Source organism: Metopolophium dirhodum, chromosome 3 (genome assembly GCF_019925205.1).
Source record: "Metopolophium dirhodum isolate CAU chromosome 3, ASM1992520v1, whole genome shotgun sequence".
Classification (NCBI taxonomy): Eukaryota; Metazoa; Arthropoda; class Insecta; order Hemiptera; family Aphididae; genus Metopolophium; species Metopolophium dirhodum.
In genome coordinates this window covers 23,321,956-23,382,903 of record NC_083562.1, presented here as the reverse complement: position 1 = coordinate 23,382,903, position 60,948 = coordinate 23,321,956, and the positions used below count along the sequence as shown (strand labels likewise).

General features: G+C 32.6%; 1 protein-coding gene across 1 annotated transcript; it reads left to right on the top strand.

Annotated features, from left to right (window-relative positions):
- The first annotated feature begins 2,482 nt into the window (after nucleotides 1-2,482).
- On the top strand, nucleotides 2,483-33,919 carry LOC132941385 (uncharacterized). Its single transcript, XM_061009419.1, has 2 exons — nucleotides 2,483-2,895; nucleotides 30,883-33,919. Exon 2 carries the CDS (start codon nucleotides 30,889-30,891, stop codon nucleotides 32,695-32,697), a length of 1,809 nt encoding a protein of 602 aa, XP_060865402.1. The 5' UTR covers nucleotides 2,483-2,895; nucleotides 30,883-30,888; the 3' UTR covers nucleotides 32,698-33,919.
- The last annotated feature ends 27,029 nt before the right edge of the window (nucleotides 33,920-60,948 follow it).

Here is a 60,948-nt window from a genome sequence, read left to right as displayed (position 1 = left end):
TATATTATTATTTTGTACTTATATTACAACTGTTGTAGGACTTACATAGTTTTTACTTTTTTTTCGTATTTTTTTAAATATTTCATTTCAATACATTCAAATTTAAATAATTATTAGAAATTCGCTGTTTCACGAAACCAGTCAACTGCAGTGGAGTTCTTGATTAATCTGTAAATATAAATTCTCCAAATGTCTAGTAAAAAAATAATCAAAATATTAATTATTTTTACATCACAATCATCAGATAAATGTTGGGTCAAACTGTGTGATAAATTATTAATGGTTTATAATTTATTAAATAACATCATCAATAACAATAACACTCAAACACAATTCACCATAATATATACATAAATATACTATTGATTATTAGGTACATCAAGTCTGGAAAATTCAAATGGATATTTGGTGAAAAATTTAACAAATATTCAGTAATCAATTTGTAATAATATTCTACACATGTGTCTTTTTTAAATTGTGTAGATACGTAGATACCGGGTATATTTTTTGTGATAGAAGGCGTATATTCGATAATTTTGATGTTGATATTATTGGGTTCTCGTGTTTTTATTGATCAATTAAATTTACGCTATTTTTACACGGATATTTATTCTACCACACACACTGTAATTAGTATAAATATTTCTAGATCCGGTTAACTGGTTACAGTAAGACTTTAATGATATAATATATCAGAAAAGAATACACTGGCAGTTAATATCAACTATAATAGAAATTATTAAAATACCTTCTTTTCACTGACAGCAAATGTAATAAATTATATATTGTACATTTATTTTATATTTTGTCATATATATAGGTATTAATTGTTTTGATGCAAATGTACCTATACCGGATTCAAAAACAAAACATAGGTACTATCCAAAATAAAAGTGCACAATACATTTTGATGATCCATGTTGAAAAAAATTAAAATCAAAAAGTATTAATAATTATGTTTTAATACATAGGTTATATATAATATACATAGGTATATAATCAAGCGTGAAGTAAGTAAGAACAAATAAATTAATGAACCAATGGGTAAAAACAAAACATTAAATTAGATACAGTTAGTATCGGTCATCAACAATGTTTTTATACACAGTGAAACGCAGAAAACTAAATAGTGTATATTATTGCAAAGCGGAAGTTAATTCAACTGGAAAATTTGATTGAACAAATAAAATTCAGTTAAAAGTGTTTGCGGGCCATGACTACTACAGTAGGTAAGAAATGCAATTAGATTTTTTTTTATACCTTGACAGATGCGTATATGGATTTTAATCGATAATAGGTCTGTGCCAGTAAAACATTATTAAGACGCATATGAAATCATTGGATAAATTTGATTTAGATTAAGAGATAATCGTTAATAAACTCATTTGAGTTTATTCAAAATAATAATTGATATTTTTAAAAATAAATTATTAAAATCTTTTGACCAACCAAATTATTTTTACAAGAAAAAATATTATGTTAGTACCTATATATTATTCACAGGTTAATTCTTTCAACACAGCGTGCATTATATTAAGGTGCCGATTTCGAAATAAATATACTTTTAAAATATTATAAAATCTTAAGTAGGAACTAAAATAATTTAAAATTGTTTTCTATTTTTAAATTCTTAATGTTATAGATACCTATTTTATTTATAAGTTATAGGAGAATAATTTATCATAGTATATGAGTAGTGATCTAAAGAGTAGGTACTATAGACACTAATAACAACGATATCAGATGTAATACAATTTTCATACGCGATATTTTACTCTCGAATAGCAAATTAAAATTTTCAATTGTCATCAATAAATATTGATATTGATGCAGTTCAATATTCTCATACATTTCCCTGTGTCTATCAGATTTCTTATAGTTTTCTTCTCCCGTCTAAGCATTGGTCGTAATCTTCTCCCTCAGCACTACTATCTTCTTGCTCTTAATATAACTTCCCATTATGTACTTACTTTTCATCAAAACAGTTTCATGTGTGACCTTAGCCACATATTATTTCATTGTCCTTCCTTACATATCCATAAATATCAATCCCTCAATATCAACCTTCTCAATTCTAAAGTTCCTCTGTAATTATGCTGTCTATTTTAATACACTTTTATAAAACAAATATACCTAGGTAGTTTTTACGATTCCTCGTGGTCCAATTAAAAACCATCAATCCCTATATTTTTTTCCGTAATGAGCCAATATAGTATAATATATTATGATGTACAGATAAAAAAGATCTAATCTTTGATGACTCGTTGGTCATTTTTAACTGAATATATAAGTTAGAACGGTGAAAAATTCAACACTATAGGCGCGTAATCCTTTCTTTAGCGCCCGCAAGCCGTCCATCCATACGCTTAGAATCGAACACAAATAAATAATCGTCGCTGTGTGGCGCGCGCGCTCGCGGAACAGGTTGCGCCGGGAGAGAGTGCCGGGCACGGCGACGGCGGCGAGTGAAAGAACCGCCGGAGACGAGCTCAGTTTTCGTACAGGTGTCGACCCGCGTGCAATCACCCAGTGCGGCGTAACATAATCGTATAGGTATTATCGTGCATACAAAATTATCATATTGTTGTTATTGTTCCGTTCGCGTGTTTTATTTTTGATAATAATAATCGGTTTGATAATATATATTATTGGAGTGCGTGGTGTTTTAATAAACTAAATTTTATTACTGATTGTGTCTAACTTTTTATTGGCATTTAATAATTTTTTTTTCATAATTTAAATTTTTCACGTCTTAAGAATACACATATGAACAGTGCTCGGTGATCGCCGCCTCGGATGGAATATAGTTTTTGAAATATGATGACATACTGTGATTATTACTGCTAACGAGGACACCGCGAGGGCTAATGTAATAAACCCTTATAATATTAACAGGTAAATAATAATTTTTATAATTAATTTATACCCATAATGTCCTATACATTATAATATATCAATAACAACTAATGAGAGTAGCTAAATAAAAACACGTTTTAAATATAATATTTTGAACAATTCGTTATTTCAAGTGTAGGATGTAGGTACCAAACCGAAAATAAGTAGATTCAAAATTTTTATTTAAAATCTAAACATTTAATGGTGTAGATTTATCCCCTAAAGTACCTACCTCAAAAGACGTAAGTAAATAATTAGGTAGATGCTCTACGTCTACCTACAACGATGCGTTTAGATAATGTTTATGTCATTGCTTGTATATATGCGTCATTTTCCTTAAAATTTTAATTATTTTGACTATTTCCATTATTTTTTTAACATTTAAAAAAAAATGTTTAGTGAAATTTAAATATTTTTAAACATAAAGATATTTAATACATAGTTTTTTTACGAACGTTGTTTACTTATATTATATTATTTAATTTGAATTACGGTGAATTATCACTGTGTGTGTACAATTATGTCGTAACCACCCGAACCATGGTTGGAAATTACTAAACGTATCGCGTGACAATATGCGTGGAGTCGCGGTGGACATAAATATTTTGATTTATAACAACGGTATCCGGTGACAGTTAAAATAAAATCTATGTAACCAGTAGCGGTATAGTGTGCATAAAAATTGGAAACGATATACTTCTTTCAAGACTAGGAAACGTCCTATAACTTGATTTAAAAATATGAATCAACCTAAAACCTTAGTATACTACCTATTACGATGACAAAAAAATAAAAATAATGGGTCTTCGGAAGTGTTTGGTTTTTATTATTGTTATTTCTTATCTAATACCGATCTCAAACGCTGTGATTTCGACATCCGGCATTTCATATTTTTCATTTTGTATACCTACAAAATTATAAGCTATACGTTTCTGCTGCGCTACTCGATAGTCAATACCCGCAAAACCACATCGTCCGCACATTTGTGCGCGTACTGTAAACTATATATTATAATATGAATAATACAGGTGCTCGTATAATGTAGATTTAAATAACGTTGCAGTTTCGATGTCGTTTTTTTTTTTTATTATTCCTATCCAACCAGACACTTTCGATCACGTAAGTCGTGTTCACCGCAGAACTGTGCATTATATATTTTTATATACGAAGCTATACCCGTCGACGTCCTCAGATTCCTCAGATTTGCCGACACCGCACTCAATGTCGAGCGTGTTTATAATATTATATACTCTCCTTTCAGCCCAGGGGAGACGACGGCGACGGGTGTACACACAAGGTCTATATTATTACATAGCTGGTACTTGTATTATAGTTTATGCTGATATTCGCCATGGGCACTCTTGTCGCGGAAAAGTACTTTAGGTACATTATACATTTATACTAAGGAAAAATATTATACAATTATTCATTATAATAATATAATTAATATATTATATTATTATGTGTACAATACTATACATAATATCGAGGGTGTGTTTGTAATGTAAAATCGGAGAGGCTATAGACACACTGATACGTACCTATATAGGTATTAACCAAATATTAACCTAAAAACAATAATAGAACACTATTAATCCGGTCGTCGATTAAAATATTATCATTGTTATACTCGAGTGGATTGAAACGCGCTTTGAAAACGATAAATACGGAAATTCCTAACCATCGCAATAATTTGTTTCGTTCTCGTTTTCACGGCGCACGCAGGTGCCTCTATATACGTACTGGGCCCGTGTTTAATTAATATTATATTACGTATAAGGTTTTACATGTGTAAACTATGTAGAAAATATGCCGTCCATAAGCGACGTCCTTCCGGTCTGCAATTCTGGAGTGTTTACCGGAAAAAAGTCTACTTATGTGTATTAGTGTATTCTTACTCCCCGTAGCCGGTAGACTATATGTTACAGTGTTACACAGTGTAATATTATAATTTCCGAGAAAAACGAAATAAATCATATAGTTATTACGATTAAGATCGGACGGCACTAGTTTGTTAGTGCAGTTTGTGTCTTTACGTCAATATATTATATAAAAAAAACATTCTGTGCTGTACCGTATATTAAACGTACACTTCACAGTTCACACATATACAAAATAATGTAACATAACGCTATAAATAAGTGTGGGTAATAAGTATAATATCAATTATTATACTTACGTAATAATTAATTAGGGAAATTATAATCGGTCTGCAATTGGGAGGAACAGAGTGAGCTATGGTTCGATCCCCCGCCCGTCTGATTAACATATTTTCAAGTATATTATACGCGTTAGTATTTTTAAACGTGCTTCTGTGTTTTTACTCAAAATTGTAGGTCCTCCCCTGGTTGGATTTATATATTTTATTTTGTTGTCCAAAACAAACCCCTAATTTTCGTTTTTAACTACATTGATCCCGTGGATAAAAAAATTTAACGGTTACGTGTACATAAAAGCGCACATTTTTACTTGCCCGAGTGGCAACTACGTCCGAATAAACATGTATGTTTATATTTTCATGGTATTACACGGTAACGAAAAGGTTTGCGATCAAACTGATTGCGACACTCGAGACGGGTTAATCGGCATATTTGTCGCGACAATTGAATGAAAGTGCATAAAATAATAATTTTCAAATTCGTTTTAGTATTCAATACATGTGTCGATGAGTTTTATCAGGCTTACATAATGTGAAATTACCAGTTTTCATTTACGATAACCTACTGACTGAATTATTGAAAATAATAATAAATACAAAACTTTCTCGTACTCGTCGAGACTCGTATACATACGCGTGACGATATGCGAATTAAAAACTTTTTTTTGTACATGGAAGATGGAACATCACTTCGACGGAACTATTTTCGTATATTATTACTGTGGGTAGGTAACATATGATTATTATATTATCCGATTCGAGCGCTTCTTCTCTCAAGCTTGTCGAACGTGTACAGCTATTATTTATTATTAATATAATGTCAAATACCTAATGGCATTATCATATCGGCGGCGCGGTGGTGGCTCAATAAACGTTCGAAGACCGCCTGATGCGTGCGTCCGCCGATTGGACACGATTTCCCGACCGTGGTATTATAATATTCAAAGGTATAATATTATAATCGCAGCCGGTATAATCAATATAGAACATAGATGTATCCACACACTACAAAATTATTATTATTATCGTTATTAATTATCATAATTTCCCATGGATTTTAATAATCGTAGTACTATCATACACCCTGGTCTGGTGGACAAGGAGGGGGGGCTGCCGTCGCGGCTTTGGCTCGTTTCGTCCAGCGATGCTCGCGCCCGAAAGCCGAAGCGCGCCCGCCGATGTGGGTCACACATACGCGTAGAGAATTTAACGCCGTGACAGACCGAGACCAATCGTGAACTATGGGAACGTTAAATGCCTATGTATATAAATATAATATGTTTAATGTAATATGTATATAAATATACACGTAAATGTACCTATAACAAACACACACGTTCGCGCGCGCATAATATAACAGGAGAAACATGTAAATTGCTCCGAATAAACGGCAATTACGTCGACGGCTATGCGAAAATCTCCGTCACATATTATAATGACGACGACAACGCATGCACCACAGAAGTCACACACTGCTTTAGTGCTTTATATAAATAATTTATTATTATTATTATTATGTAGTGTATAGTACAAGTAGTCGTAGTCGGTACGATTTTGTGTTTTTTTTCTTACTTTACCTTACTTTCCATTCGATAGTCAGAAGTCACTATATGTCTTATACACACAGACACACACGCCACCTCCGCTGTGGAGTTAATGTCGTTTTAATGGCAGTTATATATATTATAATATATAATAATATTATACGGTATTTACACTATACGTGCGATGACGTGTATAATAAATAATAATATATTATGTGCATATTATAGTATTATATACATATTGTGTACAACGGTTTTGTTGTTGTTGTTGTTGTTATTCGATTATTTAAACGGCTCGATGCGCCCCGCGTGTTACAGTTTCGAAGCGAGGGAAAGAGATTCACAAGACACGCGATCTATGTTTATACGGTTATGTTATATAGATATTAGATGGTATACCTTGGTCGAGACGATGGAAACACGATCTCCGGCGCTGCCGACTCTAGGTAGGTAGGTGTATAGGTGATGTTGCGCAACCGTATAGTTATAGTCTCCGGACCGAAACGAGGCGGATCGTTTTATGCACGCGTGTTTATGTTCTGCGTACAGGCAATAGAGAAGCGCAAGAGAAATAATTCATCGCGAGAGGTACTTTTTTACTATGGCCATTTTATTTCTGCCCTTATTCTTACGACAGCCAGTTCGTCCGGCGTGGTAGTCTTATAATTCCACCCATAGGTGGTTTGAGTATCTACAATTTTTTGGTGCGATTCAAGCGAGGGGTGGGTGGTCTATTAATAATTTGCCGACTAGTGACTGAAAATATTAATAAATTAATCAATGATAATTGTGGTTGAAATGTAATCAGTTAATAGTTACTTTTAAAACATAAATTAAACTTAACTACAAATTAGATGGGGTGGGTGTCTATGAGTTTGAAGATCGTTTCTGCTGTTGCGCGACTGACATGTTTCCATAATAATAATAATATAATTATTTGTCGGTGTTGCCCTGGTCGATAGCACTCGTGGCCAGTCGAGCCAAAAACGCCCGCCGGCATCATATTCGGTGTGATAACAATTAACAATGACATGTCTCGTTAATGAGCGGTTAATATTTACACTAATTGTTACCCATTGTATAATATGCGCTTCATGTGGGATATAAATGTATAATAATTTTATAGGTAATTGTCAATGACGCAAACTGAATTGGTGGTTCGCGATGTTGATAATTACGCGGGCGATTAGCCACGGAGTACGATACAATATTATGACATTATGACAACAATAATAGTAAATAGTAATGTTATGTATTGCGGTCAGAACGCGATTGACTTTTGTACACTCAACTAAAATCTGATGACACCGTACCGCTCGTAGAGACTTCGCGTGGTAATTCTTCGCGGACGTCTGTTTTTCGCGCCCCTACGTCGCGTTGCATCAGCTGTCGTATTCGTAATTACGTCGCGACAAGTCGACTCGTCAATGACGTCGATGAATCGGTTTCGATAACTTATAGTTCCCACGGAAATCGGAATTGAGCAAGTGTGTATGTGTGTGTGTGTACGCGATGATATTATGTGGGTCAGCGTTTTGTCGATTCAACAACAGTATAATATGTTTCTACCATATAATATTATATATGTATTGATAGAACTATATTATTGTAGCCGTTTGCGCGCATGATTCGAAACGTTTTCGCCCCGTTAGTGGAATATTATACACACAATAAACGTATTGGAAGGTACGATGTCAGACCGTGAACGTCGGTGGACGAGAGAATAATAATAATAATAATAATATATATACCTAATACAGTATAATACACACGCGCACGTACACATCAGTACATGGTTTGACATTCAATACGAATTGCCAGATTAATAATGCGCGTATAGTGCAATACGATATATTATATCGGAAATAGGCCGTGTTTACCTAACCGCCGCCGAGTCGTTCTCAATACACAGGTGTACACCGCTTTTGTTTTCATTTCCACAGAATAAACGGTGTTTTATGAACCTATATAGCCTAACCACTCACTAGTATATTGTTATAACACAGCAGCGCGCGTTCGGCGACGTCCTCCGCTCACGAAACGTCGTTTTGTAATTTTGACTTTACTAATTGTTTGGTGTGCACGACGCGACGGTTTTAAAAGAAGGAATGAATAAATACGCAACCGACTGTAACCTCTACATACACGCATGTTTTATGGTTTTCTGGTACCTACCCATGTACGTTTAAACGGATTCATCAAGACCTATAACATAGGTATCGTGTATGTGGCTTTTATTTTTTTTAAATTTAATTTGAAAAGATGTTTTATGGTTGACGACAGATGGTAAAACAAAAAAAAAACAATACCGCAGTAGTTTGTTTTGACGCTATACTACTAACGTATGATTATCACCCTTATTAAATACAATAATGATAATATTAGAATACGCGATGCGTAAACGTATTACATGTAGGTAGGTATATTATATTATTTTCAAAGAGTAAAATTACAAACTTATAAAAAATTTAATAAACCCATACAAATATATATTGTCATATTGTACACAAGCGTAGGTATTATAATAAGTACCTATACCTATATTATAATATTTGACTCTAGTCGATGACAAGATGCATGATGTTTTATTAATTGACAGCGCCCAGAGCATGTTATGGAATAAAATAAATCATAGTTTGTTTAAAAAAATACATATTGAATGTCAGTTGATTTATTAAATTGTTACAGCTTAAAGAGATGGAATAAAAAGTCAGGTATGGATGTATGATATTAATTATTATTATATAATGGCAATGCAATAATGAATATTAGTGCCAAAGGATTGCGTATGCGATCCAACGTTATGAATTGAAATTGGTCGTTAACTCTGTAAATTGTAATATTGTCCTTGACATTGAGTAATGACTCTATATGTAGGTACAATAGTGTTCAGAATAATCAGCGGAGAAACTTCGCGTTTCACGGTTTTCCAATTTTCGTAAAATTTGGTAGATACCTAATTAGTACCTAATTACCAACTGCAGTCTCCATTACATTTACATAATTTATATTTTATCCATACACCCTATGTGATATGATCGAAATGCTGAATTGATACCATAATAGTATAATACCTATTGCTTACAGTCTACACATAATCTGTAATATTATAATCGCTCAGATTACATCTTAGATCAGATGTATAATAATACTTTCAGTCTTCCTAGTACGATTAGAGATATAAATGCGAGGAATAGTACTTACTTCATTTTGAACACAAATATTATATTGTAGAACAGTCGACGATGATTATATCAACGATGACGTTTCAGGCAAATACGTTTCGTGAAAAAAATATACCTATATGGCATGACCAAGGACCTATTTTGAACGAGTGTTCAAAATAAAAAAAAAATGTATTACAAGCCAACAAAACGGATCAAAGGTAAATTGGGCGAAAGCATCCAACATAGTCCGTGAGTAGGGGAGATGATCCTCATAATATATATAATAATATTTTAGTCCATAACAGTGTAATCATAATGCACTTAAACGGACGGACGGACACGTTTGTAATGACGTGTGTCGATGGCAAATAAGAAAATGGTAGTTGTTGTATATTATATAGAAAAGAGTTTTCACGCCGTCGCGTATCTAAAAGCAAAAAAAATATATATAATATATAAATAACAATAATAATCTAGAACTATAAATATATGAAAGAACAAACAAACGAGTATTATTGTGTCGGCCGTTTTTGTACGGATTCGTATCATATCTGCTATATAGAGCTTTGTGTCGTAAAAATATTGACGGAATTGTACGTTCCAAGAGACGACGTTTTTGCCTCCCCCGTGATACCCAATATGGAGGTCCAGACAATCGGAATGTGACTACTCGAGTTAAGGATATAAATTGTGTAAGAAAAAACATACCCGAGGTGAAAAAAATTGCGCGATCTTAACGCCGCCGCTTGGTGCGCATAAAAATATGACGCGGACACTTCGGAACCGAACGAACATTTTAACCGAGACAAGACGTAGGTATAATAATAATGATATAATAGTATACTAGGTTTTTTAGTAGGAAAGTGGAACGTCTGTAACTTTTTTAGATGGAAGTATCGATTATCCGTTATATACGAGTGTGGGATATGCACTGTACTATTTGTCAATGTTCTGCAGCGGCACTTTTGGCGATTATAATAATATTTATACATTATTTAGTACATTCAATCGGAAAAATTGTTAGCTGGTATGCTACCTGTTTAATAATAATATTATATCCAGGCGAGTGTATAGAACGTATATATAGTCTCGAAAATGCGTTAAATCGCGTGCGCTCTATTTATGCGCTTTCGCGTTGTGAAAACCTGCGGCGGCGACGAATTATCGAAATTCCGCATAATATTTACATCACCACCAGACACTAGTCACAGTGTACATCACGAATGTCATGGTGCTCAGCTACTGGTTTAAAATAATTATATTATAATAATATTATAATGTTAATAATAATAACAATATAACATAACCTATTACCTCACAATAACGATGTAATGTAATATTATTATTGTTTTACGGTTCGACAACGGCCGGTGTACCTCTAATGAAATGAAAACAACATCACCGCGAGTGAACGATGACATCACTAATAAATTATCACCGAGTCGATGATAGAATCGTCGTGATGATCACACTTATATTAATTTATATTGTGAAATAGTAACACACGTGGCTGAACACAAATAGTTTATTGTACCCAAATATTATTGTGCACCTAATAACTAATAAGTGCATATTACTATGCATACGAATTAAGCAACAGACGTTCTTATACCAACAATTGGTACATTTCTTATAATATATTGCAGAGATAGCAGTGAGGAGGGGGGCAATATAGGTAGACTTTTCGAGACATAAATATAATGCTCAAACATAATAATATTATATACAATGATAGAAAAAGATATTTTATACATTATAATATGATATTATATAAAATGATAGAAAAAGATATTTTATACATTATAATATGATATACGTATAGGTACCTGGTAAATTATTATATAATGAAGATGAGTGGCATGGTTACCGTGGATTTTAGAGACGGCTGGATTTGAAAATTAAACGCCTATATAGCCATATAGGTGTATACATACGGGTAAACGATTTATTAAAACGTAAATGTTTATTTGTTAAATGGAAATTGATGGGATTGTTGGGTGCTGATATTACTAGAACTTTGTTTATCTGAGTAAAGTCATCACGCTACTGATAAAAATAGAAAAAGTGTTGAGTTTTTTTGATAGGAGTCTACTAGTTGCCTGCAGAATTGTATTCAACATAATAATATTATAATGTTTGAAGCTCGGAATGCCAAGGTGGTCTCCGCGAAATCGTTCGGAGCAATTTTTTTGCGTCAACCATTTACCCGTCTAACGTAGTACCTACAGCATACCGTACATAAATATTATTCTATGGTACTTATCTATAGCAGAGTACCTACAAACGTTTCCCACGCGCGCGCGCACTTGTTGCTGCAGAAAAGGGAAATTATTTTTTGCGATCTTATTATCACGGCCTTGACTTTCGAACACATTGCCCAAAACCGGACGGTAGTCGTGCGCGCATTATATACATTTAATATTTATTTTGCGTACAGGTGGATATATAGGTGCATGCATAAATACATAATATCACTCGGCTTGCAGTGAACGCCGAAGCGTCAATGCTTTCGCCCCGCTCTGCCGAGACCGGTCCGCGTGTCGAAAACAGCAGTTTGCGGATCGCCGTTTTCGAACCGCTCAGTTTTCCCTTTCAGACGGACATTCCCCGAAACGTTTATCGGCATCACAAAACTTCTCCGTATCGACGTTGTACCTACCACTCGAGTTCGAACATATTTTTTATTATTACGACAGAATATAATAATATTATGACTTATCGTAACAAGCACAATAATATAGAAAGAACACAATATATCGACGGCGAGGCGATGACACGACATGAAAATCCACGTGTCACATTATTATGATATCATATTGTAATAAAATAAATTATTATATCAAATATTATATAGCTGGCAATCGTACAATGTCGTTAACGAGGCCGAAACACCAATATTTTAATGGGATATTATTCTTATTATGTAGGTATATTATTTTATATGCGGACGACCGAGACAAAAATATATAATAAATAATAATACCCGTAGCCCGACATAACACCAAAGCCAAAGACGACGATTAAGTGATAAAAAACTGTGTACGAAATCCGCGAGGACCGCTATACAGTACGTAGGTATAATAGTACTATACTATTATGATGATTATTATTGTTATATTGTCTCCGCGAAATGCGCGCATGTTTGCAATGCACTTACGTGCGTGACAAATTTCCCAAACGATTTCTAGGCCAAATCAATAATAAAGTTAAAAAAAAAAACACAGGTAACCCCGGTTACACAGACTCCGTTTTTATACAGTATTTCGTACTTAGCCTTTTAAAGCCACGTTGTGTGCACGCTGATCGCATACATACACGGCTGATATAATATCGTGTATTCGAGACAAAACAATATTTTTTTTTTTTATGTCTGAAAACAAAAAAATAATAATAATAACCATAAACTCGACACTACAACGTTTAGCGAACGATCAAAATACATTATCGTATTAAATTCTTGTTTTACTCTTAACCACAGGGGAAAAAACGTCTTAAACCAATCGTCCAACCTTCGATTCCGGTCCAATGTGGTTATAACATTATACTCGACATTATGATATTATATATATGATATGGCGCACTGGTAAACGCGAGTTTCGATATTATTTCCTCTCCTTACACATCGAGTGTATCGTTTTTCATTTTAATACTCGAAGTCACTGACCAGTGAAACGGGTGTGTTGTCGGTTTTAATATCACATAATAATATAATATCATACAAATTGTTATATTATTATTCATATATATTCGTCAACAATGGCGACGTGCTGATATAGTTTTTGAGCGTTCCGAAATATTTCCGGCTGTACGAAATAAATATATTTTATTCTCGACACGCGCATAATGTTTCGTTTATGCGAATACATAATTAGATATAAAAATGTACACAAGTGCGAATCGCTGGCATTATCATATTATACACTCATAGTATACTCTTCATTAGTTTTAGAAACATGCGAATATTGCAAATTTAAAATGCTTTTATACTTACTAAACGTACACGAATTATTACTGGAAAACCACTGGTTTCTTGGTTGTTTTATTACATTTAAAAATATCGAATCAACTTTTTTCATTTTTATATAATTTAAAAAAATGCTATGTTTAAGTAACACCCAAAATTAAACTTAAGCTATTAGGAAAACGTACAATTATTTTCAAAACTAAAAATAAGATAAAATAAAAATTGTATTTGTGCATATTATTAACCACATTATGACATTCGGGCATTTTGCTAATTTATATAAACTGAATGAAATTATTTATTTTGATCATACTCATGGTTCAAGGGCGCTCTATAATAAACAGGCATATTTATTAATTACCTATTTTTAAAATATCATACACCAGTTTGTTTATTGTTTAGTTTACATTTTAAACAGTATTTATTATCAAAAAGTCACAAGCCAATTAAAAAATAAAAAATAAAAATTTTAATGATTTTAATATATCGTTCCACTATCCTTTACAAGCAATACAATCTATAAGAACAAATCAATTTTGTCAATTTTGTGAAATACTCGATACCGGGATTATTTAATATTAGTATGGGTATAGAGAATTATTTGAGGAGGCTAATTTCCTCCTTTTATTATTCCTCACTTATTACGTAAAGTGCCGTTTTTATTATAGTATTTTCCTTTTTCTTTAGCTTATAATTGAAGCGATAGTTGAAATTTCAAACACTTATCCCTAAATCGGTATTGGTTTCAGACGTATTAGCAGTGTAGTATCTTTGGTGACATTTTTTGTTTTCCTGTTGCTGTCCACTATTATATTTAAACGCACAACGATGTCGGTTTCCTTTAACAGTATGCAATTAATTTTATTATTTACAAAAAAATAAGTACAGTGGATACATCAAACGAAAGGTTATACAGATATTTAAATTAATTAAGGAATATTTTGCGACCAAATAACATAAATTAATTGAATTTGTATTCCATATTACACGATTTGAAGGTTAAATAATGGAAAATAAAGTAGGTACATATTATAAAATCGACCTCTAAGTAGTGTAATAATAATTAAGGATGCCCTTGAATGATAATATAGTTTTTTAAGTATTATTCCTAACAACAATTGAAACTTCACAATACTGTGAATTTTTTACGAGTTCCCAGTGATTTTCGTTTTCATATAGATATGCATTTTGTAAACTGGTTCTGACGTTCTGTATGCAGACCGACCGATCGGGGTAATGAAGCTTGGTTGGGTTTTTATTATTATTATTTTTTTAATGCATTAAGATTTAAAAATCCATTATCAGCTGACACTTGTGTTGGACCGAATAGTGTCGGTATGTATATATATAGTATATACGGTCATTCGTACGTTTATTGATCGTCGTACACAGTAAACCTTGCCGATGGCTAGTGGCTACTTTAGTGTTCTATAAGATCTCAGGAACATGTTCCGTAGTTGGTACCTATACTGATAAATCACTGCCCTCCTGTATAGGGATGTAAATTATTGACGTCGTATTATACAATATGTTCAGTTTCCTTTATTAAAAAAAATAGTCGACGGTGGGTAACGGCATGGCACCCGCAGCTGACCTGACCCATGGCCGGCTACTTTTGTACTGCAAGTACGACGGGTCGAGAAACGATATAAAATAATAATAATAATAATAATAAATAAATAAAAACAACAACAACAACACAGGTTTGTTTGTCATTGTCGTTTTATATAATATGTATATAGGTATATAAGTATTAAAATAAACGATTGTCAAAAATGCATATAAGGTCCTTCGAAGAGAGCCTTGATGAAATACACGAATGCGTGGATAATTACACCGACCAATTAAGAATAAAACAAAAAAAAAAAATATACGTGACCCACATCGTGGTTCGGCTTTTTGAAGTTTAGGTTTTTTAGTTGTATTCCTCTGTATCATTATTGTTTGGTTTTACTGACCGCGCACTTCAAAGAACACGAATTGAGTGAATCAAAATGTACAACAAGATTACCAAGACCACGGAGTGGTCTATTGGTATCCGGTTTACTGTCGATTCTGAGGCTCAAAAGTTTTTGTTTTTACTGGTAAATGTGATATAAATATTACAACATAATTGATAAAAATTTAAATTGACAAATAAAAACGTCCACACCCGATGAGATAACGTTGAATTTGTTCAGTCATTGATATAATTAAATTTTTGTACATTACCTAAGTGTATTGTGTATAAAAAACGGGAATATTATTGTCACAACACATAAGTAGGTACGTACATATGAGTTATACGAACTATATTTTAATACTATTATTATTACTGTTATTTTATGCTTTACAAAGAATATTGATATAATTTTGAACAAACTTACCACTATGTTGCATAATATGTGAATCACTGCAATTTTTTTTTGTATATACGTTACAATGAATACGTTTTGTTTTTTTTTTTTTATTAAAATACCTAATATTCTATTCTTTGATTTTTTCTAACTACCTAGTAGCAACTATGAATATATATACATTATTCTTCTTAAATAGCTCAATACATATTATATAAGGATCAAGTATCGAACTAAATTAATTACTTAAATATACTTATTATACTTTATACTTTAGTGTATTATTTTTTATTGACGGTACCTAATACCATTGATTATAAATACTAGTATTTATAATCAATGCTAATACTAATTATTACGACTGTTATATATTATATGTTAATGTGATTTTTTTTATTTAAGTAAGAATAGAAATCCAGTAAAAGTTAAGTAAAATTAGCTAAAAAACATTTTTGTTGTTTGGAGAAAAACAAAAAAAAAAAAAGTGAAAAGACCAATGTCGTTGGTTCCCAATCAACGTGAACGGAAAATCCGTAGATGGTCACGCGATTCATACACAATGCGCGTATAGTCCATAGACGTATGATAATATTATTAATTAAATTACAATAATGTATACACAATACATTATTTATATTTAATATAACATTATAATATACCTACTGTTACAGTGTTACGCTATGTACGTATTTCGTGTTTGAGTGTTTCTATTAAAGATTGACAAACATTAGAATATCACGACTTCACTGTACTTCGATGTTTTTTTTTAGTGCATGACGTTGAAACTATAGGTTTTGTTATAGACTATAGACTTATAGAAAATACGACTTAGATAGGTACATATTTTGAATCCGTCTCACATCAATTTTCAAATAAACGTGTACTGGGGGACGGAGTGGCTGGGTGGACTAAGGCGTCGGTTGTGATGCACACCGGGGCTGGTTCTAACCTCGGTTCACGGGCGGCATTTTTCTTTGGGCAAGTCACGGTGTCCGGAGAGAAGTGCTGCCATCCCCCACCCAGGCATGGCAGATACCCACAGGTGCCCACTAAAAAATCTGCCAAACCAAAAACACACGTGTTTACTAACCTACAGTTCTTATCCTACAAACAAAAAAACAAACCACTAATGGCCATAGTTGCCAGGTTGCCATAATTCACGATCAATAATAAAAAAAAAGTACTTATTTATGAGGTATGACAATGTAAATATTTAATTGTCATTAAGTTCTAAACAATAAACTTCATTGTAAACTGATAATAACATTTTTTTTAAATAATATTGATTGTATGGTACATTGGTACATAGTTCAATAATACCTATTCAAATTATTGACATATTTTGCATAGATGGCTCAATTAACATAATTAACATGATCGATTGTTTGTATTTTATATTTTGACTATAATTTGTATCAACGAAGGACGAATGTTTAAAATAAGTTCAAGGTATAGGTAACGTGACAAATGATAATACTAATTGATACGCCATTAAATGTTTACTAATTGCGCAGTGTGCACAGTATACTTAACAATATAAAATGATAGGTAGTTAATTGAAAAATCTAAAACTCTAATAAGTTACCAGGTACCTACTTATTAAACTAATAATTAATCATTATACATAATATTGTAAGACGTGGGGGCGACACTCAATTCCAACAAAAATTATATTTTTCAGGCATAGGTGAATTTTATAGGTTGATCAGGCATAGGTGAATTTTTTTGGACTAATCTGATATTTAACAATACAATAAGTTAAACAAGTTTAGCAATGTTAATTGTCAATTGTAATTAAACGAGACTTCAATAAACAATACGTTTCGTCGTTGTCGGTGGAAATACATTTTTTATAGGTTTGAATAGAAATAAAAACGGAACTCAAACTCGTGTATGATATTATATACTCTGAGTAATTACATTATGCCCGTAAAACGATTGAAAAAAAATATATTATACATCGCCTCAATACTGCCTCAATAATATTTTATAACAATAATATTATTATACTCGTAGCATGATAGAACATAGAACGCCTGGTACCGCAGTTATCGCATGGACATTTTTTTAACGGTTAAAAGCTGGTTAAAAGTGGCAGTGCTTGTCCCTCTCTCTCCTCTCAACAATCGATCGGTCAAAACACATTTTTACGAAAATGATAAAAAATAAATAATAAAACTCGCGCGTGTCCACCGGCTCCGGTGAAAGACCGACGACCGCCGTCCGCGTCGGAATGTAGGCTTCGGACACACTGGCCTCCTTCCCGTGCCTGAGTCCGCGCGTATTCGCTTTTAAACACATAATAATATTGTATATTATACCTATGCGCGCTCGCACATTTGTCGTACACAATAATATTCGACTCGAATACACGTGACAATTATAGATAGGTACGACTCGATAAAACGATGATAGTAATTAATAGTAAAAATAATGATGTTGTATTTTTTCTTCACCGACACGCATTTAATTACCGTCCGTCGTACATCGTTGTGTATACGCATATATACGACCCGTGGCGGTGATGCGGTGGAAAACAAAAAACATCGATGATGGCGGCGAGTAACAATCGGAACTCGATTGCGGTGGACGGGAGACGTATTATTTCGGTAGTGTACATAATAATATAATAATATACGCGTACCTATTATATACGTCATGTACTACAATAGTGTACGACGACGTGACGATCGTCGTTACATCCGCTGTGGTCAGGATTTAGAACCGCGCAGTGTAGCCGCGGAAATCCGACTGGAACTCGCCGGAAGTGCTCGTACTCGACCACCGCTTCCGCCGCCACCCGCCATCGCCGCCGTCGAGACAATATAATATTATTATTATGAACGTCGCGGACAAACGATAATATGCGTAATTATTTATTACAATCGCCATTCATAGACGGCCTGACGAATAGAGCCTATACACCTGATCTACCCATGTATTATGCGTATTGTACGCGATGATTATGTCTTGCTATGATGGCTTCCGACCATCACTGAGTACGACTTGAGCAGTCGAACACCTACAATAGCAGTATAATATTCGCCGTTCCGCTTACGATCCGTTGATGTATGGATTTTCTAACGTGATAGTTAATTTTGATTAAAAAAATTATACTTATACGGATGTATTCGTCTTAAAATCCTTTGAATCAGGAACCACCCTGCATGCACCCTATCAGCTCTTTTCGAAATGACTGAGGTTCGCGACTCGTATTCATGAACGTACGTGTATACTTCATTCGTGACCGTCGACGGATATCCTGTAATCACGAGAGAAATTATATCACTTTCATTTTTTGCCGTCGCCCTCATTTATTATAATATTCGAATAGATTGCATGTCTGTTGCAGTGTTGTGCACGCGTGCGCGCTTTACATTTTTTTTAAAGGCAAATTGTACGGTTTTGTATCTGATAATTCTGATCTGCTATAATAATATTATACGGTATTATACACTATATCCTATATCGTCGTGAATAAATTTGAAATTTTATTCTCGTGCTCGAACGGATCGTGACAATATTATTGGCGATAAATGCTGCGCGTATTATGTTACTACCATAAACGGCTAGGTTATATGGGGTGAAATTATCGAATTAAAATATTTAAAATACTTTGTAGGTACATATACATATTATTCTAATTTATAATAAATGCTAGTATACGAGTATTTATAGTAGTAGATCGCTTTCGAGTGAATATGTATACCTACTATCGTATTGAAATATACGTGGTCTGAAAATATAACATTGAAAATCACATTAAATATTTGAAAAATTTCGAATGAGGCCCAAAAATAATTACCGTAATCCGTTATTCATATGTTAATGGAGCTTTAATATTGTATATTTTATTTCATCTTGAGTGTAATTTGGAGAAAATTAGTAGTTTAGTTTAAAAGTGACTGCATATTTATAAACACATCATTATCAAACCAGTTTTTATTTTTTATTTTATTACACCAAAAATCTTGTAATCTAAAAAAATGTAAGCCTTCAAGTTTATTTTAATTAGTTTTTACTTTATATGTGGTGTGCATTTATTCAGTTTCCTTTCATTAGACAAAGTAATTACAATTGTTAATTGTATTGGTTTATCGATTAAATAATCCAATAAATATTATATCGTTGATTGTTACTGTACCTATACCTTACCTGTGTGTATAGCTAAACTTTTGTTCTAAATATTATTTAAACAAAATACTCTTATAGTACTTTTTCTTAATAGATAGAGTATTCTTTGAACATTTTGTTAGAATCAAATGATACCATTAATATAAAATATTTTGCCCAACACTCCACATAATATATTCTCGTTTGCCACTTTATTGGAAAAAAAAAAAAATTTGGTTTAGTGGATTTTATTTGTGTATATCCTACTGAATACTTTTATCGTCCTAAAATCAAAAATATATTTTCGTGGCATGTCACCGATGATTTTAAATATTATTTTTTGGGAAATTAAAAATTTTTTACTATCAAACATTGAAAAATGTGATAAATCATCTCTTACAATTTAGCTTTTACACATGTTTATTGAAAATTTAGTATTTTGGGGGAAAATTTTATGTTAGCATTGTTGTCCTCTAGGACAAATTCTACAGAGCAGTGTAAAAAAATCGAATGATAATTTATTTTATAATGAAATAATACTTTATTCCCAATCGGTATTCAATAACTCTTCGTGGATTTTTGTCTGCATCTGCGAACCGTTGTGTATTACTGGAAATACTGGTAATACCGTTTAATATACCTCTATAATAATTCCGTATACGGTGTTAAAAGCATGGTTATCCTATTTTCTAACGGTCTGAAATTCATATATATATATAATATATATATATTATATATTATATATATATATAAATATTGGTGTATATACAAATTATAATATAATAAGAAAATTATTTTTAATATAGTTTAGCAAGTCAACATATTCTAAACAATATATATGTACATTGTGTATTATAGTTATGTTCCCTATAATTTTGATGCAGTATTCATCATTTAATAGCATAATAGCTATTGGATATTGGTTTATAAACTATCAATATCGTTTATAAATACATAAATATTATATATTTTAGATTCTAATTATATAATAATTAAATAATTTAAATTTTTTAGTTTGTCATCATCTTTTGAAGCAGTAAATGCTTCAATTTTCAACGTTGAGGGTGGTTTGTGTAAAAAAATCTTAGTACTTTTTAAAATAATCAGAAAAAAAATAAAAAAAAAAATTAAGGAAAACAGACATTTTTATGCAAACCCAGTTTTTGACAAAATCGATTCACACGTAAAATATAATACCAAATTTAATACCAATCAGTTTTCTAATTTTGTTGTACCTAGGTAATTCATAAATAAATAGCCATGAATATTTGAAATACTCACCAAATGTTTATATAATCAATTCTTACACATTACAGTGACTTACTCCTCAATGACCAGGTGCACTCGACACTTACTGTACTGGAGAGTGTTTACCTACTTTCCCCCTAAACAATTCTTAAAAAACATTTGCTTAAAAAAATATAGAATATTTTTAAATATTTTTAAGACGCAATGTTCTTATTATATTTATTATATATGTATAGGATACAGGCAGATAGTTTAAAAACGACATAAGTAGAAAGTTCAATGCAGCGTTGATTGCCAAAACACTGAATTCAGCAAACCAATATTAAATGGTCTAAGATAAATGTTTAACCTAATGGGTTTAAAACGTGTTTGCTATGAAAACTAACTCAACACTCAAAATTACATAGTGTATTTATTCCATCCTGGAAAGTCATTTGGAGAGGATTTATTATGGTGAAGAATTTGATAAACCCCACATACGAAACCAAGTCTAGACGAGACCTAGACATCACATATTATATTGTCTGTTCATTACACGCACAATGCACTTATTGTCTGCGTTACAAATAAATCAAAAATGTTTCTAGATTGATGTTTTCATAGCGGATTACAGCGAAACGTCCGAAAACGTAAGATACATTATAGAATTTTAAAATCTTTCATAGATGCAGGACACGCCGTGTACATTCCTCCTTTAACTTTCTGCCATCGAATTAGAGGTCAAAAAACAATTGACTCGTCAATGCGGATTTTTCTACGGTTATTTTTTTTCACTATGTACACTGCACAAGCAATATCCATTAAAATCCGACCAAAAAGGTAATTCAGATAGTTTTATTATTATTTTTTTTTGTTTATTGTTTATTGTTTTAACAAGTGAAACTATTATTTTCGGCGCAAATTAGTTAGTATCTTGTTAACTAAAACAATTAAAAAACGTATTGTCTGTAACTCTATACTATTTTAAAATGATTACTATGATTGTACCTACTAAGAACATTCTATTGTGTTGTGTGACGTATCATGGGCGTATCACTTCAACACAAGATTTTTAATACCTGATAACGTCATGTGGATTTAATAATAATATATTAATTTTGCTAAATATAACAGTAAGTAAAAATACGTTAACTGCTTGTAAATTGCAGTGTTAACATAATTTGATGAATTAAGCATTTTCATCACCGAGCATTGTTTTAACAATTTGCACAAAACGAAATGTAGGTATTATTATAGTATATTACAGTATGTTATTACAGTATAGTTGTCGAAGCTACTGGATATTCGCTTTACCATGAAAACGCTTGTCGGACACATTATATGCATCACTTTTAAGTAGGTCGTTTTATATATTATTATGCGCTATACACGCTGCAGCATTCACTGGTGATTTCAGTACGATAACAATTTACAAATGCTATCGTATCTAATATCTGTGTGATATTGAATTATGTTTAATGTGCTCTTTTATACAAATAATATAACATGATGAGTTCGAACGTTGTCTAACGATTAACATAATAATATGTAGGTAAAAATATTATGTCTTCAGAAAACATAAAGACGATGCAGTCGTAACGCACATCACTCGTTTAACTATGTATTCAAATTTATTTTACACCCGGTGTCTTCGGTGTTCAAACATTGTCTAAAAAATGTAGTGTATGTTTGAACAAATGGTACTTCGTTTCACCTGAACACAATACACTAATAATTTCAGATAAATTTAAAAACGCATATGATATTATATTGTGCAGCGTAGGACCTTGTTTGTTTTTTCGACAAATGTTAATGGATTATTACTATAGGTATGGCGGCTATTTGTTCACTCAGCTTCGAAACGCCCTGTATATTTAGCGACCTGCAGCTGACCGACTTGGTCCAAAATTATGAACGTCAGTGGCGATGTAGGGGGAGTGTGGCAAAGCACCTTACACAAATATTCAACTGCACCTTTATACATATTAAATACCTTCTTATACAATATTATAAAAATGTGACAAAAAATTAAATAATTTTAAAAGTTATTATACCTACTTAAAGTATTGTAATATAAAATGTAAAATCCTTCACATATAACATACTAATCAGGAAATGTGTTAACAATTAAAAACAATACTTAAAGATATTATTAAAATTATAATTATATTCTTTTATTCGTATATGTATAATTATGGTAGTAGCTTCACTATTGTCTCTTTCTACTATAGGGATATCTTTCTTGAGACTTGAATGGACATTATCGACACTTACACGTTTTGGCTGTTATCATTGTAAAAAAAGTTCAACTTTAATATGTCACTTTTAATAGAAACTATAGAAATGGACATTGATCTACTGATCTATGAGTCATAGACTATGACACTTGGCATTTTATCATCCTACATATGATTGGGGAATTAATAATAAATCAGGATTCCAGATTTCGGACTTGCATACGGCCACACTCTAATTTTTCTACTTAGCAGTCGGCCTATTATACAATATGGTTGGTCCGACCGTAAGCCGGACATTGGGACTGTGACGAGGTTTGAGCTGGAAATTCGACAACCGTGACTGTCTTCACTGTGGCAGACATATACCTACCTGCACTCTGCAGCTATATAATAATAATAATATCACATCGTCGGCACAAATGCGATTTTAATGACGTTATTTCGTTAACGCGCGTGGGTATATATATATATATATACACACACACACGTTGTTTAGAAAGTGCATGTGCCGACCGATATCGTGCTCTAATATAATATATAATATAGTTAAGTAAAAAGACGATAATGCAGTCTGAAGGGAACCAATGATACTCGACATGTGCACGAGTCGTCTGAACGATAAATCCAATTCTGCCACGGGCAGCCCGAGACTTTTCTTGCTGTGTCGCGCCGGCCAGCCTGCATCGCGTTTAGATTTTGTGTCGTCGTTTTATCCATTGCACTTTTTCCGTCTCGATGCAGTAGACCTTACCTATACTATGTATACATATTTTGTTATGATTTGTGAGTGCAAGCGTATTTAACGCCGCCAAAGGTAAAATATGATACCTATACGATACTTCCCCAACTTACGTGTGTTGAGATGAGTGGAGGTGATGATCGCCGACCGTGAAACTATAGTACAAGGTCGCGTTTGACGAATCATTCGGCGACGGATGGCGCACACAGGCACAAATCGCTCCGGAAACGTTGGCTGTAGGTTGGGATTTCTGGACGCCAACGACGACGACTACACCTGTAGTAACGATAGTATTATTGTTTCCGGTCTGACGAAAAATTAGAATCATTTTCTATCACGCGTACTTAATGTAATATTATTATGCTATGCCCTCGACGCACGCAGACCGTCTAGTACAACGAGTATTATATTCACAATAATATTTTTGTATTAAATCTAATACGAACGTACTCAGTGAGTAAGGTATTGTGTTTAGATATAGTTAGTAGTTATACAGTAGGTACCTACATAGTGCATATTTTTTACTATAAGTATACGCTCAGAACGCCTTAGATGCAAGTGGTGATAACCGTCGACTGAAAAAACCGATTCGATTATTATTTGCGGCTTTGCAGGCCGTCTGCAAAGGTATATAATACCCGTGGTTAGAAAAAAGCTCAATATCATTCCGATCATAAAATATGTATTTACAGTCACGCCGCCGTCGCCGCCAGTATAGTTATAAGTATGCCGAACTTTCACAATATACACATATTTCTAATTTTTATTTATACTGCAGAAACTTTATATTGTTTTCTCTTTACCTAAACAACTATAAACAAATATTTGAAGTAAAAGTAATGTTTATTGAGTACCTCGAAAATATAATTTAAATTGTATTCGAAAAAATACATACTGTTCGTTATCCAAGTACACTGCACTATAGGTACTCAAAAATAATAATATTAATAGTATAATATTATGATGGTGTATTATGCAGAAAATCTGATATATAATTCCATACCTGATCTTGGCTGGATGATAGTCAAAACGAGAAGGCATGCCGAAATCATATTGGTCATACAATTTGGTGATATCCCTGCACTAGCCTACAGATCGAATTTCTTCTTATGAATAAGATTTAACTTAAAAATATTTTTTAAGGAAAATCAAATGGCTAAAATACCTCCAAAGATATTATGTAACAGTTTTTTTATGTGAAGACTTTGGATAAATCATTCGAGAAACAATAATTTCAAAAATAAAATATCAAGATGAAAAAAATTATGTAACTTAATAAAATAAACTCAGTGTATAAGATATTATTCATTGAACACGTCCAAATATTTTATATATTATTAACATAACATGAAATCATGGATGAATATTAGATGTGACCCAATGGCAAGTGTCCAAAGACAATCTAATAAAATATATATCTATATATTTTGAATTGAATAAAGCTTCTTAATATATTAAATTATTAATCTACTGTGACAAATAATATGATTGAAGTGACACATTTTATATTAACTATAAAATATAATCCTAAAAACTTCCCAAATGTTTATATATTTATAGTAATAAACATAAAACTGAAAGTACTTTAAAGTTTACTCTCTTGTAATATAATCTGAGATATTTCATACATTTTTACGAGTGAAGCCTAAAATTACACATACATGATGGATATTAAATACATACAATTCAGAGTTCGGTTTACGGTCGTACGTAAAAGGCTATACAAAAGCCGGAGGCGGATAATATATAATGTAATATACATAATTACGCAAAAATTTCACAATTATTCTGAAGAATCTTTGTCGACAGGTTATTTGGTGTGTGGGCCCAGATGGTTATTTATCTTTTTTTTGACACCGTTAACACTTTCTATTGCTTTTCATACAATTCACACTTCAGGTTTTGTATACTTTTTAAATCTTCAGATGCCTAATAAAATCTATTGTTAAATATTGTTTACACGAATGATCGTTAATTTATTAAGCTAAAGTTCCTATAAAGGTTCGTAATTCAAATAATACGAGTTTATTTGTATCTTATATAATGTGCAGCGTATTTTATTTTATAATAACTACCGTCTTAAATAAATCGGTAGATATACTAGAAATATTAGTAGCATAATGTCTGTTTTCTGTACCGCTATACCTATATGGCTGTATGTATACAATAATCGTATAGGAATTGTGTCATCATTATGAGACGACATAAACAAATTATTGTTTTCAAATCTTCGGCGCAACATCAAACATAACACGATAGTATACCTAGTGCGTTATAACTTATAATTAATACGAGTTCTACACAGTCGATCTGTCATATCGACCCGATTCTGGTGATAATATTACGGCCTACCGATTGCCTATTATGAATCTGTACTGGTTTATGGTGTATAATTATTATTCAGATGTCGTAACATGGCGGGCGATGAACAATTACGGCTAATTACGCGTGTTTGTACATGGCGACGAAATTACAACACACATAAGCCATTTATAGAGTGTTTGTGAGCATATTGCTCTAAAAATAAAAATTAAAAAAAATATAAATAAGAGCAATTTAAGAACCTTCGGACTATATGTGTGTGACGATTTCGTGAGCACTGTGTTCACGGGTCATTTATTATTTAAAATAATAAAAGTGAAAAAATAAAAAAAAAAAAACGAGAGCACAGCCGTTACGTTGTATAACGTCACTCTGAAGACATCTATTTCGTTGATGACACGACGAAAGCGGATGGATCACGACGTAAGAAGTACAAGAAGAAGATAGCCGTGTCGCAATCTCGTCGACTTAATATAGTTTATAATAGGTGGTCGATATAATGAGCAACGACGAAAGTGATTTCGTGATAAACGAACAATATTATTGTGTTTGAGAATCGTTTAGCATAGTAAATATTATGTACCTATAGGCATATTGCAGTTGATAGAATTCGATCGCTACGGAACTTCAGTCGATGTTATCGTTTTCAATTTGTTTACATTCGCCATAGTTCTTTGTATTACATTACCTATTTACCTATATGCTCGCTAGATACGGCAATAATATTATAATGATATGCGTGCTAGAATAATAATCTCGCTATAATATATCGATGCATTTGAAAACCTTATATTTTATTTGACGTATACATATAAACTTTATACACTTAAAATTGTTGAGAACTCCGCGCGGTGTGCTCATTATATGTAATATGTGCAATAGGTATGCGTTTAGTTGTAAACAAATTGTACTCGGCGAACGATCGGTTTATGATGTAGCTAAAATGTTATCGGTCGATAAATTACAATTTTCCACCGACAGTTTTTTTCATTTATAAATAATATATATATACGACTATGAAACGAAGAATGTTCTTAATCTGGTTCGACTGATTTTGATCGTTCTTAATATTCCAAAGAGACTTATGCTGTAGAACGGACGATTCCAATGCCATGCTTTACGTTTATCGTTAAATAAACAGTAACCGATTAAAATCTGATCACGAGCGTTATCTTTAAAAGTAGCATACGACCTCCATCGGTGTCCCAAAATGAATCGTTAGGAAGCGTTATTGACAAATGATGAGTTTTGAAGAATTGGTATTAGGTAGGTACGTGATTCGTTTTGGATCGTTCTTTTGATGATCATTTTTGACCTCCACTATCGCACCGTTAGTACGTCAGCTGACTACGATCCGACTTCTGCAAGCGCAAATGGAGAAATTGTTTTAATATATAATATTATAAATATAATTATCGCGATAAACGCTCTGTAGTCGGCAAATGTGATTTACTGCAAATTTTATAGTTGTATATTTTTGCACTCGTCGCACTTTTAGACACACACTAGGACTAGACCACGAACACCACAAAAAACTTCTTATCGTGGCCCCGAGAGCATATTGTTCGTTATAATGGAAACCTGCGGCTGATGCATTTTTGTCTGCACACTGCAGCAGTAGGTACACCGTAAACGCGTAAGACTTTCTCCAGTTTTTCGCACGCAAATAGTTGACTCCCCGTCGCATTCCGAGTGTGTTTGAAAACTAAGTATTTAGACCTATATTATAGCAGTGTCTTTTACCCGTCTCCAAGTCGTTTTTAGAATATCGGGGAAACCAAAAAAGTTTCCATTGAAAACAAAATTTGAACAAAAGCATATACTATTATAATATTAAATGTAGAAAGTAAGTATCGCAATACAAGTATTTTTATTCTAGAATCTACGTTTTTCCCTCCAATATTGTTCCGGATGACGTCAGATTTTTATAAAATAGGTAGCTATAACTCGCACGTATAAAATACTGATCGGAGACTTCAACGAACGTATCAAATGTTAAATGATTAAATATATACGTAAATATAATCGTGGACATCGCCGGTCAGGTTTAACGTGTGTAATATAATACGTTTCTTCGATAAACAACCGATGGCTTACTTTTGGTCACACCTACAAATAAACGGGCAGAGAAAGAGAACGAGAGACAGTACGACAGAGAGAGAATGATGGTATAGGTAGTTTTATGCATTTTTTTTTGTAACGGCGTTGCATAACGTTCCAGTTTAAACAGTAATTAAACTGTCGTCTGGTCGACAAGTATTTCGAAACACGTTTTTTTTATCCATTAAACGAACAGAAAAGATTCATCTGACCAATACAAATAAAAATGTCAACCGGAAAGGAAGATGTACGAATACTGAAATGGATTACTATACCGTGGTGTTTACTCGTGTTTGTGACCTATCATCGAAATGTTGTTATGACCGTGTACGGAGGCTTAATGGGTTTACGTCCGAGTCAATACCGTTGCTTTGATCCAGGTCCGACTAACTGTCTGCAGGATAATATGATCTATTTTCAAACGTGACTATTTCCGATAACCTACTCGTCCGATAATCTGCAGTGCAAATCGTTCATATGTGTTTAATATGACAACATACAAATATTTTAAAATCTTTTAAATAGTTAAATTTGAGTTGTTAAATAGTTACTATAATCATGTCGTGAATAATATTATGATATAATATCATAAAAAATCAATATAACGAACTAATATAGGGTCGTTTGAATTTGAATGCAACAAAATGCTGATTACATACTTTGTGTTATACCAAAAACTGGTACAGTGGTACACATATAACTATATAGACATTAGACAAATATTATATTATATACCTAGTAAATACATACATTCGATTGTTATTTTGTTGATTGCAAGACTTCAGTAGTTATTTGTTATGTTTTTGCTTTAAATATTTTTATTTTACCTAATCGATATGACAGTAAATAAAATATATAATGAAATGATTAACAAATTAATTAGCAAATAAGTAGTAAATTTAAAATATATATATAATATAATACATCGATCAATTAGCAAACGTTTTAATTAAAAATCAATACTATAATATTTTATATATTGCAATTAATATTGAATTCAAAACTAATTAGTAATTTATATCAATCATAAAAAAATATATTTATCATTTACTTAACCACGCGTGTTTACAAGGAAGTAAGGAAGCAATTTAATACACATAATTCGTTAACATATAAGGAGAAATGGGATTTTTCTTTAAATTTTAGATCATAATATAGGTACTATATGTTTATTGATCATAAATTTCAAACTCTTGTACTCATAAATTATACGTACAACTCATCACTTAACCATAACAATTTAAAATACAACATTGGGAATTTGAAAAATGTTTAAATTGGTAGAAACCACTGTCAGTATACATTTTTTACAAATTACTCTATGCTGTTCTGGGTCACTGGAAAACAGTGCCAGTTTCCAGTTTCTTTACCCTTCAACGATACAAGGAGAACCCCTCCCGACCAAACCAACGGTTATCAGTGGGTCGTTGTACGTTTCACGGTTCTATTCACTGGTGGGGCACTTTCTTACCGATCAATCACCACCCGAAGGTTATTTACATATATTCTCCGCCCAATGACACATTCTCTTTTATTTTTACCGACTACAGAAGAACACCTAAACCGCTCAAAATTAATTATAGCGAAAATTAATCTTCATCAAATCAACATTAGGTGCTACAGGTGTCGAGCACAAGAGTCAACTGATGGCCACTGCAGCGATCGTATAATAACCAAACCACATTATTGCTTCTATTATTAGTGTTAAATATTTAAAACTTTAATGTGTGATCTTAACTCTTAAGTAAAATACAAATTACGTTTTTTGGTATGAAAAACTATAGTCACTAGAAATAAATTTCAAACCATATGCTACATCTACAACGGGACAGTGGTTAAATAATAGTCATAATCAATAGTGATTTCGGTCAAACCCGAACGTTGTTTGGTGATGGATAAAAATACTATGAAAAAATGATTATTTTAAACTTATAGTTTATACGATATTATTATAATTATATTTGCATTAGGGGTAATATTGTATAAAAATTCAAAATAAAATAGGGATAAATCCGGGAATTGATTCAGATAGACACTATAGCTAGTATATTAATCTGATGACGGTATTTTGTTGTTTCAGGTGACGATGAGCGTGACGACAATGATAACGACGGCTGACTGCGAGCTCCTAGGCCGGGGGCCTGTCCAAGGATCTGCTGACTCGGACAGCCTGGCCACGCTGGTCAGACAGCTATGCAAGAAGCAGCAACAACGTGGCCGGTTACCGGGACGCCGGTGTACGGTGGCATGTAGCCGGGATGCCGGGCTGGAGATCATCCCGTACCAGAGGAAGCGGCCAGACGACGAGGGGTTTGAGTCAGATGAGGACTTAGCGTCGCTAGGCTCGTACGACGATCCAGCAAAGAGGAAGACGGGAACGTTGGCAGCTGTGTCGGCGGCGGCAGGTGCAGCGTCGGACAGCGCCAACAGCAGCGGCGTCTCAGAAGACAGCGATGACGCGGACGCCGCTTCACTGAGAGGTGGACAGGCGCCAGTCACGGTCGCCACGGAGACGGCCGACGGATCTGGTCGGGAGGCATATGGGCTCACCGACGTGGCGTTCTGTCACACAGATTCAGCTGCACTACCTGGTATCGCAGTATGGGTGATCAAGACCAGGAGGACGCCATCCGCAGGCCTAGAAGCCATCGTGGTCCGGAGCCGGGACAACCGGCTGCAGGACGTGTGTCGGGCGTACCAGGAACACAGCAGGCGCATGAAGTTGGAACCGAAGCCTTGGGTCGGCCATGCGAATGGTGGCGGTGGACCGTTGTCATCGCAGAGGCGCAAAGTCGGCGTCAGCGGTGGCAGCATAAGTGGCAACATAGCACTAACAGCAATGCCCGAAGTGAACCGATTCAACCTGGTGCAGCGGACCGACACCGACGGGGTGACGCACATCGAAGTGACAGCGGGACCTGTGGTGGCGGCGGCTAACTCAACCTCCAGGGACTCGTCTCAGTCAAGCATCATAAGCATAAGCACGCCCGAATCTCCAAGGCCGACGACCAAAGACCGATCTTACGGAGACGATAATCAAGACCGAGACGATGGTGACGGTGGCATTGAGCCACCTCCGCAGAGACCGGAAAGGAGGAAATATAAGGTGAAACCGGACGATGGTGACGGAAGTAACGAAGACTACAGGCGGCAACAGAAAGTGGTCAGGGGCCAGTTCATTAGGGTCAATGTCAACCATTGCGCCGTGTTGCCGCCGGCCAGCCCGGAACCGGACAGGAAGTCCGGCCAAGACTCACCGGCCAAGTCACCCGCCGGTCAATCGCCAACAACCATCATCTCGGACCGGCTGTGGTCGACGGCCGATTACGACAGGCTGGACGGTCGGTATGAACAACACAGGCAGTCATCGCGGTCCAGCAGTCGGACTCGAAGCAGGAGCACAGGCCCGGGCCGCCGGCAACAACAACCGTTGCAGCTGGCCGCTGTCCAACCGTCACATCCTCCGCCAGTTGCGTTCAGCCGGTACCCGAACAACGAACAGCAGCAGCCATCGTCTTTCGGAAACCGGTTCTTCGGAAAACTCCGTGAGATAACTTCTGGAAATCAGTCACCGCCACTACAGGACCTTCAACCCGTAGCTTTCCGGCGCCGCAACAGCGTCGGCGAATCTGTCACCGCCAACTTTTATCAATATTTTAGCCATCAACACCACCATCAACATCACCAACACGGACAATATCAGCAACAACAACAACAACAGCAACAGCACTATCAGCAGCAGCTCCACCAGCAGCATAGGCAGCAGGCCAAAAATGGCGGACATCTCAAGTCAGTAATCAAGAAAAACAACAAGAGCCAACTCTATCAACATACCTACGACGAACCCAAAAAGGTCACGTTCAGCGCCTACGCCACTGTTCAAGTTGTCGATTAACTAGGCGCTCCCCTCACCATACATTCATTGTACCATATACAAAGTTTACTTGTGTTATCGAACGTCAGTCGTCGTCGTGTTACCAATAGATTTAACCGGTCACGCTGACCGCCTGTCGGGCAATAGGGCGTAGTATATTACCAAAAAATTGCTCAAATTCACCTATATGTTGTTTTTCTGCATCTGCAGCTAATAAATCACATGTAACAACACTAGCTGTGGGGTAATTCGATTTAAAAATGGTAAATGATAAATTCCTATTTAACGTTTTAATGATTTGAAACTATATGTCTAATCGATAGTTTATTTCACCTTTTTTTTTAATAATGAAAATAGTCCTAGCACCGCAACATACATTTTTTGTTCTAAATATCGTTTTTCTCCACTCGAAATTCAATCATTAAATCAAAATCTAATAAATCGTTATGGTTGCACGTCACATTGGTCATTGTATTAAGAGGTCAAGTTCGTGTCTTCGTCGTCGAAGGCATTTGTAAACTGGGCCCCCCGACATGACACTGTATTCGTCGTTAATTTACTCTATTTCCTTTTACGTGGGAATTCTATGATTGTTTCATCGTTTTATCTTCGACCGGAAGATAGTAAACGGACGGAAACGACATTAAAATACGACGTATGTTTATTTTAATAATAAGAAATAATCGTACAAAGTCAGACCGTAAACCTATATTAGTATAATATTGAATATTACGTCATTGTTGTTCTAGTTTTGAGAATGTGATCGATCAATTATTATTCTGTTATATATATATTTTTTACGACACGCCATTCACGAATATTACGCCCTCTTACCCGTTACGCGTTCGCGTTATATTCTAGTGAAGCTATTCACTATTCAGATTGTTGCTCATTAAACGAAATATTAATATATTTTATTTATGAACGTATTTTTTTTTTATATCTTACCTATATAATACCGTCGTTGCTGGCGCATATATTATTGAATTGTATATTAAGTTAACTTATATAGGCAAAATTTTAATGGTAGACAATAAGTATAACTTAATTTCCTTATTATATCTATCAATTACGTTTTTTTTCTGTATAACATAATATAGAAGACGACACCGCTGCAGGTATTAAGTATTTGCATGTGTTTTTTGGGACCATATATTTGTTTGTATTTTTATTTATAAAATTTAATGTGCATGCCGTGTAAATACAAAATAATATATACATAAACATTATACCAGTCATTAAATATATAATTTTTTTTTATTACGTTTTCGGTGCGGGTACAACCGACAACCCAACACCAAGTATTTCCTCTTCTCTTCCAATTTGTTTCCTTATAAGAAGTCATGTGAACCACGTACGGTGATAAACAATTTCGATCTGTCAACAACCGGATTATTACATCAACTGGCTTGTATCTATGTGCTATACACTGGTTCACATACGATACATCTACCTATTCTTAAACCAAGATTGTACCCAGATTTCGTGACGATATAATATTCTGAAAATGTACTATATATAGGTAACGCCTATTGCGTTTGCTTGATAAATTCATCCAGGAAGTCGTCTAAAGTAAAAAAATACGACACATTTCGAAACTTTCTGTTTCTGCGATAAGTCACACTGTGATACATTTGGTTTTCAAGTCTATGGTAAGTACCTACAACAACATCATTTATTTAAGTTGAACATTTTAAAATTATTCTAATCAAGCAAATCAAACGACAATAACACCACGCAGTATCACAAGGACTAGACTTGTGTTATATAATAGGTACAGTACATGAGTAAACAATAAATTATGATTAATAAAGAACTTGACAATTTAACAGATATTAAAAAAAAACAACAAAAAAAAACAATTAATGAACAAAAATAATAATGAAATATTACAATTTTAATTTTACAACATACACGTTTATCCGGTTTGGTTTTTATAGTCTTTGTAATTTAATGGTTTATGGCAAAATGCAGTCTAGTTTCAAAAGTAAGTAGTTCAATTCGTATGATATAATCAACGGTTTCATCATTACTTACTCGGTAAAAATAAAAAATCTATTACTTTTTTTTCATTAAATATTCAATCATCGTATATACCTAGGTTATGTTTTTTAACCACGTATGTACTTTTATAAGTTTCAGATTTAAAACGTTTTACATTGATTAAAAGCTTAAATTTAGACAGAGTTGAAAGATGGGGACCTATACAAAAAAAAATAAATAGAGAACAATCTTTTGAGCAAAACTATTTACATTACAAAATATTACATAATAAATTAGACATGTTCATTCCGTCAGTTATAGTAATAAAATATTATTATATACCTACACAGTACACGGCTGCGCTTAAAATATACACATACACATAATATACAAATTATATAATTTAATAATATGTTCATCATTAATCATTCAAAATGTGTTCATTGCGGCGCTACTTCCTTTTAAGTTCTTTCCGGCGGTGTGGTTCAGAATTCGTTCGGCGAGCATAATAATAATACGATAGGTAGGACAAGTAGTAACGTATAGCATGGTAAAGTGACGCTTGTCGCACACAAGAATTATTTTCGAATGTGGCGGACAGAAAACATTTTAATTAAAATCAAATACCATAGTAATACTTGTTGAAAATATGATATACGAGCACAACACTATGCGAAAATATCTAATGAGAAACTACAACGCTGCTATTGCTTTCGTCCAGCGTACGCTTATTAGTTATTACTTGTTAGATACAATATCGTGGTTTGTCTGGTGCGGATTATCGTCGTATAAAATAATCTATTATATTATTATATATTATTCGGACGCCGATTCGTCATGGTCGTATATCCACCGGGCGTCCGAATATTAGTGAGCTGCGAGTGCAGACCACGCACATAAAACAATGAAAGTCATAATTTCACCGGGAGAAAGGCGTACGGAAATCCGCGAAGAGTTTGGTAACAATCTGGGCATCTTCAAAACGCTAATAAATTTTGGTAAAAAAATTAACACGATAATAGTAAAATATAATAGTGGGAGGGAAACTTATTACGGATGGCAAACGATATAGTGTTCCCGCAACTCCGATATTCACTTTTTATATAGGGTTCCTATACATATATATATTATTATATTATTTTTATCATATTATATCCATACGCCATATATCTACAACCTATATGAATGGAATTGTTTATCGATTTTACGATCAACGATAACTTCCAATCAGAGTGTGTATCTATGTCTGCAGCTATAGACGTAAAAAAAGTATTTTATACAGTTTTTAAACGACAATGTGGCCGACACGTATATAATACGAGCTACTGCAGTGAACACGTTGAAAAAAAATCTTCCGAGACCTCCGGTTCAAATAATAATAAAATCTCAAGGTAAGTAACAAGTCCGTACATAGGGTGAAAAAAAGAAATAATTCATAAATGGTTTTTTTTTAAAAAAAAAAATCCATCTTTCGATTCAATTATACTCGGTGAATTATTTTCTTCAGTAGTGTTTCTGTCGTAGTATTATTTCCTGGTTTTCAGTAGTAAACTGCTGATGCTCATTTATCGAAAAAACTCGCGTTTTACGTGGTGGAGCATTACCATCCATCGCCAGCAGCTATACCATACGAGTGACTGCAACCCTCGTTTTGCCAGACGATTTCGACAATCATAATTAATTTATGGCGTTCCGTACGGTTGAAATGCACTGCGCCGATGTGGTCAAATGCATAATGTACCGTCTAAAGTACATAATATTATATTATTATATAGTATATACCTATGAATTACGATGATGTATAGATTATGATGTTATACATAGTGAGAATAAATTAGAATGTAGATCGTTTGAAGGATGATAATATTTAGAGAGAGTATATATAAATACCCGCGTAAGAGGATTCGTTCGCGAGTTTTTTTTTTCAATTCTTGAAAGTGTAAAATGCTTTTTATTCTTTTACCCACACACGAACTACTACTACTCGTGTAGTCCAGATCGAACGTTTATGTGTATACAACTCGAGCCGTCAATCAAACGTTTGAAATACTGCGCAGTATGCGAGTGTTTAATATTCAACAATAATATTTTCAGAACAAAATCTACTGACTGGGATAATCCTTTGGAATGATTCAATTTCGTAGATGTTTTTCATACACGAATTTGTTCTACACCTACTGTGTGGTTAACTATAACGACGATTTTATTGTATCTAACGCGTACATAATTCATAATTTTATAGGTACGCGTCATGACGTGTGCACATGGACGTATTCGCGGTAAATATAAAAGAAAAGTAAAATTGTGATAGTGAATGCGTTATCATAATACTACATATTATTATATTCTAATATTGTGTAGATTATGTATGTATTTTTAAACAATGCGTATTTCTCGAATAGGACTTTTCTGTTGGGTCATAATATTATATTCGTATGGCGTATGTGATGACCACGACCATCGATGAAAACCGTGTTATAGAGATCATATACTGTTATGCTTATTTTAATAAAGTGATAAGTGACACGTCTTATAAAAAATAATGTTAAGTCTATCCTATATTTACCTATTTCATCAAAATGAAAATGTTACACCTAGATATTTTTAAAAACGTTTTCTGTGGCTACTGTGAATGATTTCTTCAGTAGTCAAAATAGACATTGTTAAAAAAAATTATTTTATCGTATGAAATAGTAAATAGTAATTACTAATAAGATATTTAGATTTATGTACTTACAACCTTTAAAAAAAAAATAATATAAATTGCATTTAATCTGAATAAAATAAGAATTTGTCTATAGCACCACTATATCCGTTCTTTGACTCAGATAGAAATTTTCTTGAAGATATCGTTCATTCCCAATAAAAGCTACTCTTTTATTGTGCGTTTTATTATAGTGACCAACAGAATTTTGGGTTGTTAAAATGCCAAAATGCCACTTAATACATACGCTGAGGGACGTCACACAACTTTATTTTTAGCTAAATAAATCAAATATTTAACTTACATGGCATTATATAATAAATATATATTATTTACATTTCCAAAGAAGAATATCTATAAATATATTTATATATGGATTTCCGACACGCTAGTAGTGACTATCTTAAGACTTTGACTATCTTTATGGCTACTAAGTATAATGTCATCAATTAAACACCCATTCATGAAACTTTGTGATTTGAAAATACCATCGTCATTTTAATTTGAAATGTAAAAGTAGTAAAACGCATAATGTTTTACTCTTTAATATGTTTGCACAATCAGAAATATATTTTACTGAAAGATACTTTTACAACGTAAATTACGTGACCAATAGTTTAAGCGCATACAACTAATATGTAGGTATGTAGCATAGGTACTACATTTGTTTAGTTTCAGCATTCATTTATAATTAAATCTAATCTAATTGAATATGACTCAGATGTTATTCGATAATTCAATATTGTAAAAATAAAGTTTATACAATTCGATTTTTAAGAAATATACCTACAACATTACTAAATATTTCATACTATCACAATATGAATAAATATGATAACAAAATTAAAAAAAATATTTATTATTGGAAAATGTACTCTTTATTTATGGATCTTAATTTGCCTGTACAATGTTATTTATTATTATAATTTATAATATAATATACTTAAATAGTTTTACACAATGATTATTTTTAATGCACTTTTGGATAAAATATAAAATTACATATAGGTACCATAATAAGTGAATCAAATGTATGAACAAACTTGCCAGGGACGCAAAAAAAGGTGAATCGATTCGAGGTGTTGGGCAGGGATAAAAAAGGAGAAACTAAGCCATACTTAGAAAATTTGATTTTCCTGGCAAAGAATGGAGCAGAATTTACAAACAGCTGGTTAGAAGTTCACAAGAGTTGAGTAACTACTGATCATTCTCGCAAAAAATGTTCAAATGTGTATTGATTTTAGTCGGTGGGTGGTGCTGTAATAACAATGCTGGAAAGTTTGAATTTCCTGGAAAATGGATAGACCAGAAATTATAAAAAAACTGGTCAGGAGTTCACAGAAATTATTCTCGCAAAACAATTTCAAAATTTAGATTTGTGGGAAAGGGAGTAACGTATGTTTGTTTTTGGTCAACGAGTGTTGTTGCACAAGTGCGAGAAAAAACTGATAAAGAAAAAAATCCATAGGCGTTTCCAACGACATTTTCGTAATAATAATTAGTCATCAGATAATTATATAATTTATTTGTGATAGCTATTGGTCTACGGTGGCTGATGGTGCATAGTTTAGACAAAGTGTAAAATGCTGAAAATAATGATACACGCGTCAAGAGTTCAATTTAATATTTTGATACTTTAATAGTTTAATGAATTTGATTATAGGCTTTTGATGTACACCGCTCTATGCGAACATTATAACATTATATATTTATGTTATAAACAATATAGGCATGTAATATTATGTACTCACGTGGTATAATATGTGGAATATATTATTATTACGAGGCCGAAGTTGTTCTATTGTTTTATAATTGTTTCATTTTGATTTGGTTCCCGTATTTACGTGTAATATTATTGTTATTATCGTTTCTTATTGCGACACCCGTTGTTAATAAAAAATAATACAAGACAATGCCATTCGAAAATCGGTATAGCACTACTGTAGTTATATTATAGTACCTATACCTGCCACTCGTAGCTATATGTTTCAGTGTAATATATTATAATATATAATCATAAATCATTAACAATATTATCATATTTAGTACTTATCTATACACAGTTGATACACATGAGTTGTGTGGTGAAAGGGGGGAGGGGTGGTGGTGGTTGTTCAACTCATTTTTCACTGAGTGTTTTCAATGATTAAGAAACGTGAAAAAGTTTTTATAAGACATTTATATATATATTTAAGCTACCCCCCACCCCCCCCCCCCCCACAATAAAAAGGAAACGTTTGTGCTCCAAGTGAATGATGAATATAATTAACTATACACACAATATTATAGACTATAATTTATGTACAATTACAGCTTATAATATTATAATAATATAATATTGTTGCCAAAGTTATCAGTTATAAATTATTATTCGTGTGCACCATGTACGTATGAATTAATTGGTTTAAAAAAACATATTTTTGGTCAAACCACAAAACCGTTTATGGAGCAGTTATTTTCGTGTCCTAATAAAATATCTTAATCTTCATATTACGTATATTATACATTAAATTATGTATATCACAGTCGTTTCGCAGAGCTTGTGACCGTGTCGTAATTTTGCATATAATAGTCAGTGACGGACTCGGAGATAGGGTTGATCTAAATGATTTTGAAAATCCTAAAAACCAAGAATCCCTATGTAGAAATTACGTGAACGCTTTGTATGATATTGTATCGCTTGAAAGGTTGATTGAAAATAAAATTCCTGTCTACAATTAATAATTTAAATGTTTTCTTTCACTAAACCATAGTCTATAACATGACGTACCACATTGTGACTTATGTTTTGTATAAACTAAGGCTGAGACACTATTGCTGCGATGAGTTAATGAACACGAGATGCATAAAAAGTGTTTTGAAATAATGAAATGTATAAGCTCGTGACATTAATCGCGCGTAAGCCGTACAATAATTCCGCGACTCACATGAGTAGTACTGCAGCGAGTATGGACTACTATTATGAAAATATAATAAAAGTATCACTCTGTTGCAGTACTGCACACGCCGAGGCGGAAACACGTTTAGAAATAATGTAATAAAATACAAATAATTTCGGTTTCATTCGAAATTAATTCGGAAATCGTGAAGTATAATGGACTCCAGGTATGAGTGCAAATAAACGATCTGGCCGACCGGACGTGTCGTCGTATCGCGCATAATGGTATTATATTATATTATTATGTTATAATAATAATAATAATAATAATATAATGAATAGTGCACAACGTTGGCCGTCACGAAATGCATGCGCCACATAAACGCGTTTAAATCGTTATGATTGTTTTACATGACTGCACGTGTTGATTTCACGCTCGTTCAAAAAAATTGTGTTTTAATTTTTTTCTCGCGATTCCCAAAATCCGATTGTCCGCGATGTTATTACGATAACATTACGATTTACGATGATGTCTACACGAATCTCGTTCGCATATATGCACCTATACTGTATTATTATATATAGCTGGGTGCTTGGGCAATGGGTTTATAGGTATGGGTATATGGGTACATAAAGAGGTATTACGACTGTATAGCTGATACCCATATTACATTGTATCGTATATAATATAATGCATATTATTTATATATTTGAAAACAATACAGACACACAACGGTCTCAATAACTCGAATTTCATTCAACTTATGCATTTTGAGAATCATATAACCTCTTATATAACTTCAAGGGACAAGAAAAAAAATTGAGTCATCAAGGTTTTCGAGTTATTGAGACTCGAATGTATTATACTTATCCCAAATGATTGTAAATAATATCGTTTGACCTCCTAACAATAAGCAGATCACCCACAGAAAATTATAAAATTAAATGTTTTATTTTGTTTACATAATAAAATATTTCATGGCGTAACCTTAAGTCGAGTACTCAAGTGGTAGGTACATAAATATAAAATAAAGCGCTTCGAGTATAATCGTCAAAAATATTTAATATTTGAAGGCAAATGAAAATATTTTAAAATAATTACTTTATAGTTACTTTAGTATACTATATTGCTGAATTTTTCATCAAAAATTATAATTATAAAGCGTATCAATAAAAAGTGTGTAATATTAATTTTGTTTCAATTAACATATTTTTATTTAAGTGCAGCTATATGGGAGAACCAAAACAGGTTTACGACGGCAAAATGTCAAAATTTGAACTTTATTAATTCTGAATCACTTTTCAGATAATAATATAACGTTTCATATTATTTTTCCTTTCAAACTTATACATTTCAAAATATTCATCTATAATTTTTTTTTTTGAGATATATAGTCATAGATTATAATTCTATTTAGATACACTGCTATAGTTATAATATTATAATAGCCAATAAAACCGTCATCAATAACCAATTCCGGCAATTGGAAAACCGAATTTGGTTATTAATTCGATAAAAAGGGGTCAATTGTTCGAATGTAATTTGTTCGAATGTCAAATTTAGAACGAAAGACAACATTAAACAAGGTTGGGTGTCCTAACAACAAAAGGCAGACACATCATGAGTTACTATCCTAATGATATTTTTCATTCAACAATAATAGCGTCGTAGTCATACTATTATAGTCAGACGTCGTCATCATAGTTTTCTAAATATTCAGCTTAAACAATATTACAATAATTATTATCGTTTGAAGATATTTAATTCTCTCATACAATTTCTAAAAATATTGTCATACGATGATTTTTTTTTATCAAAAAATTAGTATATGCTCTACAGAACACCTAGTTGGTAAACAATACCAATTATGTTTAAAATATTTAAAAAATATTTTTTCATTTCATAAATTCAAAATGTTGATTAATATGTGGGTGTCCCAAGTCCCCAATACTATCAAACACATTACGCTCATACATTACACATCGTGGCATGGTTTTGCTTTATAGGTATTATACATTTTATAATAGATTTTTAAAGTTTAAGCAAATCAAAAATCCGGTGTCACCGCTATCGTATTGTAATTGTCTTTGTAGAAGTACCGGGTACAACTTTAAAACGCAACGTCCAAACGGCCGAAAGCCACGCAGCGTGCCCTCCGACGATAACTGCAGAGAATACAAGACGTCTAAGTACCTATAGGAGCAACTGTGATGGAACACAGTGACGGACTAATATAATTTTATTATTAACCGATACACAATGTATTACAGCCGTATAGCTACAATACGCGTCAATCGGAAAAATGATCGAATTGTGAGACGTGCGTGGGTAGAAATTTTTCCGGCGCGCGGCGTACACGTAAAAAATATAAATAATAATAATGTATCGTCGTCGCGGCGGCGCATCGGTTCCATGACTCGTTTGTAGGTCACGCGTCGCTCAAAATTTCTCCTACCCATTAACCGATAGAGTACGTATAATGATATTATTCCAGCCGGTTTTACTTACTTACAAACTACCTACCTACCAGTGATAATAATTGCCCCTCATCGTCACCACTTCTACTGCAACACTGTCGTATGCGTTTAGATAGGTAGGCGCACACGTCATAGGATCATCTGATGATATATTTATATATTATACATATAACTATATAAGTAATACGCGTTAGAGAGAGAATATGAATCCAATGATGATTGTATATGAGTGAGTGAGTGAGTGAGTGAGTGAGTGAGTGAGTGTGTGTGAGTGTGTATATAATATATATACGTATATATTATACGTACAAGCGTTCACTATCTCTTTCAAACAAGGTCAGCTTAACCGCCACCGCCACCTCCCCAGGGCGTTCAAAACGAAATCATCACTTATACGGGAATTACCGTCGTGTTGTTTATATACGTCTTAACAGTTGGAGTAGGTACTAGGTATATAGTACAGGAGCGCGCGACTCCGGTGATCAATAATAAAATATATTGTAATGGCCAATATAGGTATTAGAAACACTTCGGAATCTAATAAATTTAATTGAAATCGCTCTATGTACGGACGGTGGATTTTTCCTTTAGTGTGGTGGGGAGGGGGTAATGGGAGAGAGGGCATTATATTACATTTCTTCTGCTGCTGCTACTGACGACATTTGACCTGAAGTATCGGTATATACGTGGTGTGTGACGATATGTGCCTCGGGGGTTTGTGTGCGACAACGATACGATTAAAAATAATTTTGCCGGTAACTCGACGCGTTGTTATTGTAATACGATTATCATCCGAAATGTAAACGTCTAACATAGGAAGATTAAAAATGTAGGTATAGCAAGATGTTTTTGGTACGTTGTTTTCGTTACCTATGTGCTTATATGTTTTCTTTTTTTTTTTTTTTGGAGTATAGCCGGTAGAGAAAAGTATTATAACCAATTATAATGTATACATTTATGACTGTCAAGTTATAAGAAGAATATTGAGTTTATTGAACAAAAACGTATCGTTAACCAGGTATAAAAAAATGTCATTGTCATCTGTTTTATAAGAAAAATCAGACGCAATCCGAGATGATTGTTAACTCAAGATTACTGATTAATAGAACAAAAGTTTTATATTGCTATACGTAAGAAAAACAAAATATTCTGATGTATGCCTTAAACTTTTTCAACACTATATCAACCTATAAGCTTATTCATTATTTGACTTTATTTTGCATAATATATTATGTTGTTTATTTATTTATTCATAATTTTATAAAATAAAGAAGTATAATATTATATAAATGTTTATTTATTATAATTTATTATTAACAACTGTATTATCCACTACACGTATATGCGTAAATAACTAACATAAAAAATAAAATATTAAATGAATACTAAATAGTTCGAAGTACAAAAATGGAATCGAGATTTTTCATTTTAACCCAGCAGCCAATTGAATGCGGGAGTATAATAGCCGAAAGACAGTATCTATTTTATAATAAAACAAAGAATAAACTAACGATTTCGCGCATTCAAATGTATGACTCATGCCAATTTAAACGCTTTCTAGAATAGATTTAAAGTAGTAATTTATTGTTTGTTCACACATAAAAGTTGAAACAATATGAATATATGATCTACAATTACAATATACGAATATGCCTGCATATATTATTTCAGTACCTACTAAAGTACTAATTAAGAATTGGTAGTTACTATTGATGATCACAGTACGCATTCATTAGATAAATGCGATTCAACCAACAATAATTGTTTAATTTTTAAACAATCATCGTAATTTGAGTGGTATACTAACGATAATCTGTTAAAATCTATACACTTAATTAGTATCTAAACGGACCATTTAGGGACGTGAAATCTACCCAAATTTAAACCTCGTTGACAATAATAAACCTCTATTACTAAGTGCCTATACAAAGTTGAACAAACTAAAGTTTGAAATACTTTAAATATATATTTGGCTAGTAAAATATTGACTATACAATTCACGGCTATATAAATCTATATCAAAGGATCAACAAAAATGTTGGGATTTAATTATGGGGAGGGGGGGGGAAGAAGTATTAAAGACTGGATAATCCAAAAACTGAGAAAAATACAAAATAAATCAAATATTGTATTATTTCGTACAAAATATCTATATAAATAATCTATTTAGTCAGATCTTATTGTACATTTTGTTTGGATAGAGTCTCAGGAATAAGTTTATAAGTTATGTACCAAATGTATCTATTGTTTTAGTTAACAGATTGCAAATATCTTTATAAATAAAAAATAAAAGTTATAAGTTTATAACATTAAAAAAATATAGCATAGGTATCTGGTATATTATATAACACTAATACCCATTTAGAAGTGTTAGGTTAGGTTAGGTTTTCCTCGTAGAAACTTGCTCATATTGAGTATAACATGCATAGATACCTATTTGAAACAAATACAAATTATATTTATTTACGTTTAATTTTCAGAAAACAACCACGATTTAAAGAAGCAAATAATCACAGTATTTGTAACCAATAACCATAATATTGCGCAGGCGCGCAGCTCTATGTTATATTATCTCGCACGCGCATATTTTTATAGTTGTAAAATACAATTACATCAAAATATAGTTTTGTTCCTACTAATATATTATATTTCCCATTTAAAGGCGATATTAAATTTGATAGTACATAATATGTATCTCAAGGAAACAACTATTAGTTTCGATCCACCATCCACGCATTGTAGTGTCGATGTCAAAATATTATACCTTTTTCAAGGTAAATAGTAAAATGATATACACCGTTCGAAATCAGATAAATTACAATACGTTTCGAGTATAATTTACTTTGCGGTGAGTGGTGACCGTTCCATTTCAATACGGTAACAACTAACATCAGTTATACGTATTATAATATATTATAGCTTCTACGTAAGTACGAAAATTATACGGTCCGTTTTAATAATTGAGCAAAACACTAAACACACTCACACGTTCAAAACATAACACAGTATAATATATATTATATCATATAGGGACCTATATATGGCTATAATACGCCTATACATAGATATATCTACGTAATGACGTATTATCGACTAGATATCTATATATAGGTTTACCCCACGTATATCAGTCGGCATAAGTCATATAGATCAGTATTGGACCATAGATCAGTATTGGAATAGGGACTTTTTAAAAATCTTGTTTGTTTCGCTATACTTTCGCTTACTTGTGATTGATAAGGACATAATTATGCTTTCCAATACTATCAAATTTATATCCAACTAACTGATCCTGCACGACACGGCGGCGTTTCCCATGAAAAATTAAATAATTCTAGTGAATCTACCTTACGTAGACTCCGTTAAATGTAAGCTACTCATATTTTTAAACGCAGACATTTAAATAGTTTTGACAAAAATAAAATACAGTTCTAAAAATGTATAAACATATACAAATATACAATTATTGTAATAAGAAATAACTATTTTATTTTTGTGATGTAACAAAAGCCTGTTTAAAGCCTTTCTTTAAAATGCGGGTTTTGTAAAATCCTTTCTTAGTGCACTCCTATATTGTTGCGTAAGAAGGTACCATGGACACTTCAAGTCTCGAAGTATCATAGTTTTGGTTGTACGATGATTAGTCTGTAGTCAGTCAGGAGTTCAGGACATTATTTGTAAATACAGATTTTAAATTTAGTTCAATATAAAGGTGTGTGACGCTGGCACCCGCAATTTTGAAATTCAACTCAAAAACCACATCAGTAATTGTTATACAATTTGTACACATTTTTAACCACAATTCCAAAATTGTACTGAATGTTCTAATTTATAACTTAAATTACGTATTACAATTTATAAGCCGGAGTTGCATAAGGAATTATGCCATTATAGCATAAGGCTTGTCACCTAGTGGTTCTCAACCCATGGGCCGAGGACCACAAGTGGGCCTCGTGCAATATGGTACTGGGCCGCGACGCTGGTCGAAAATCTAAGCCAAAGGTCAGCAAATTGTAATTGGCATCAATATCAAGATTTTCAAATCATTTTAAACATGTATATGCTGATGATACTGCGAGTTTATTATCTGAACGAACTACAGATACTTTGTAATATGAAGCAAGTAGAATTCTAATTAATATTGATACCTGGTTTTGCTAAAATAAATTAAAACTAAACTTGTTGAAATCTACATATATTTGTTTTAATCTACAAAAGTGTAATACTTTGAATACTAACAACTTAATAGTACACTCAATAAAATGTGTCTCAGCTTTTAGCAATACATGTAAATCACAATGTGTTATTCTTGAAAATGTTAAGGAGCTAAAATACCTTCGCCTAATCCTAGATTATATATTAAAATGGGATAGTCATATCAATTATTTTAACAATATGTTACGTAAATTCTTTTTCATTTTTAAAGAAGTCAAATATATTTTTTATTACTCATACAAAAGAATTATTTATTTATCCTTGGTACAATCAGTTTTTCCTAATGGTATATCAATTAGGCCAACTAGGGGAGGAACTTACAACAATCATCTATCTAGATTATTAACAACTATAAACTGCATTATTAAATATCTTCTAAATCTATCAAAGTTAATGATTTTAGGCATATTTTTAATTTTAATACACTAGTTGAACTTTATAAAAATAAACATTTAATTATTCCACTTGACCATGATCATTATACAAGATATAAACATAATATAATCATATGCCTACCTAATTATAATAAAGTTTTTGGTCAAATGAGTGTTTTATATAATGGTTTTGTATAACAATTACTGATGTGGTTTTTGGGTCGATAGCCCAAATACATCGAAATTCGGGTGCCAGCATCACGTGACTAATCGTTTTTGGATTTTACGGCGACGGGGAGAGTACAAATTTTGGAATTGTGGTTACAAATTTGTACAAATTGTATAACAATTACTGATGTGGTTTTTGAGTTGAATTTCAAACTTTCGGGTGCCAGCGTCACGCACCTTCAATATAACACTGTGTCCCTATACAACATTACAACCACAACTAAATACCATTGTTATATAACCGCTTGGTATCAAACACACGTGAAAGCACAAAACAATGATGTAGTTTTGATTGATTGGGTAACATATAGAGTTTATTATTCTCGCCCAAACGGTCTATTTTATTCGCTCAAAAGGTACCTATGTATTATATGAAACACGCCCAAACGGTATATACATTTTCAGATAAAAAAAGGTAATATGATTCGTCCAAACGATAATAATATACTGTATTCGAATAGGTAATGACAAGAACGACACGTATATAACATTATTATGTATTATCGCACCATTCTCGAAACAGAACAGGACGACCATTTCCTAATTAGGACCTATAGTCCACATAATAATATGAATATACAATATAGAGCTGGTGTATACGTTTATAACAAGTGTACCTACTAGTGTACCTTATAATTAAGTAATATATTTAATAATATAATAGACGATAGTTATATATTTATTTATTTTTTTACAAAAGCACATTTTACACAATTTATACAATAATTAAGCACAATAAGTGCATATTTTTTTATTTATTTAAGTTTTAAACGAGCCAGGCCTAATTACATACATAATAATAATAACGACAATCGATCGATAACAGTAATATACAGAAAGAGAAAAAATAATGATGTACAATATAATTATGATATGATATACTAATAGCTATGAATTAACAAGTAAGAAATTACAATAATTATTGAATGAGTTGAAGTATGAACATATCGATGTTTAATTTATTTATAGTTTTCATAATTCTATGATAAGATAAAGATAACATGCATTTCTTGAATAATAATTTCTTCAATTTTTTTTGAATTTTTTTTTATTTTTTAGAACTTTATATTATATTTATTATAGTTTGACAATTTTTACAATATATAATATAGATAAGGTTTACAATAGATAGTATCTTATTATAGCATAAGTTAGATAATTAGGTAATTAGATATAAGAATATAAATTAAATGTACAATATATTACGGTGAACGTACAACAGTATACGGAATTACAATTTACCTTTATTTAATAAAGCCGTTAGGAGAGACAAGAGAGGTTGTGAATAAATTTGTTGACAAATAATAATAATAATAATAATAATACAATTAAGAATTATAAAAAAAATAAGTCTCAGGTAATTTATCTTTATATTTGAAATTTGAACCATGATTTACATTTATATTAGTTAAAAAAGTCATATTATTATTAGAACCATGAATATTGCTAGGATTAGTAAAATGTATTATAATACCAGGTATTTCTGCTGTTTGTGATGGTTTTTTGTTTCCCAAATATGTTTGAATCAAGCCGACAAAAAAAGATGCAGCATCGACGGCCATATCAATTTTTAAAAAATCCTTAGTCATTATGTCTTTTCTATAGTCCCTCGTCATATTCACATTCTTCAACCCTTCTACTAGCTGAAATAACGTAAAGTTTTCTCCGTTTTCCGTTCCTTTAAAAAATCGTAAAATGTAGACAAAATATGGGTTATGCAGATAATAATCAACTCACTAAATCTTTTCTTCCATTTCCTGCAATAGTTCTCGTACAAGATACAATAGTTGATCATTAAAAGTATTAGAAATGCCATTCCAAAATAGTTCCGACGCGTCTTCTTGCCTTTGCAGTTTGTTTTAAGTATTTCTGGTTCACCAATCTTAAAAAAAAATACCAAACAATCATTTTATTTGTTCAGTTATAAATTATAAAACATTTAGGTACACATTAAACGGATAGAACTTAGTTATAGGTATTTATCATAATAATTATGCACTCTGGTTTGATGTAATTTTCTGTACGTGGCATGAAAGGTTATTTAAGTTTATTTATTTCACAGGTATAACATTCTGATGCTGTATCGTTAGAAAAATATAAACCTAGAAGCATAAGCGTGCTCAGAATTTCTGGCAGGGTAGTCATACATAAGTACATAACACATTAACTGCCGTGGTACGCATATTATTTGGTCTGTTCGAACCGGATAGTTTCTGTGTGATTACTTCGTTACAATATGACTTCAATATTTTATCATTTACCTAATTTCATATTTCTGTAGTGCCTACCATGACTACCCCGTGCGCACGCTTATGCCTAGAAGACTTTGCAATGATAAAAAAAGATAAACCAAGTGCTCGTTTTAAAAAATAAAGAAATGTATAGATTTTCTAGATAATAATGATTAGGACAGTACGAAATATACACAATTTAATCATATAGTTCAGTACCGTCGTGATATAGTGAGTGTATATTATAGTATGTATATTGCTTTGATGTATGTCCATTGTCCATTTTGCATCAAAACTATATTAGTTTTAAATGTACAAAGTAAAAGGTACCACGGACACTTCAAGTCTGTAACTATCATAGTTTTGGTTGTACGATGATTAGTCTGTAGTCAGTCAGGACATAATTTATATACACAGCTTTTAAATTCAATTAAATATAACACAGTGTCCCTAAACCTAAACCATACAACCACAACTGAATACCATTATACAACCGCTGGGTATTTAACACATGTGAAAGCACAAAACAATTATGTAGATATGTAGTTTTGATTGATTGGTAACATATAATAGAGTTTATTATTCTCGCCCAAACGGTCTATTTTATTCGCTAAAACGGTATGTATTATATGAAACTCGCCCAAACGGTATGTCCATTTTCAGATAAAAAAAAGGTTATCGGATTCGTCCAAACGATAATAATATACTGTATTCGAATAGGTAATGACAAGAACGACACGTATATAACATTATTATGTATTATCGCACCATTCTCGAAACAGAACAGGACGGCCATTTCCTAATTAGGACCTATAGTATCCACTTCAGAAACGCAGTGCCGAACCACCGAGGCGAGAATCTTCATCATAATATTATTTTCTACTTAAATAGGTGTCCGCATGTAACTTTGTTGAGCGTGTGTGTAATCACTTTCCAGCGCATAATTTTCGTATAGTGTTTGGGTATTTGTGTAAAAACGAGAATGTCACGCAACTATAATACAAGACGCACGTGTAATAATTTTAATACCTATATATAATAATATTATTATTATACGAGCAATAGCTTCGGGTCGGCGTAAACGCAACATTTCCTGGATCACGTCAACGACGTAAAAGCTACTCTGCTGCAGAAACGACAAACGCCACACTTATCTATGTTATATATAATATATAGGTACCATCAATGCAATAATAATTATGTTAGTATAGTATACCTAATGTTATGTATCACATAATATTATAATATATGTAATGCCGTTTAAAACGTAATGTTTTTATACACGATATAATAGGCATAGCGTCTTTCGATCATCTTTTTTATTTTTCGGATCTCTAAGATAAACGGGTTTTTTGAAGACGGGTACAGCTATGTCTTACTTATCGAAGGTCTAAAATCCACATAGTACGATATAATATAATATTATTATAATGATATTACGTCACGCGTTACTGTGACATGGAGCAGTATAGGTAACTAAATTTTAATTTGTGGCGAGTTGTTCGTACGATTTAACCGAAACAATGCATCTAACAATCAAACATTTAAAAACAATTGTTTGAAAAATGAAAATGTCAAAAAACTTTGGCATGGATAAAGTTTAATTTTTGTAAAAAAAATAATTATTTTTTAATGTAAAAATAGTAAATAGGTACTATTTGTTCATGGTATATACATTATTTATACTTTTTTATGGATTTTTTCTTTTAACACATATGTTATAAATTATTATATATAATATTCATGTGCGTTTAAGAATATAATAAATATTGCACATGATTTATGTACTAACCCAAGGCAGTTCATGACTGTAATTTTCATATTAATATTAATTGATTATTTCATATATACACCGAGTTTATTAGGGACGATTTATATACGATTTCCATATACTGAGATAGAACTTATACTTGAGCGTAAAATATGTGTTCGTTTTATAGTGCAAGCAGTCCCTAAAATATCCAAATTTTCGTACTACACGCATAGTACCGAATCGGTCAAATCTAAATTGTTTCTAGATAAACACTAGTATACTATATAGTATATGTATACGGTATACCACCGTTCACTACTAAGCTGACAATAATAAAAAAAGCTACTCTCAATTACAATGAATAATAATAACTATAATATGAGTATAAGACGTAACAACACAAATTATTGTTTACTGTATGTCTGTGTAATAGATAATAATTAAAATGTGGTTTGGCAAAAAAACCATTGATATATAAAAAAAAAGGTGAAGGTATAAAATTATAAATAATATTATTAAAAAGGTTTAATTAGAATAACACATTTTTAAATTTCGCACTACACTCTACACTTTTCGTATTACACAATGTGTGTCGTACTACACACAATTTTAGGGACTGAGTGCAAGACGCATTACACAACAAACTACTAAAAAAAATAAATAATAACTAAATGTTCTGAAAATACTATAGGTACGAGTAATAATATATTATGGAAGAGGTGAACGGAATAGAACGAGTGGAAAATAACGATATAACAACAAAGGTTAACCTGCACGGCGGAGGAATGAACAAAAAAACGAAAAAGAAGGTAAAAATGATTTTTTTGTCTTCTTGATAACACGTCGTATTATGTAATATTTAATTTTACGGCGAAGACAACATCGAATAAACGCGATTCGATCACGCTATAGTGGTGCGTTTTTATCGGCGGCGTGTGATATCATCTCACTGGGGTACGGCACGGCAATATTATTAATAATATATTATAAAGATTCGTTAAGCAACAGACGAGAGAGACACTTTTTTTTTTCGGCAAAATGCGTATCGTCAAAGTGCGGTAACAGAGCATATTATTAAAATATATACCAGATACCTAGTATAATATTGTAATATATAGAACCCACGTGATGGGCACCATGGCCACATCGAACGAATCACGTGCATTATACGCACGTAACGTATTCTATATCGACAAACGAGAAAAAAATTTTTTTTCAATTTCTGCAGTCGTCGCGCCGGCCGACGTGTTTATAATCTCACAGAGACGATTTCTACGGTGAAAATCGCGATAATCGTCGGTTATTACCGAGAGTCCCGCACACGTGATTACGCGGTATACGGCGATTATTTAGTTTTACGGTATCGGCCGTGTATCGTTATAATTATCGTTATTATAATGCGGCAGGATAGGACGACCGCCGATCTTCGGATATAGTCGCCGCCGTCATCAGCTGATGCCGCTTATTACTTATTACGTAAGCAAACGCGCGCGAATACATAGGTGCCTAATATAATAATATTATATGCCTTACAACAGGCGTCGGTCGGCGTGCAGGCCTGTCTGCGGTCGACGCAAACCCGTTGTGTTCGTCAGAGGCGTTCGACGGCCACGCGGACGAACACACGGGCTCGCGGACGATAAGAACCCTATAATCTGTGCTTATGGTCCGTCAATCGAATGTGTGCAATATTATAATGCGTACGTATTCGGGTATGGCATTACATTAGGTATCGGTACGACACGGGTTCGAAATTACGACATCATCCCTCCCACGCCGCACCGCCACCTCTGGTCGCGGTGCAGCACCCGAATCGTTCGCAGAATAGTAGTCTTTGTCAATAATATTAATATAATCATAGATAATAATAATAATAATAATAATAATATTATTAATAATATAAAAAGTGTATTTATTTCTGCGATATTTCTATATATTCGTGCCAGCGAAACTGTAAAGATTCGGAGAAATCTTCAATTACTTTATTTTTTCTACGTAGAGGATTCGTTTTTAATTCGTTACAAAGATTTTAGAGGGTAAAAATCCAAGCCGGATGTGCAAGTCCCGGAATGTTTTGGGTGAAGCTCGAGGGTTCAATCACCTCGGCGTAAGATATTATATTAAGTTATGTAATTTTGATCGGTGTCTAAAATCTACCTAAATATTTAAACTCAATGATATCGAAGTCGATAATATCTAGGACCTAAAGGTGCTACACTATGATATTTTCGATTTTATTACGAGAAAACGTTAGACATAGCGAAAAGTTTATCGAATTACACAAAATAAAACTATAGTTGGTGAATGAGGAATACATAGTACAACGGAAATACTTACCAACTTATATAGTTTTACTATCGACCATATAAATTATATTGTTAAATTAGAATATAGAAATGTATTGATCTCGACATATCAAAGCTCGTAAAATATATAAGAATATGTAGGTACTTATAATATGGTACGCAAAATAAATTGTCACCTTACTTTTTACCAAAGTTCACTTTTAATAAACATTTGGAAATTAAAACGCCCGCGTTGATATAATACATTTTAAAAAACCTATGAAAAAGTCTAACAATTTGAATCTCTTTACGAAAATATTTCAAAATCAAAAATGTACGCTATACTAATATACAGTACTACGCATATCAAATAAAAAACTCAGCAGAAAATAAATAAATTCAGAAACTATTACTACACTATATTTGCAGTTTAATGTTTATTTCGAGAGACACCCGTTCTCAAATTATACCACTACGGCACTACCAAATATACCTACCTATTATATTAATATCCCGGACGTGTGTCTGTATAATTTAATATTCAACGTGTCATATGCATGATGGAATTTTTTAACGAGACAACAATAGTTTCACGCGTTTTTTTTTCTTACTTATACGAAGAATGCAGATGTATTCTAATTAGATTTACACACATATTACAATATTAGTTTGTGTGTTAGTCTAAAACATAAATCGAAAAAAAAGTTTCACTATGACAATTGTGTTTTGTGTGTAGTGTGTGTCAAGATGTCCATAAAATCTGCATTAACCTCGCGGGAAGTATAACGGTCATGTTACCGTACCTTCTCATACTCAGCATTGTATCCGACGAATATGACGTATTAATAATTCGTGGACACAAAATTATAATATATAGGTGCACACTTGTACTGCAGTGTAGAGTATTGATCCTTATTATATAGAGTAGGTACATGTTTTATTGGAATCTAATCAGATATAGTAGATAGTTATATATTAAGCTTTTTAATATCATTAAAAAAAAAAAAACTAACGTGGTTGTATCGCACAACATTTGAGCAAAAACCTGAAGCGATCAAATATCAAGCTAATTTAATAGAATTTTGAAAAAATAAATATCGTTCTAGATGCGCTGTATAAACTATAAACAAAAACCACCAATATGCATATTATTTTCAGTATAGAGCACATTATTGTACAATACACTAGCAGTTCCTAACCTGTGATCCGTACCATGCGGCCCCACGGGGACCCACGACACTCGCGTTCAATAGGATATTCATATTAATAGTCTTTCTATTCATTCATGAGTAACTGATTACAATATTCAAACTATGGTTAAGATACGAAGCACCCAAAGAGTAAATATATAGGTAACCATTATTCATTATACAGCTGCCATATAATCATTTTTTTTTAAAATTCTATCTTGCCTGAAAATATTAAACCCAACCTAACCTATTCTCCATGGGAATGACGTTGGTTCTTTAGGTAGTGCAAGCAGCAAGTGATCACAAGTTTCACATCTTATGCACTTTTGCATAGTAATAGTATTGGTTGACACGTTGGTTTACGAATTCTGATTCTAGACAATAACCGTTAAATACTAACGAGACCACAAAACTTCATATACCTACGACAATTTTGACGAAAATGTGTGGGTGTGATAGTTCGAAGATACGCAAAGTATAAATATAGAATATTATAAAAAGGAAATATCAAGTATGATGTGTTGTGATTTCTTATATTGTACCTATATGTTATTGTGACAATTTAACAACGCACTACAAATTAAACTTCTAATAAAGGTAATCTAAAGGCTTACTAAAGGTTAATGTATAAAAATATTAATAAAATATATATTTGTTATGGATACTGCTTATATTCGTTCTTAGTGGAAATTATGCAATTTTACGATAAAATTGATTTGTATAGTTTTTTTATTTTAATCAGGATGCTCAAAAATAAAAGTATAACTCAAAATTGTTTCTAAATTGAAAATAATATATTACTTAAGGATGTGAGGAATATCTTTATCGAATAGAATATATATGCATTAAATAAAGTGAAAAAATAGTGATTTTTTTAAACAAACAATTTTATATTCTGAATTATTATAGGTATACTCTTATTATTTACCAAAATTGATAGGTCTTAATATATAACTACCAACCAATTTTATAGAATGTAACATAATTTTGTGAAACTTATACAATAATTTATTTTTTAGATCCTAATGCAATTATGAAATAAAATTATAGCCAAAATAAAATGATAATTAAATAATTGAAATCATTATTAATATAAACGTGATGAGTAATTTAAGCTGACATTGAAGAAATAAAATGTTGTCTTTCAATTTCAATAATTATCATTAGGTAGGTATACCTAATCTAAATTGATGATTACAATAATTTTATTATTTTTAATTATAGAAAAATGGTAAATACCTACTGTAAAACATGAACATTAATGTGTCTGAATAAGCAATTATTGAAAATATTATTCAACAATAATTTATGTGATAATAAAACACCTTTATAACGATTAAAGAATCGATTCAAAAACTTTTGTTATTTTTATAAACAATGTATTATCATTTGCATTTCGTCAATACATGATTGTCACTATAACATACTCGATATCCATCATAGTATTAAAATGAAGACTTGAACTGATATATAAGTTATAAGACAATTTAAAAACATAGGGTACTTGTAAACAATAAATATTTTTTTAATCGTGCTTACATAATTGATTAATGACTACTGATTAGTATAAATATTTATAACCAATTTTTATAATGCATGAGACGAGTGTAAAAAAATTCTTTGCACACACATATTATATGAATTCCTGGCGGTTTAACCTGCATAATTTGGCCCACTGACACGTTTGCCTACCAGGCCCGGGGAGAAGTTTCAGGCGCACCGGCCATTCCATGATTAGGTGCAGCGTGCTACTACTATTTAACTGGTCCATTATTTAACGATTATAGGCACTAACCTAACAGTGTTATTTGATAATAAATTAATATATTATATATATAAATATCTCCAATGTTATGAAAATATTTCCTATGAGACAAATAGTGAAGGCTAAAAATTGTGTCCTAAGTTATATAATACACGGTTAACTGAATGTTAGTACGTTAAATGCAGTAGTTATAACTTTATAATAAAAATAATTGATTGAATAAAATATAAATAACATTTTAACTGTGAATCTGTATGTGGTGTACATGACGTGTAAGTCTGCATAGTGTTACGCGCCTAAGGTATATAATATAATATATAATAGTAATGACCATAATTCATCTATGCGCCAAAATTCTATAACTGTAAATTAAAATTATTGTTCGATTGTCATACTTTTATATGGGTGGGGTAAGGCAATAGGTATAGATACTGTACAAAATATTTGGCGGAAATGTGCACAACATATTTTGTGAAAATGTACACAATAAACTAATTTGTGGTGTAAAATCAGTAATCACAGTGAAAATTAACGCTCTAGCGACCTATGCTCTGTAAATTTAAATATTTAAACTACTCATTTATTGTTCACGTAAAAATTAGTAAATTGTTACTACTCAAAAGCTCCAAATTTATTTGTCAGTATATGTGATATCATTATTTATATAGATGGATGGTCGAAATCCGAGTTCTCGAAGCGTAACGTTAAATAAATAAAAATAATAATCAAATTATGATTGATTTACTAATTCTTACGTACAAAATAAATTCACAACCCACTGTATAAATCACACTCAGAAATTGGGAGGGTGCTTGATGCTTGACTAAGCATACCATTTACAAAGTACGATTTCACGCGTTTTACCTTTTTGGGTATACGATTTCACACAATGCCAGAATAACAATGAACATGATTTTGACTCTGTAAACACCAACCGACTTCATAGCATATCATATTGTACCGACCAGTGGCGTGGTGAACTATTTTTACCTATGAGGCCACCCACCACCTATAAAACAAAAACCATACCTTTTGAGGGAGCTTAGAGAGTCAAGCCCCATTCTTAAGCTTATTGACACTCACCAATATTTTTTATATTAAAGAGACAAGAGTACAAGAATAAATCCTCAACTAAAATTATTTAGAAGATTTGGACCCACCAAGATAATTCTTTAAATTTCTGTCAAGTCGAAGTAATGATTACAGGGTATAAATTATTAAACAAAAAAACACGGTCGTGTGTTTAACCTGGTTATAGGCAGGGACGATCGCCGACTGGGCCGGCCCGGAGAAAATTAAGGCCACTTGAATAAATTTATACATAGTTAATAAATATTTTATTATTTGGCCAAAATCGTGCTGAAATTTCTATTTCCCCTGGGCCGATTTGTATTCCCAGTCCTCCTTTGCGGTATAGGCCACACGTGTGAATCGTCGTCGTCGATAACAACATATCGACATATTATTATTATGTAGTACGTTCGGTGCGAGTGGCCCTGAGGTATTTAATAATAATAATAATAATAATAATAATAAAAATAATAATAATAACAATAATAATAATAATAATAAAAATAATAATAATAACAATAATAATAATAATAAAAATAACAATATTAATGTTATAGTTCTTTGCGTCGTAGTCGCATATATCATACCCGCGCCGTGTGTTATTGTATCACGCCGACCGAGCTGTGCGTGTTTGTTTTGTCCGGTGCCATTCGATCTTATGCCCACGTCCGTCGCTCGCCGTTCGCAGGTATTGGTGGGCCCTAGTGTTTTCCTGTTTTCCCGCCGACCGTTTGGCAACATGCGCATCATACGTCAGTGCATTGCGTGACGCCGCCGGCAAGTACCACCTTCGCGGTCGGCCGGAATCAAAGCGTCAGCAGCTGATGTCCGGTCGTCACCAGATAAGAATTAATTATTTATTGTTTACCTTTATGTCTATATTGAACTAGTTGTCATAATACGTCCTTGTTTTCTGTTATACTATCGTATTTGTGCTTAAATCGTCGCTGTGACCGAGATCCCGCAGTTTTACACGTCATGAGTACGTAAATATTGAAGTGGCGTTGTTTATCACTTACACCCTAACTGCTATAAAATATATTCGCTCCCGATCATAGGTCAAAAATATTCCATTCTCCGTGAATAGTTTGCTAGTGTCGAGTGATCTGCTGATATATATAGATATTACTATATTAGTTTTAGTTCGATAGTTCCGCGACGGTGCGTCAACAACTTACTACCATTAGATCCGTTGAAGAAATAGCCAATGGTCGGTATTATCGGTAGGTTACTGCTGCACTCCGATATCTCTTTTTAATCGCCTCTTACGATAAGCAGAAGTTATACTGTGGTGCAAATCTAACCACGAACCAAAGGTTTTTGAGGACGAGTGTAAGTAAAACAATATTGAACCTATAAATAATTAGATGCCTATATGTATATAGGTACACAGCCGTAATTCTATGAAAATTTACACGAATAAGCGTTTTTGTTATGCTATTTAATTGGTTTTTATTTGATATTATTATATATTATTAGGTATATTGTTATTAAAAAAACCGGCCAAGTGCGAGCCGCGGACTCGCGCACGAAGGGTTCCGTGTCACCATCTATAAACATGTTGAAAACACTGCTTGTATATTATATATTCTAGAATTTTTAGTATTTGTTGTTATAGTGGCAACAGAAATACATAATCTGTGAAAATGTCAACTGTCTAACTTTTATGGTTCATGAGATACAGCCTGGTGACGGACGGACAGACAGACAGCGGAGCCTTAGTAATAGGGTCCCGTCTTACGGTACGGAACCCTAAAAACGTGTCAACGCGATACTTGGGCAAAATTAATCTATGCAGTTTGTGAAAATTGTGTCTTTATGAATTTTTAACTCGAAATAATTTACAAACATTCGTGATTTTGACGAAATCAAAGTACATATTTTTTTAATGTACCCATACGATGTTCGTATAGGTACAAAATTAAAATACGGATGTGCGTCATAATATAATGGCATTAAGCGTTAAAATATAGATAAAAACATATCCACATTTAAATTTTGTAGGCTGTACAAAGTACCAAATTACGTTTGTATACAAATATGCCGTATGCCGTAGAAAATGGACCCCAGGGCCCTGATCCTTATCATGAGCCACCTACGACCGAAACCACCCTCCCTCTGAAAAACTCAGAGGCCGTGGCCTCTCAAAAACCTCTTCACCACTCACTACAGGTGCAATTTTGAAACGTGCGTGGCTCAATCAAACTGCAGCTGCTTCAGTGGTCATGATCGCCGAAGAATTACGGTTGATGATCTATGTAGCTTATGATGGTGAATTGTGCACGATTGTAGGTATTTAAGTGTTGTGCGTACGCTTATAAATATTATTATAAATAATAATCTATAAACAATTGTATTCCGGGTATGCGTTACCGTATTACAACAATTAAGTATAATTAATAATTCACAAATAATCATATAACACAATTAACAAGTAGGTACCCTATTATATAATAGCCCTTGCAGCAGCATAAATTAATAATAAAACGGCCCTTAAGAGGCCCATACACGATTAATATTATTGATATCAATAAAACCCAGACAATAAAAATATCAAAGCGGTTTTGATATTTTAATACAATCAATACACGGTCAATAATATTATTGATCATGACGTATGGGGCCGCTTTATGTGCTGTGGCCCAACAATTCAATACAAGAATATAGATGAAATACAATCGTCACAAATAAATTCAGGGCACTGCCTACCGGACACAAAGAGCTGTTGCCTGAATACGTTATTCACAAAAGATAAAATATACAATGTACGCACTTTTGAATAATATAATTATAAACTGTTTGACTATTCGCGTGCCGTACTATAATGATATAATAATAAATAATATAACTTTGACTTTTTAGAGTCGTACAGGATCAGTTGAGCTATTCCAGTTACTATTAAATATACATAAACTGCACAAATAAAGAACAGGTAATTGAGCTAATATTTGACAGCACAATGACGCAATGTTCAATACTAGTGTAATAATATATACTATTTATTATATATTTGTGTATTTATTCATTGATACAATAATTATAATTTGTTAATTATAAAGGGACTGTTATCAATCGAAAGATGGGAATAATTAATATCAACGTTATACAGCTCGCAAG

Coding starts and splice junctions, on each gene's coding strand:
- LOC132941385 (XM_061009419.1), top strand. CDS start 30,889: ATGAGCGTGACGACAATGATAACGACGGCTGACTGCGAGCTCCTAGGC.